A 67,423-nucleotide genomic window follows, 5' to 3' on the forward strand; every position below is an offset into this window, starting at 1 on the left:
CCCCCTCGGGGAGGAGATGGGGGAGGTGTTCCTCCCAGCTTCCTCTTCCCCTGGGCGTCGGCAGGGCGGCTGCTCCCCGAGCCCCCGGCGCGGGGCCCAGAAGCACGACCCCCTCCTGGGGCAGATTGTTCCCCTCGGCGGCGCTCGCCCGCGCCGTCGTGGCCCTTAGGGGCTCTCTCCTCTGAGGCCCCGACCCCCATCATAATGGTTAGAATGGAGGCGCGGTCGGGATCGCTGCAGAGGGGGAGGATCTCCTGAGGAATGCGAGACGCCTCCGCGGAGCTAAGATTCAGCACCCTTTGGACCACGATCTTGAAGTCCTCGGGAGCCCAATCCCATCTGGCTCCCTGGTGGGTCCGCATGTAGTCTTCAGGCCCAGTGTACTCCCAGGCGCTCCGGGCGCGCCGTTGGAGCGGCGCAATCCGGCGGCGGAGGTAATCGCCGTACACCATGGCCCCGGTGAGCCCCTGGGATCGCAGGCCCGCCAGGCGGTCGAGGACGGCGTCGTAGTCCTCCCCCAGATCTACCGGCGCCCGCCAGCTGGAGACCTGCGCCGGGGGCTGGCTTGGAAGTCGGAGGCGCGCTTCGTAGGCGAGGGGGGTGTAGAACCAGTCGCTCTTCCAGTCGTCCCACTTCTTGCGAAGGGCGCAGGGGATGTAGCGGTTCAACACCGGCCCCCGCGGCTGGAAGTAGCAGCCGCCAACCACCGACGGCGGTGACACCGACTGCACGGTGAAGAACCACCGGAACAGCTGAAGAGAGGGGCGCACCCCGATGAACATCTCGCACAGATGCGCGAAGATGGCCAATGTCATCACCGCATTGGGGGTGAGGTGCGCCATCTGGAGGTCATAGAACTCCAGGACATCCGTGAAGAAATGAGAAAATGGCGGGACTAGCCCAGCCATCGCGAAGGGGAGGAAGAAGATGGACCGCCCCGGGTAGTCTGGTGCCGGGCGCCCCTCGCCCAGCATCACTATCTCCCGACTGGTGGCGGACTCCGGCATGAAGCGGCGCGGCAGTCCGGCGTGCCTCTCATTCACGATGCGGGAAGGCGGTAGTACACTGCCGTCGAGCAGAGCAGAGCCCCGTGCCATGGCGGTGGAGGAAGAGATGATTGAGAACGAGCGCGTGTGGCGAAAGTAGGGCGTAGCAGAGAAAGAGTTAGAGCTCAGGCGGCGAAGGCAAGAGGAACAATGGCGAAAGGAAGGAAGCAAATCCTTTTCTCGATGCTTTTATACCCTTGCCATCGCTGGGCCTGGCTCCTCGTTTCTCGCGCCCACTACCTCGCTCCCTCGTATCTCGCTATCTCGCTCCCTCGTTTCCCGTGCCCACGCTTCCACTAATCCCATTCGCCCGCTTACGGCGCATGAAGTGGATATGCGGTTGTGGCGATCGAAACGGGTTGTATCGTGCGCGCGTTAATTACGCTCGCCGACCGAAGCGGTGTTGCCGTATCTCCGGGCGAGACGAATTTGCTCGCCCAGATTCGCGCGCTGCTCAAGTGGTGTGGCAGTCTTGAATAGACCGCCCATTATGGACAACCAAAGTTACCAATACCAATGTGCATGGATTGAGACCGTTGGGTATTTTGCCCAACTACGGAGACCGGTCCCGCCTGTCACCAGGCTTTAGGGGTGGCGTCACACCTGACCGCTTCCCTTGGGAAGGGAAGTTGCTCTGGCATAACGCCGGGGGCTACTGTCGGTGATATGGGACCGGGAGTATCATGACCAGAGGCTTGAGGCAGACGCAATCGCCCACGTGGCCTGGCACCTTCGGGGACGTCGGGCCCGAGGGTGAGGTGTCCGCCCTCCTCCTGATTTCCCCCGAGGGGGGGGTCGGGTTGCGCTTGCCCCAGCCCCGAGGGCCGAGGCACCCCGACCCCTTAAAGAAGTCTGCGCCACATATATGGGATAAATGAGCACAACTGTGCTCACCTAACAGCATTTATTACAGTCTGGTCAAGCGTGTCACGCTGCATGTAACGCAGCACAGCACGCTCTTTTATCCGGTCTGTGACCAGTCACAGACCGGTCAGATCAAGGGTTAGGTGGCGACTGGCGGTCTGACGCACGCCTTGCCCCATCCCGTCAAGACGAAAGCCTCTAGGCAACTCGTCTCAAGCCGGAGCTAGCGTGTTATCTCTTAGAGATGGCACGTTAGCCCTGGTTAGATTTATACCAGGCTTCATCCTAACCATTACAGGCAAGGTGTTACACGAAGAAGGGCAAACATGCATCTTGTTAAACTGACACATGGTGGACAAGAATGAATTAATTCATGCATAGGTATCAAGCTCATCCTTGTAGCTACCTATGTTATATGCAATTATATAAGCTGTGGTGATTTTATTTGCAGAATACACCATTGATGATGGATAAGGTTTTTGTTTTTTTGAACAATCAGTGGTATGATTTATTGATTAAAGTAGGAAATAATTACGAGGATAGAGTCTTCAAAGGCAATACTTCGTCCGTTTCACAATGTAAGTCATTCTAGCATTTCCCACATTCATATCGATGTCAACGAATCTAGATAGATATATATGTCTAGATTCAGTAACATGCATATTAATGTGGAAAATGTTAGAATGACCTATATTGTGAAACGGAGGGAGTAGCTAGGAAAGAAGAAAAAATTCCACCATCACACATCGACGTCACCTATATACAGCTAAGAAGAAGGTTTAGCACCGGTCCGACTGTCGCTAAACGTGACCAACAGACGAAATAGAAGTATAGAACTGAGCTAATCGAAGCAAGCAATTTAAAAATTAGATTCATTTGAATTCTTATATATATACTTTTTTTTATTAAAAAAGCTTTTAAAACTAAACTATTTTAATACAAGTAGTTCAGAAAACATGCTCACCGTAAACTAAGTAATTGCAAAAGCAAAAGATGTACTAATAAAGCCTACTGATCATTTGTTCACATGTTTGGGCCTCATCGTTTGCCCTAAAGCTTATAAGCCAAAGCCAAAATTTGAATTTAAAAACTTAAATTTGAATTTGATTCTTTTTCAACATAGTTTTTTTTTCAACTTTGGCTTTTCAATCACTAAGAACATATATACAAAAGTTTTACTCACATATTATTTTTTAATCGCAAATAAGCCCGTTATGACTTATAATAAGCGAGACTAACCGATGGGGGCCTTTGTTTATCTGTCCATCTCCATCTATAAATATGTAGAGTTGATCCATTCGAAGGTTCTCCTGCACATGCGTTTCATTTCGACTTTGAAGCCGTCTTCCATCCTTCCCCTTAATCATGGGTTTTTCTTTGATTTTCCTAAAAGGGATAGATTGATTGATGACGTGGCGACGATTTGGTCCAGGTAGACGCCCGCCATTCAGCCAGTCAGCCAGCCACGTGATTATAATCTGGACACACGTATGTGATGCGGTACGGGATTACGCTGAACGTGCGGGCCATACATATCAAGATGGGCTGGAAGTGTACTGGGCTGGTAGTGCGGCATAATATTTTCTGGCCCAGATCGGAAATAGCAACGAGTGTGCGGCATATAGTATTATTTGGGCCGTAACGGCATTTCAGTAGAATTTGGCCCATTAGTCCGTGGGTGGTGGGCCTTGTTGACCAGGAGCAGGGAGGGTCGGGATCAAAGGCCCATCAATCCATTACGGCCCATGCCGAGCAAGTTAGTGCTTGTAAAAGGTACTCCCAGATCAAAAACAATTATGAGTTGATGCATGCTTGGCACGTAACGACATACTGATGAAATACTACTCCTCTCGTCGCAAAAATAAAAGCTTACAACCGAATGAATCATTTAATAGCCTGTCTAGATTTATAGTAATAAAAAATATTACATTCAGTTCTTATACCTATATTGTGAGCGGCAAAAAATTACCGCAGGGTTACGTGAGCTTGCGGTGCTTGCCATCGGAGCTAGCTGGATCATGCAAAGACTATGTATGTGTGGATCGTGGATACAGTACCGATCGTCTGGCTTATTAGTAAAGCCAATGCTATATCTCAAAATAAATAAATTTAAAATTTTAAAATTTGACTTTTTCTTTAGCTTATTAGACCATGGGAGCCTACATGCATATATGTCGTACGTAGCTAATTAATGCAACGCACTACGTACAGTCGTCGGCCGATCGATATCAACCATATGCATGCATATGGGTTATCTAACACGTAGAATTAATATCTTAATTACGGGATCAAATCGATATCGGATCGGATATTGCATATGCGTACTGACGCGGCATGAATGTGAATTAATAATGGATAAATATTTCAAATTACATGCGGCAACGGCAAGCGATCGATCGATCGATCTGCTACGTCGATCTCATGCGTATCGAGATCGATCGAGATCCAGCTAGCTATAGCAATTGCCGACGCGTCCAAGCTTAATTAACTTTACCTGATCGATGGATGACGACCTCGCTTAGCAAGCGGCGCGTGAAATTAATTTTAACTACGCGCATAGTATCTGTGTACGTACGTACGTACAACTAATACGTATATATAGCTCCTAGCAGCGAGAGCAGCAAAGTCTCCTCCCGCAAAATTCCAAGTGTTCGATCCACCGTGCTCCACCTTGGCTAGCTAGCTGCCATTCCGTCCCATAAAAAGCAAATTCTAGCTATAAATCTGGACACGCATATATATATATATATATATATATATATATATATATATATATATATATATATATATATATATATATATATATATATATATATATATATATATATATATATATATATATATATATATATATATATATATATATATATATATATATATATATATATATATATATATATATATATATATATATATATATATATATATATAGTTAGGATTAATTTTTTTTACGGATGTATTAAAGAAAAGAAAAGGATATATAAAAGACTATGTCAATTGTAATGTTTCCCATATTCCTATTAATTAATATATATAAATATTATATCGATATTCTTGTGGTTTTAATTTGTGCTATAAAATAAAGTGGTCAACTATAGTTGTTTATTAGAGCCATAATAGCATATAACTATTGTAAGAATGGATACAATTAATTACTTTTAATCTTAAATTTATGCGATGAGTTTAAGCTATATAATATTAGAAAACCCCTGCAATTTATCCATAAACTTAGTCAAATTTAGAGCAGTTTAACTTTGATCAAAGTAAAAACATATTATAACCTGAAACAGTGGGAGTATGCATAACATGAAAACAATTCACTAAACTAGGGAGATAGCTACAACACGTAACATGATAAGCATGAAACTCGCTTGCCACGGATATATAATTACTCCATCTCCTTTAACTTGATTACAGCCGCAACAAAGGAGCATTTTATAACGCCATGTTTTGCGTCCACTTAATATATATGTCTCTGGTTAAACACACGGCGGTTTTTTCCCCAAAATAAGCATAACGAGAGAAATAAGGCAATCTCACTCAATTTCCTGCACATTTCTATGTTGAATCATTAGTCGCCATTGATTACATGTCAAGCTCAACATATATTTGATGTTATGTTACTCAAACACTACACACCACAGTTACATGCCAACAAAATAATAAAGAAGATATATAGCCACATATCTGTGGTGCAAATTGTAAGGTTGTGTGCATATTGCTATTGCTCGATGGATCGCTTTCGTGTTCCTTGTGATGTGTTGCTTTATCTTTTCTCCTTTCCAGTGTGTGCCAGAAAGAGGACACCTTTCTCTTCTTGGCTTTTGGATCTTGTTTCTTGCCTTGCAAGAGCTAGCTTCCCCTAATAATCTCTCTCTCTCTCTCTCTCTCTCCATTGCTAGCTATATAGCTACATTCCTGGGTCGATCCCTATATAAGAGGAGAGGCATGAACTCAAATGAAATTTCCAATAAGCTCCACATGTCGTGAGAGCAGAGCACCGGCCGGTTGATCGAGATAACACAGTTGGAGAGTTTTTTCTCCTTTTCTTTTTTTCTGTTTAATTCATCCGGCGAGTCAGATGAGGTCTTCGTCGTCACCTTCGTTGGCTAAATCCATATTTAGCCTCGGAACTCGTAAGTAGACACTTGCTATACATGTATAGCATCTTTGAATTCAACAGTTTTATACTGGAAGCTTATTATAAAATTCTGCCAATGTTTAAACTTTTTTTAAGTAGCAACATGCATGCATGACCTCATAATAAAATCCATATTTGTCAGCTCTTGTGTGTTTCGGTTTTGTTCAGTTTGCGCAAATCGTTTTGAAAGATCAAACTACCTACAATGTTCCACTCGCCTTAATTCATACTCGTTAACTAATCCCTACATTTGCATCAGAACAAAAGTTATGGTAGGCAAGCCTGCAGCTAGCTAGAATCAAAACTTTAATCAAGAAGCACACACACAATTATTCACTTAAAATAACTATGGTGGGTAAGCCAATTAGTCCTGTGTAATTTAGATTATTGAGTAGGTTGTTGCTACGGATTATTCACTTGATTATATATAAAAAGTATAAAAATTTTGAGATACAAACTTAGCAAATAACTTAATACAATTGGTATGAGCAATACAACAGAGATTTTTTTTCTTTTCTTCAGAAATGTATTTTCTGAAGCGTAGAGCAAATAATCTGTTTCAATAATCGGACAAATAATCTGAAAACTAAACAGGGTACATTTAGGCCGGTTAACCGACCTACAAATGCATGCTTTTCCTCAAGTTTCATCTGCTAGCTAAGCTATAGCCAATAGCTTGTACACGTTGCACACTAGAGAGTCAATGGTAGTGTAGCTAAATTGCACACTTGCATCACAAGCAACAGCAAGCTATAGAGATAGCTGTGCTCCCAAAGAGACTCATCTCCATTTCTTGACGCTTTCGCGCTCTCATGCTTGCTCTTCCGCGTTGTTTGCCGCCTTAATTTAATTAATTTGCTGCTTTAACTAACTACTAATAACTTACTAACTTGGTCGTCGTCTTCCTCATCTTCGCGCCAATGCTGCAGAGGGAGCCATGATCGAGAGAAGCAACTCCACCCCTTCCGCCACTCCGGCGAGGCCACCGCTCGCCGTCGACGAGGAGTACAACCAGGCCTTCCGCTCCAAGTCCTTCCTCGACCTATGGTCTCACGCCCACCACCACCTCACCCACACCTTCTCCTCCTTCAAGCTCTCCACCTCCACCCCCTGCGCCGGCCGCGGCGGTGCCAGGGAGGACGACTTCTTGCACGCCGGCGGTGATGGCGGCGCGGCGGATGACTCGGAGCAGTCGTGCTCTTATACTGTTCTTGACGACTTCGTCCTCGAGCCGAGCCCGGAGTCGCTTGCTCGGGGTGCTCGTCTCCAGCAACGGCGGCGGCGGCGGCCGCGGCGTCACCGCGTGGAGACGCTGCTGATTGAGTATTTTGATGTGACGGAGGAGGCGTGCGAGGCTTGCTCCGCGCTGCTCGCCGCCATCGGCGCCGCGCGGCGGCATCACCTCACGCTCCGACGGCTGCTGCTCCGGCTCGACGGGGGAGACGACGACGACGCCAAGGATGCCCTCGCGCGCCATGTCCGCCTCGACAACCCGCTCTCCCCGGGCAGCCTCTCGGAGTTCCACGACGTGCACGCCCGGTGCTCTCCGCTGGCGTCGCCCGACGCTGCCGCGAGGGACGGCCACCGCCGGATCCGGGCGGGGGATGGCTTGACGAGCCCGTAGTAGGCCGTCGTCGTCCACCCGCCGCTGCCCCGCCGCTCCCTTATGCCGTCGACAACCACAACCTCCTCCTCACAAGATCCCACCGGTGCCGTCACTGATTCATGGCCGGAGTAGGGAAGGGAGCCCTTGTCCGAGCCGCCTCCAGTGACCGATGGGAGCGCCGTCGTCGCCCGCCGCTAGCGCAAGATGTCGCCATCGCCCGTCGCCGAAGGAAGCAGGAGGAAGCCCGAAACCGCGCCCGCCGCCGCTCGGCGGTGGAGGAGGTGGAGCCGCCGCGCCTCCCGCCCGCCGACGCCGCGCCCGCAGTCGCTCGTCGCCCCGAGCCGCCGCCACCGCTTCTTCTCGCCGCACGAGAAACTGCCGGATCCGTAAAATGTGGAGAGGGAGTCAGGGAGAGGAAAGTGGCTGGACGGTTTCTAATATATATAGCTATAGCATGTAGATTCGATAGTAAACAATTTACTAGTAAATTTGGGAGGGGTAGGGGGCGCCGGTGGTTGAGGTGCACGGGGGTGGGTTGGGAGGGGTGGGGGTAGGTCGGTAGGATGTGAGTATAGATGGCCATCTGGGCCGCCCGGCACGGCACGGCCCAAGCCCGGCCATGCCTGGGCCGAGGCTTGTCGGGCCGGCACGGCCCGACCGATGCACCGGGCCGTGCCGTGCCAGCCCACGGGCGGCATACTCGGCCCAGGCACGGCCCAATACTAGTCGGGCCGTGCCGGGCCGGCCCGAAGGCACGATGGGCTATTGTGCTGCCTCACATAAAGAGTTTATATTTGGTCCCTCAATTCCGTGGGCTGTGTTTAAATGGCTGGAAATAAGTCTATTTTTATCCCTCAACTCTGTGGCTGTGTTTAAATGGCTGGAAATAAGTCTATTTTTGATCCCTCAGCTCTGTGGGTTGTGTTTAAATGGCTGGAAATAAGTCTATTTTGTATACCTATTTTCTTGGGCCATGCCATATACGATTATATAAGTCTATTTTTTGTCCCTACATTTTTTTTATTTGATCGGGCCGTGCCGGGCCGGCCCACCGTGCCGAGGGTGCAGCCCAGGCATGGCCCGGCTGTCGGGCCGGGCCGGCACGGGCACGACCCTAGTCGGGCCGGGCCGTGCTTGGGCCGGGCCAAAATTGCGGGCTTCGTGCCGGGCCGTGGGCCTCGGGCCATATGGCCATCTATAGATGTGAGGGGGAGCATGTATATATATATATATATATATATATATATATATATATATGTAAAATTGATCTGGAATGTGGCGGTTACATGGGCCTGAACTGATGTGAGGAGAAAATTTGTTCTACTTGCTAGGACATGATATGATCTGGACATGAAAACGGAAAACGTGGAGCAATTTGGGAGGGGGCGATATGGAGGAATCGGACCGGAAAATCGTAAAAAAATACGCACAGGGAGGAAATGAAATTGGACTGCGCAGCGCATTATACTGGGACAACGTACAAAAATACTTGGCAAAAGCCTTCGCTCCACCCGTCTACGTCTGTTTGTTGTATTCCCCTTCCTTACCCCCAAAATCGAAATCCCTAATTCGACGCCATGGCCGCGACTGGCGGCGCCGCCGGGGAGAAGACGGCCAGCAGCCTCCTGCTCGGCGTCCGGGGCTACACGTCCACCCTCAAGAACGCCTCCACCGCCAGCTGCAGGTTGAGCGCCGGCCATCCCATCGAGGTGACTTTGTGGGAGGCGTCCCCGCCTGCCCTCTCCCACTTCTCCGTCCACTGCCCCGATCTCCCATCCTTCAATGGCAATCTGCTTGGCGCGCCTAAAGCCATCGCCGCCGCCGTCGACGACGCCGACGGCCAGCTCCTCCTCCTCCTCCGAGTCCCCATCGATCAGCTTGGTGCCCCGCATGACAACGACTACTTGGTCTACCATCCGGATCCCCCGTCTCCGAAACTGGATCTGCTCCCCAACCCGCCTCCCCCTACCCTCGGTGACCACCAGCTCGCCATACTCAGCTGCGGCGACGACCGCTACGTCGTGGCCGCCCTCCACGTCTGGAGTGAGTTCACTTCCACGCTGCGCCTGTACAGATCTTCTTGTTCGTCTGGGAGTTGGACATCGGAGGAGGTGTCCGTGGAGGAGCCGGTGAGGGACAGGCTGTGCCCGATCCCGGACTCAGCCAAGAGGCAGCTGTACCACGTCACCACCAAGACCATCACGCTCGGAGGTGCGAAGGGCACCGTGGGCTGGGTTGATCTCTGGCGCGGCATCCTCCTCTGCGACGTGCTCGACGAAATGTCTCCAAGGAAGCTCCGCGACATGCCGCTGCCGTGGCCGGCCAAGGGCAATTGGAGGATGTACCTCAATGGAGATGTGTCCTTTTGTCGGGACATCGCCATCAGCCAACACAAGGATTCCATCAAGTATCTGGAGATGGAGATCGTTTCACCAAGAACGGTGACCACCACCATACCCACCTCCACCTCTGCAGATCCTACTTCATACCTTGAATGGGTTCGCCGCAGCAGAGAACCTCAGCCGACACGGCGACGCTCCGTGTTCCACCCTGGTTCGTGGAGAATCACTACATGGAGCATGCCTATCCCGGTCACTTCATGGGACGACTGGCGCCGTGACTGCACTGCTGAATCGCGTGAAGTCCATCTTGACACCAACCCAAGTCACCATTACGAGTTGCTTCATAGCCTCATGCTCAGCAACAGCGGTGATGAACACAGGGAGGAGGCTCAAGGTCAAGGGGCAACCTCTTCCTTGTCCCTAGGTCGCCTGCGTTTGTGTTACCCGGCCTTGAGTTGCATCGATGATGATGTTGTTTACCTCTTGGGCAACGCTGCTGGCAGGGGTGCTAAGACGGGAGGAATGATGGTCGCTGTTGACGTCAGGAACAAGGAGCTGCGAGGAGTGGCCAAGCTTGACCCCGAAAAGAACACCCTCTACTCCATGCGATGCTACCTTGCAACTGGGATCTCCAAACGCCTCAACACTACCACAGGTACTTAATTACCGCTCGTATTCCAGAACAAATGCAGCGCCATGTGCATATGGGTAATAAAATGCCATTTAAGGATCTAGGGCTGATCATTATAGTTCTTTGTTTATGATGGTCCGAATGACCAAACTAGGACTAGAATGTAGTAACTTTATTTAGGGTGATAGGCTTGATATGTTGATACAAGGGCAGAACAGTACCAAGAGTCCTTTTGGCAGAGTAGTACCAATACTCATTATGCAATATACTGTTTTGTGTGAGTTTCAGACAAACGTTGTGTTTCTAACTGTACTTGCAAAAACAAAACCTGAACTCTGTTAACAGAATAAAGACACCTCCACTAAAATGTCGACGACTAATGCATAAAATTATTTGCGTTCTTCGTGAAAATTCATAGCAGTAAATGTGTCGTCACTCTTGTTTCCTTGTCATTATGCGTGTAATATATTTTGCTAGCATGCATTTAAATATGAAGTAATTAATCAAAGTGCATTCGTACCATGTCAAAAGAACAAGAGAATAGAGCAAGTAATAATAAGGTAGTACTTGACCAAAGCATACTTGAAAAAGTAGTATATTGCTTTAGGTTTTGCTTTTCCTGTTGTACTCAATGTGGACAACATGAATGCTCTTCCTCTTGAGTACTAATTCTTGCTTCAAGGACATTTTATGAGATAATAGCTATTTTATTTGATGTAGACACAAGAGTTGGACGACCTGAGGAGGATGCAGAAGCCGCCGAGTAGAATGTGCGAACCCAGTGACATATATGCATCATACTGCAGCCTGCCTGGATGCAAATATTATCGTATCAGTGGTTTGTTGGCTTGAATGGGGGTTAAGGAGTTGTGCTGTTGCTGGGCATATATAGTTTTGTGACAAGAATCTTATCCAGGTTGCTTACTTTGGGTTGATGATAAAAGTAGGAGTAGACGTGAATAACATTAATATATGTTGGCTTATTTTTTGAGGGGATGTTGGCTTATTTATGTGGCACTAATTGTCTTTATGCCTTTGAGTTAAACACAAAACAATGATCCAACTCTTTGAACCTGTTTGTTTCAAGTAATGAGTTGATGAATTTTTCACCACTTGGAGTCCTCCCTCAAACTGGATCTGCTCCCCGCTGCCTCAAACTGTTTTTTTTTTTTGAACGAATGTGTTTTCTAAGTTCATTCTCAGAACAATGCCCGCCATCAGATTCATCGACTAGCATAGCAAGACAGTATAACTTTTTACCAAAGAAAACTGATTATATAGTATATATAGAATACTTGTCTTACACACAGTGACAATCCAACAATATCTATGCAACAGGAATAATATGTTAGTGTGCAGATCATACCCTCTCAACTCTGAACTCTTCTGCAGCAGGGAGTTCAAGATATATTTTGTACATAGCTGACAGTGCACCATTCCGGACAGCGGGACAGAGAAGCTCCAATCAAAAGTCTCCGATGTTCTGTCTTATCTTCTAGGTTTTCGGGCTTGGCTCAATTGGAAAGGCCCAATTGATTTTGGGCTTGAGTACAACGCAGCATAAGGCGCCACCGATTAGGCCCAAGTACAGGTATACTCAATTAATTACCACTACTACCACTACAGGTATACTCAATTAATTACCGCTCCTTGTTGTCATGTCTGTTATTTGCGTGCTGTTCTACGAGAGATTAATCTCTTTGGCTTAAATTTCTGTCTCAATTCTTAACATGCATAACAGATTTTAATCGGTCAATATATAAGTTAGGCTAAACTTTGTTGTGTTCCTTTGCTTGCCGGCATGTAAGTTCCGAAGAATTTTGTTTAAACTCTACAATGTTTGGCCAAGAAAATTTCTCATATCTAGCTAAGAAGAACTAAAAGGAAAAGAGCTGCTGCTCTTGTTCGCCAGTAATCTGCATCAATGGATAGTGTATACTGATCATTCCGGCGTTGACATGGCGAAAAGTATTTTGTCAATAGGAAGGAGGAGAATCACACGCCAAGTGCATGCATGATTTTTCAATTCATTTCAAGGCAAAGTTTCTAGACAAAGCTAGGTTCTCGATAAGCCGGCCACTTTGATTTGATGACAATTAGGTTAATTAAGGCAATCTTCTTGCCTTTCCTTTTCTATCAATAGTGGACAAAGGTGAGAGCTGATATTTATTATATCCTGTTAGCCATTCAGAAAGTGCTTTCCATGACATTCCAAACGAAATGATATTTTTCTCATGTTCAGTCGGCCATGCATCTTCAGTTTAACTAAACAAGACAAAAAAAAAAAAACTTATATCCAACATAAGATATATATGCCCTATGAGCATAAACGCACTCAGTGATAAAATATACTAGTAAGAGGTAAAGCTAAGGTGAATGCTGACAAGAGACAAGCCCATCTGTCCCTCAAAGATAACAAATACTACTACTGATTGAAACAAAATTAAAGCATGATAGCCACTTCTGAATTTCTGAATGGCTGAAGGGGAAAAAAATTGAACAGGATACTGCATGCTGATCGAGTTGAACAAGTAAGAAAAGGTGTTCATCTTTGCAGAGACAAGATCTAACACATTTCTAACTGCAGAGGTAGTTCATAGCATCCATCGATCACCTACACACAATATCCTCTCTCATGCCTGACCCCTGCACAAACGCACACCGGATTGCAAATACACATAATTTAGATCTTTCTAATGATTTTGTATCGTCAGATAATCTTGCTTGTTTTGGTCGACCTTCAGAATTGAGTTGATGAAGTTCGTCGCAGTGAGCTCTTTGTAGGCATCACCAGTGCAGCAACCTCCTGTTTCAGCTGTCCAAGCAGAAGTACAAGTGCTCGTCACATGAATGATCAAATCACAACATTTCAAAAGTAATGAGTTATTATCAACTACTACCTCCATCCCAGAATATAAGAACCTATGGTCAGATGGGATGTTTCCTAGCACTACGAATCTGGACAAAAATAGAAAACGCATCATCCGATTCTAGATTCTTATATTCTGAGACGGTGGTAGTAATTAATTAGTGATGTGAAGATCACTTGTGAATTGAATTAGTGATGAGTACCTCTTTGCACTGCTTCTTGAGATTCAAGTTGTCATCCACCAGCCGGCGAACCTCTTTCTCTAGCTCTTCAACGTACGCCTGCATAACAAATTACTTCACAATTAATACAATCTGAATCGTATTAATATGACAGAACTGGATTCATTGACAAGTAGGCAGTCTGTTTTTTTTTTGGGGATGCTTATTGCCCTTTTGGTAGGTACAAATGCATGGTTAGTTCTGAAATGGAGTACCTCTAGAGTCTAGAGAGGTTAGATGGAGACGGTAAAAGGAGCTCCTCACTAGCAGCAGGTGTGATCCAATTAATTCATAGTGCAGTCCTATTCAGATGATAGATAGTCGAGATAATGCCAAGCTAGTTTTCATATTTTCCTCTTGTCCCGATCAACTTAAGTTCTTTATGCTTATTTAATTAGTCCGTACCTAACAAGAGAAGTATATATTAGCGTGAGACTATCTGTTAAAATATCTCAAGCATACGAGGAAGACTTTTTCTTGGGGGCAGGAGTAGTTAATTGTGATGTAAGCTGAGTCTAACGTGGTGATTATATTTTGGGATACCTTGTGTCATGCATCGACCCAAATATAGTTAATATCAACTGGGACATTATGTTCATTTCTTTTTTGCTTAGAAGGTTCGATTTGTCGTTGTTAACAGTCTCTATTTAATCTGGAACTCTTACAAATTCAGGGGCACCAATTTTCTCTAATGTTTAATCAAGAAAGAGGATACATGTAGCAATTAGCAAATCATTCAAGAAAAGAACATAATTGCACATTCGTTTTTTCGATGGTAATTGTGTTAACTACTTAACTTTAGGAGTGATTTGGGATATTTACTATTGATGATCTATTGAGTTGGCCTAAAGGGCATATATGCGTACAAGGGATGGAAAATATATATAATACCCATGACTACACTACTATTGTTAACAAATTGCACATTCTTTTTTTCCGCACATTCTTTTTTTATTATTATGTACTATTAATTAGTGATATATATATATATATCACAAATTTCCAATATGCATGGAGAGACAAGTAGACACCATGTCCACGAGGATATCATACATATATATACACTCTCTGGTATGGGCCCTTTCTGCTGGACTTGGAATCTTGGATTAGGTGAAGCTGACTTAATTTTGATATTAATTATCACACAAGTGCCTGCTTGGATGATGATAGACTGGTAATAAAAGAAAGGGCACTAATCAAAGAAGAGATATGCATATTTAGGCCATATTGACTAAACATTATCAACAGGAACCTATGCATGATGCAAGAGATAACACACTCCATCAACTTTTTAGTTCTTTAACAAATTGACCAAACTTGGTCACTATACTCGAGAGTTTCACTCCATACAGTATCTGCCCAAGGTACACACAGATATCTCCTCCATGCACCATCATCAAGGATATTATGTAAAATATATAGACTAACTCCTTTATGAAATGTAATGAAATTTGTTCATATATATTCAGTTGTGTAAACTAACCAGTTCAGCTCAGCTCAAAAACTTAACGATGAATAACGACGTGACTGCAATTTACTGATAATTCAATGTGCAAATTATATAATTTCGCCTGCTACAAACTTCTATTGAAAACCTAATTAATTAAATTATCGCATTCCAACAATGACCTTATAAGTGATCGACTTATTAGCAGCATTTTATTTTTGTGAAAGATCCAGTTTTAATTAAATTCTAATTATATTCAGTTTTTGAAAAGAGAAATTTCCATGTTAATTACTCCCTCCGGACATAATTAAGTACATGCCGGCCGTTTCAGACAATTAAATTGGCCTGCGTTTAATAGAACGGAATTGCTTTGTCGGAAAGCACAAGTAATATTGATCGGAGAGAGTACATATGAGAACATTTGTTGATGATCAGTAGTAATTCATACCGTACGTTATAAACACATACGTACATAAATACTGTAGTATGATACGTATAATTATACGTATTTGGTATTGTATATACGTACGTACCCTCTTGCGCGCCCTGGAGCGAAGCGCGGACTCCCGGTTCCTCATCATCCGGATGGTCCTCCGGTCGTCGCCGCTGCCGCCGCTCTGCTGCCGCACCTCCATGTCCACCTCGTCGCCGCCGGGGGTACTGGCGCCGCCGGCGATCCCGGCGAGCGACACCGGCGTGGCGGGCAGCGCGGCGCCGGCGAGGCGGACGCCGCCGCCGTCGTCGTCGTCCCTCAGGGTGGAGATGGAGAAGAGGGAGCTGCAGCCGCTCATGATGCTCAGCTGCGGGCTGTCCGGCTCCCTCGGCCACGCCACCGCTGCCGCCGCCGCCATCTGGTAGTACTCCTGGTGGTGGTAGTTCGCCATGGCCGCACCCTGCACCTGCACCTTCTTGCTTGTAGCTGCAGGATCCTTAATTCGATCGCCAACAGCTGCAGTTAGTGCTCCTTGCTTTTGGTTGTTGTTGCTAAGCTTGTCTCTGGCTCTCTCTCTCTCTCTCTCTCTCTCTCTCTGGATGTCTACATATATATATATATAAATCAGACTTAATTAAGCTAGCTTCATGAGACAGCTAGCTCAACAGCTGCTAGCTTTTAAGCCTTTAAGTACCAACAGTGTCATTAGCTAACTTAGCTAGTACTTAATTTACTGCCACAAATGGAGAGATATTTCATGGCACTATTAATCGGATCGATAGATCGATCGAGTAGTAGCTACTGCTACGTGCTGGAACCTGGAATGGATTTGGGTTATATATACATGCATGCGATCGGGTGATCGATCAGATGGAGAGATGTGGTGTTAGTTGCTAACACGTTTAATTAGCTAGATACCTCAGCCTATATGGCCTAATGGCATGTCAATATATTAAATTGATCCTATGGGTGTATTATTAGTTAGTAATCATCTGTTTTTTTTTATTATTCGATATGCGATTGGTGCTAGCTTATGCTAGATCAGATTGACAAAAAGGAAGATGTAGCTTGAGAAAAAGGAAGATGTGGATGCCTGTGTTATATATATACTACCATATATAATTCTAGTGAGATGTTGGAGGCAGTTGGCTAAACCCACCTCAGAGTTCTGGAGAGATTATATTCAGTTTTTTTTCATGAAAATGAATCCACTGGAAATTTATTATCATGGTTAAATCTTTGCTTAGGCACACCTTATATATATTTAGGATCCAAGTCCCATTTGGAAGGCAGCAATATCACATCAAGCCATTAATTACTGACCAACCCGTAGATTAGCATCTGCAACTGCAATGATTTCAGATGAGAGAGAGAGATCAGAGATGAGAGATGTGATGCCCATGTATTATCTGCTATGTTGTATTCATTTCAGTTCAGGTTTTCTGAATGTTTGTCAACATTCATGTGCTATCTAGCTAGAAAAGCAAGCAAGCAATCTATCTTGCTCCATCTACAATTTTACAAGTGGAAAGTAGCTATCCTCCGAATGGCCCCAGCTGCCTGCTAATTGCCTTGCTTTTCTTTACAAGTCCTGCGACCTTCATCATCAGTTTGTCCTATGTATTACTGACAAGTGACTACAGGTCATGGCTCACTTGTGTGAGATAGATGAACGGCTACCATCATGGGCCTCTTTTGATTGTAAGATTGTATTTGTGTGTTGTGGCGAAAGCTAATTGAGTAGCTAGCAACACTGATTAAACATGATTTGCAGTCTAAATATCTGACAGAAGATGATATATGCAGGGATCAGGTTGGCATGTTGATATGAACTTTGCCTGGACAGTACATACAGTCGCTCTCCAGATCATATAATCGCCTTAAATCATTGGAATATGTATAATTTTAGGCAGGTGATGACTCATCAGCTATCAGTCCAACTACAATATAGAGAGCAAGCCTCCCTTTGCTCAAACAAATAAATGAAACCCAAGTCAAAGTCTAGATAGAAGTAGAACAAAATTCAGTGTTATAACACAGGCTTTAGTTGTTATGAATTGCATTACTTTTTCTCTCTTTTGTTTTGACTCCTTTTGCTGTGATGTCTGCACTTTTGGAACTGTCCTGATGTACTTCTACTAGATATTTTTCAGCTGTCCAGAACCTAAATTTCACTTTGTCGTAATCGATTGTAGTTAACCGTATTTATCCTGATTATCTGAACTAAGCCTCGTCCTGATCCGGCCCAATCATGCTATTCTTTGGAACCAAGCTAGCTAAACCAAAGGGAACATTTCCAGATGCAACTTAATTAATGATGTCCTTTTCAAGCAAAAATTAGATGCAAATGTCGTCACCTGCTAAAGAAGCCCTGCATTTTTCTGAATGAACAAGATATGTTTGTTAATGCCGACCTTAATTAGGACCGTTTGATTTTATATTCAGGAGCAAATTAAAAGCTTCCTATGGAAAATGACAAACCTGCACATCGTCAGCTGCAGTACAGCTATCTGCAACTGAATTACTATAATCTTAAAACACATTCTTGATAGGTGATAGTATTATTAGGGCCCAGTAGATTATTGAAACAAATTATTTGTTCCATGTTTCAAAAAATACGTTTTCTAAAAAAATCTACCGTATTAGATATACACCATTTGTTTAAATCTATTTGTTAAGTTTATATCCTAAAATATTTAATTTATATTTATGTTTATATAGATAATTCATGACAATAATGTACTCAGTAATGTAAATTGGGCAGATGAATTTGATATATGTGATCAACCACAAAACTCTAACAGCTCAAAATCTACTAAAGAGATATTGGCCGTGCAACTGGATTGTGGTCTCTGCACGTGTGCGTTTGAAGACACAAATCACCTGTTTTGTGAATGTGTTTTTGTCAGAGAAGTCTGGACCTTGATTCAAACTTGGCGAAGGCTGACCGCTCCCCCCTCTCAGCCGGAGGACATCTCTTCGTGGTGGGATCAAGTCAATCGAGATGGATCTTCTAATCAAAAGCAAAATGTCAGGGGAGCTCGGTTAACTACTTGGTGGAATATTTGGTTAGAAAGAAATAGGAGAATTTTCAATAATATTTCTTGCACAGTGAATAAGGTAGCTTACTTTGTTACGGAGGATCTAGACCTCCATAGGTCGGCTTTTAGACCTCCTTAATTTTGTTTGGTGAACTCTCATCCCATTTCCTGGGACTGTAAACTTTTGTTTTTTTACTCCTCTTAATTAAAATTCCGGCGGGTCTTTTGCCGTCGTTTCTCTCAAAAAAAATTGATATATGTGTTTAATCTAATTAAGCTGATCAATCATACCATTTTCTTGTTGAGAGATCAAATTAAGACACCGTGGTTCGTCCCGTACGTCCACAAGATAACGTGTCGCGAGATCACATACTAATATTAATTAACAATCATGGTGAAATGATGTGTTCCTCTTAAATTTCTAGCTGATCATCTACTTATATTGAGATGACACTGCACTTTCTTATGAATAAAACTGAGATGACACTGTATTATTCATCACATATGTTTTTACAAGAGTGATAGTCTGACAGAGGAGGAGATGCACATATAGAACATCAGTTTGGTGGGTGCTAATCGTAATCGATAGCTACTGATCAGTAGTTCAATTTGCAATTAAATTAAACTTTATGACCTACTTGATGAAGAAACCAACTGTACCTCAAAGAAACCAAGTTGCCATTATGGGCAAGAAAGGTGAAGGTACCATGTACTTGGACATTGTGTCTAGCCTCTCTTAAGACTAAGTACGTAGTTGCTGTCATGTGTTCCATCATCAGCTTCGTCTGAAGCTTCGAGCCTTGACCTGCAATTAGGCTAATCACGTTGTTATTTAATTAGATACAAATGCTGATTGGCAAGTTGCAATGTCGGCTTAGGAGTTGTTGTGCAGGTCAAAGGCAAGAGATATACATATTTTTATTCTGCGAATTTTAGGTTTGCATCACATCTTACACATGCAAGCAGAGCAGCAAACACATGGTAAAGCAAATTGCGAGTTGCAACCATTATAAACAGGAGGAGATCATATATATTTAGCAAGAAGCGACATAAACAAATTAATGCAGTGTGTATCTGTTTGGACAGATGGCTTGAAAATGGAGCAATGTTGATGTGAAAGCTATTGATTACAGTAGATCAGCATGGTGATCAGTTACTGATCATAATGGATGAAAGCCCTGAAAATTTTATCTAACAACATTGCTCCTGGTTGAACTTACTCATGCCTTGGAGTAGTATTACTCCTACCTTGGCTGATAAACTTGCTCAAGTTAGCTAATCAATCAATCATGAGAAAGATAATCAAGTATTCCATAATCTAATCATCTCCAGCTTGACATTCATCTAGTAGTGGATGCATAATTCATTTTTGCTTTTTGATCTTTCACTTAAGCCTCATTTATTTTTAATTATTCATCGTATTGTTAAAACAAATTATTTACTACTCCACACTTTAAAAAGTAAATTTTCTCAACAAACTTTGTTCTGTCGCATTGTTTAGACCACTTATTTTAAATTAGTATTTCTTAAATTAATTTTTATAATCAACTGATACCCCATCCGTCCCATAAAAAAATCAACCTATTACTGGATGTGACATCTTCTAGTACTACGAATCTGGACAGAGGTGTGCTAGAATATGTCACATCCAGTTCTAAGATTCGTTTTTTTGGGACGGAGGGAGTAATCCACAGCAACAATACACTCAATAATTGTTTTAAATCTTATTGATTGGTTTACAGTTTGCAGCTTGCAGAGATGTGAGCTGCAGAGAGAAGAGAAGCAAATTTTTTGTTACAAAGAGAGGCTTATCAGTAATAAAAGAATATTTCAGGGGCCTTCCCGCAAAAAGGCGCCCACCACTCGCTCCTCTCTTTTCCTCTCCTTCCCCTCCTCTCGCCGGAGACTACCTCGCCGTCGCCGGAGTCCCCCCGCCGATCCGATCCCGACAAGCCGGAGATGCATCCCTCCGGTGAGTACTCCCCTTACTACCAGCCCTACCCCTCGCCCACCTCCGCGCCGCTCGCCACCTACCCCTCCGCCTCCGCGCCGCCCTACACGCCGTACCCCGCCACCGACTACGCCGCCCCCGCCGCGTACCCCACCTACCCGCCGCCGCCCGCCGATCCCCCCCAGTACGCGCCTCCCCCGGCCGCGCCGCAGCCGCAGCCGTACTACCCCTACGAGCCGCCCCCGCACAACCCGGCTCCCTCGCCTTACCCGTCGCTAGATCGGGCAGGAAGCTACGGCTACGGATCCGGATCCCAGGAGCTGTACCCGCCCAAGCCTGCCGGGGGCGGGTGGTCGGATGACGGGGTGTACGCGTACAGCGGCGGCGGCGGCGACGCGCCGGAGCCGTACGGCGCGAGGGGCACCGCGCCGAGGTCGAATTCCCCGCTGTTTGATGACTACGGGAGGTCGATTGGTTCGACCAAGGAGAGAGGTGGCGGTGGTGGTGGCGGTGGAGGCAGTTCGGCGAGCCCCAAGGTGGTGCGGGCAGTGCCCAAGGTGGAGACGTCGGAGGACACGAGTGGTGGTGTGCAGAAGTTCCGGGTGAAGCTGCTGCCGGAGGGCGCGGGCAGCCCCATGGATGTGCTCTGCCAGGTACTCTCTATTCTGCTCCTTGGTTGAGGACGGTGATAACTTTTGTGGACATTGTACATGCTATTCTAAAATCAATCAATGGTTAGTTATTAACTGTAAATTTGATCCTTGTGCGTCGTAAACGGATGCTTTCAAATAGGAATGTGTGCTGTTCTTCTGGTTGTTAATAGCTTCATTGGCTGCATATTTGCAGCATGGGAAAGTAATGACTAGAGGTTGAATATGTATTACAAATTTGGCATAATGGACTATGCTCTGGACCTCCCTTTGCATAATCGCTTGCGGAGACTCAAGGATTAATTTGTGGAGGTTTGATGAGTTAGTTTTCCTATGGAAAAATTGGACACATTGAAGAATGCTAGCCAATTGTGGAGGATGCTAAGTATAGTTGTTTGTTTCCTAGCTAATTAACTACTCCCTCTATTTCACAATGTAAGTCACTATAGCATTTCCCACATTCATATGTCTAGATTCATTAACATCAATATGAATGTGGGAAATGCTAGAATGACTTACATTGTGAAACGGAGGAAGTACATATTTTTTAGGGATAGCTATTACCTACATGACATGTAAGGAATTATATCATTGTCATTTGATGGTTAAGAAAAGTTATCAAATAATGAAGTTAGAACTTAGGTAGGGAGATCCATTACTTTATCAAGTAGTCAAAGACTAAGAGTTATGGATGAAGGAGGCCCTTTCAATTGCAGGAACAAGATTGACTTTCTAGAGCCACATGCCCACATAGTATTGAGCTTGATAAAGATGTGAAAGTAAAAGAAGAATAAAAATAAAACTGCATGCGCTTGATAAAACAATGTGACAAGCCTATCAAATAGTTAGCAGAATCAACTTCCCCCACCATCCTTCCTATTAGCAGTACTTTACGGGTTGATGAAAAAGGTTGAGAATGAGTTCAATGGAGTGGTTGTCTTGCTTTAGTTTCCTTGTAGACAAAGTTCCCTGTACCGTCCTTTTTGCTAACTTCATGAGACAGATGTAATATAAAACGATCGCAATGTGGAACTAACTGTCTAAGTAGACATATAGTTCTGGACACTGCATCTACAATGCCATCATGATAATAAAAAATGCTGAAGAAATTATTAACTCATAATATGGGACCAAATATGTAAGTTTTTGCATTGGATGGGTGAAGTTTTACGCTGTTGTACTTATTGTGTACTTGCGTCTACTCCTGGAATGACCCAATAATCATTATTTTATTACTTATCTGGTTGTACCTTGAGCAGGTTGGTTTGGATGGGATTCGGATGCTTGATCCCAATACTAGTAGGACATTGAGAATATACCCCCTTGAAACTGTAACTAGATGGGATGTAAGTTTTGGGCTACTGTTGCATCTTGATCAGAAAGTTATAGTTTTTGCTATATATTTGGTGATTTCTTTTACTAATTTTTATGGGATACTTATGCAGGTATTAGATTCTTCTATCTTTGCCTTTTGGTCTAAGAGCTCAGTTGATTTTGAAGCAAGAAGAATAAGGCTGAAGTCAAACAGCTATACAACCAACACCATTCTTGACACTGTGACAGCCGCGAGTGTGCAGGTTTGCATCCGTATTCATGATATTCATTTTCTTCATCGTTCAGTTTTTGGCAAATTCTTAAGCGTACTATGCCTGGTTTTTCTTTGGACTAACAGTTCAAGGAAATGGGCGGAAGTAGCATTTCGAGAAGTAGAGCAATTGCTGATGCTGCCAAACCTCCTGAACAACAAAATGATAGGAGGAAAAATTTCCTTGATTGGAGGAACTTAATGAAGCCCATGAACGAGGAGAAAGACCACTGGGTAAGTTCTTTCTGTATAGGTCTCAAGGTTTTCCTATATTTCGGTATTCAAAATGACACACTTGTAAGTTGTAACTCATTTATTGCCTGCTTATCTGTAATGTTACATTTTACATACCACGATATAGTCTTCGGTGATTCAAATCTGCCTAGTCGTCTGGAATATCAGTTGCTTAGGCAGATGAATGCAAAAATAAGCATGTATACATCTTTTCTTCCTTTTCTTTATGTTTATGGTCTTAAAGCTTTCACTCAGTTACCATTTTATGTGTATATGCTGAACTGCTGAGAAATACGATTAAAAAAAAATCTCAACCAGCGGGGGAAGGACCGCCCCCACTGCTTTTCATTAAGAAGAAGAGCCTCAGCCAACCCAGCCAAGAAAGGCCACGAACCCTGGCCCAGTGGCCCCCCCACACGCGGACTCGCCCCCCTATGGATCGGTCCTTAACCCATGCTTTGAGGCCCTTGCCCCCTAACGAGGCTCCGCCCTCCATAGGTCGCTTCTTAACATGTGTTTTTACGAGGGGCCAGCGAGTGAACTTTTCTAACCAGGCCTGAAATTTGCTCCCGTGGGGAGTCGAACCCAGGACATAGAGGTTCAACTTGAGCCTTGTAACCGCTAGGCTACAAGCCCTTTTGCTAAATATGATTATGTAGTTTCTGATTTCTGTTATACTGTAACATAATTTGGCTTCACTTTCTTGGATTGTGGTATTTCAATAAAATCGAGAGGCAAAAGCTGATTTCATGTGATTTGAACTTTGTTATGGCTATTATGAAGAAAGTCAGTTTAAATTAATTTATTTGCCTTATTCTCATACTGCGTGTTGTTGTTGTTAACAAATTTGTCATTTGTGAATTATTAGCACCGCACAGTAACTCTATTTTTTGGATTCACAATTTTGTTTTGTGGTTATTGATCGCATCTCGCTTATTTTCCTAATGAGTTATCTGTGGCTTGTTCTTTGCACCGCTAACTCTACTTCCCTTTGGGGTCTGTCTGTATTATAATGGGCCCTACCTGCTATTCATGGGTCTGTCCAAGCATTTATCTTTCCGTCCCCATTAATGCAATCGAATCTTCATGTGGTCTCTTGGTATATGGTTTGCATTTTTGGATGTACTTTCCCTTTTGTCTTGTTCTATTTGTAGACTTATTTGTTTCAGTTCTTTTAACTAGTTATGTTATTTTCTGCACTTCTCCTATTAGGTCCCAGATGAAGCCGTCACTAAATGCACAGCATGTACAGCAGATTTCAGTGCTTTCAATCGCAGGGTAATAATGGTTCACTTTTGACCTGTTGATGATAACTTGGGGGTTCCATCTTTTAATGTTGTGAGTCTGTATTTTCAGCATCACTGTCGAAATTGTGGTGATATTTTCTGCGACAAGTGCACCCAGGGAAGAACTCCTTTAACTACTGATGCTGATGCTCAACCAGTGCGAGTTTGTGACAGATGCATGGTAGTGTCTCTCATCCTTCTCCATCGAGTCCTAGTTATTGTTTATGTTATACAGATCTCTTTGGTGTTTCCCTGTGCTTAGAGGGTACATGCATCGGAAAAATGAATTTGTCACATGATTATATAATCCTAACTGTGAGTTGTAACATAAGATATTAAAATGTGAGGCCTCATTGCTCATGTGAATTACTGATGCTAGGCTTGGACAATATCAGGATTTTGTAGTGGAGTTATACCTTAATTTTCTGAATGATGCTATGCTTCTTCTTTCTGCATTACTGGGAGATAAACAGGGAGTTACCTATGCACTTTTCTGCTCTTGAAGGAGGATGTGGCATTAAGTTTTGTTTCAACCATCAGATCTACACTGTTTTAATGACTACCCATCTATCATTTTAAGGACAAAATTACTGCTGACTTTTAATATGAGTTATGGTGTTGAGATAGTCACTTTCTGTTTCTGTCAAGTGGTCTATGTTGTGGGCTTGCACCCATTCTAAATGTCACTGTTACAGACTAGGAATATGCTGTTGATTTTATTGACAAAACTAGATGTGTGGTTATCAATGGATGATACCAAAATCACGCTTTTCTATTTCCATAGGCTGAAGTTTCTCAAAGACTGAACAATGCAAGGGAAGCGGCAAATCGGCCTATTGTTCACAGCCATGAGGATCTTGCCAAAAAACTTAAGGTGCACACTTCTTTCAGCTTTGTGAATTGTGATGCAAGAGCCTTCTAGTTGGCCATTGTATTACTTACCTATACACTGTTCAAATGTATGGAAATGCTCCGTTAACTGGAGGCATCTGCAACCTTCTGTAGTATCATTCCATTTTGGATGAATTTGCCTGTGTGCCACTAGAATTAACTGTAAGACAAATATGCATGCTTACTGAAGATGATCTGTGGTTTGATACAGGATGCAATGGATATAAATAAGAAGTCATCTTCAGGTTTGCCTATTTATGTGTACTCTGTTTCAGAAATGTCCTCTTTTCACCTTAGCATCTAAAACCATGTTGGTTTCATCGACAGCCTCGTCAAGGTCTACGGATGGTTCTAGCAGGCGAATGAGGGAGGTTGCATGCCCCACCTGCACAGTCCACCTTCAGGTATAGTAACCGTGATATTCCTTCTTGGACGGTTTATTGGTTTCACTGCATGGACCCATTTGATCCAAATGAACCATTCCTACAGGTGCAAGTCCCAACATCTGGTTCAGAGACCATAGAATGTGGTGTCTGCCAGCAACCTTTCCTCGTCAGTGCTCGATGAATTCCATCATCACGCAGGCTCTACATTGATCCACAAAGAAAAAGATTCTGTTGCTGTCAAGGTTGCTGCTTCGGTCATTCATTGTCTTGATGGGGTCCGTTGCTCCTCTGTATATGATGATGATCTAATTTAGTACAATCATATTCAGAAGTAAGGAAGAGGCGAATAAAGAAGAGTGTTAGTGTTTGTTTACCATGTTTGACGTTTAGCCTGTTCTTGTCTGAACTTTTCCTTGTGTACATTGCGGATATATTGCTTCGAGTTCCATGTGACATGGTGTAATTTACTGCTGGTATACTGCATTTTGATCCATCGAAATCATTCTGTTTAGTTATGCACAGTTTATTCCAACAGACTGGATGTGTTTCATATAAGGGAAAATGTTTGGCTCGCCTGTTCCCAGCGTCGCCATGGTGGGTTCTTTGCAAAAGTCTTTTTACATTTGGATGAATTTTCGCCATGGAAGGGTAAGTTTGTGGACTACTCCTTGTAATACTCCGGTCCAGTTGAAATCAGATCCGGGGAGTCCTTCTATACTTAAAAAAACTAGAAATTAACTTTGATACTTGTGTAAATTCCAAGCGTAAAAACTCAAAAAACAAGTTGAAGATTTAGTCTTGCCCCCACACAACACAAAAGTTTCAAATGTAGTAGCAAATGAATTTTCACAAACAGACGGAAATTTGTCGACAGATTCGCTTCTGATTTCTGAAGCGTCAAAAACCCTTTCCGGAAGGAAAGCCGAAAGCTAAAGCCCCTTGCTGTTGCTATTCTGGACTGGAGGCTTCGTCAACAAGAGACAAGACAAAGAGAAGAGAAGTGTGGAAGAAATTTGATGGGGATGGGGATGGAGGCGGCGTGGGCCTGCGCGGTGGATCGAGCCACCGGCGCCGCCGACTCCACCAAGCGCTTCTTCCTCTCCTTCCGCCGCCCTCCTCCCCCGCCTCCCGGACCCAATCCCGTAAGCTTACCAACCTCTCTCTCTTTTTCTTTCCCCCTTGTCATCCTCCTCCACTCCACCGCCGGAAGCTTTAGATACGGGGATGATGTTTTGTTCGATTCATTCCAAGCAAATAACGAAAAGGGGAAACCAAATCTCTTATTTTGGCTCATAAGGTTTGGATAATTTGGTGAGGATTTTGGGACGAAAAAGGACAACAATGCCAGTCAGGAACTAGGTTATTTGGGACCGAGTTCTTTTATGTGAAGTGGAGTACTCCAGTAAAAAAAGATCGTTATCTAGAGCTTTCAATTCAAACTGCTTCACCAATGAATGGTCACAATCTTAATACCATCTCCACATTATGTGATTGTGATACTACTAACAACTAAGCCCTGGTCTGGTGTTCCAAATGCTCCTTTTTTTTTTCTTTTTCAACACACATTTGTCAGTGTTCTGGTCTGGTGCGCAGACTAGTTACTAGCATAATCTGTTTATGTGGTATTCTCTGACTGAATGTACCTTAGAAAATTGCCATGACAAACGAATTGTGTTGATCTACCTGCCTTAAATTCTTCTCTTTTTCTACTTCAGATAGATATCTTGAAGCGCTTGCAGCGCCAAGCGTTTTATGACATAATGCAGCTGAGGGAGAAACAGGAGAAAATTGAAAGAGTGCTTACATTGTTCAAAGCGAGCAAAAGTGGCCCATTTGCAGAAGAAAGCACCAGGGTCAAGGGAATTATCACTGTCGCTGGAAGCCTCTCATCAAAAAACAAAAAGGATTCAGGACCAGATAGCTCAGAAACAAATTCTGGCATTAGTTCGCAGTTTGTGTTCCAGACAAATGTTCGAAAGAAGGATTCTCTTCTTGCAGAGCTTGTCACTGATCATAGGAGCCTGCCTTCAGAAAATGATTCTATTGGGAGCCCTTTTGTATTGTCAAAGGTGATGTACTTGGCAAATATCAATGACTCGCTGTCTGCTTCTGCTGTACCAGTAGGAGCGAGGTGTGATGATTTTTCAACCGACCCCAGTCTCCAAGAGGTAATTTTCTCATACACGAACTGGTAATCACAATAACTTTTGCCTGCTAATGTATCAGGTAATAGTTTTTTTGACAGGAGCATTGGCTTGCCAGCTTCCGTTCTTCATTGAGGCCACCTTTGCTGATTAAACGGCATAACTATGCTGCTGGCCTAATACTGAGGTCAAAGAACTTTGCCGTTTCTCTTGCTGAGTTGATCTCAGCAGCTGGGAAGCCAAATAACTCGGGTGAAGCCAGTAGATTTTTCACAGGATTTGGGCAAATGTCATGTCAGATGCAAAATGAAATGAAGTTAACCATGTCCGCAGCCTTGCATGGACCCGGTTTAATATCTAGGAAGAGCAAACCAACTGCTGGAGGATGTGTTGATTTCGATCTGAAGATCGATGAGGACTCAAGAGTTGGGGCCTGGATTGAGGTCAAGAAGGCGAACCCAAGGTTAGTGAGATGGGCGCTCACATTGTCAGAAACACCGGAGGACGACCTAGGCTGGGGCTTGAGCTTGCGGAGAGGCACCGAAGGCAGCCCAGAACGTCTTCAGCTGGAAGGCTTTCTGAATGTCCATCTGGGGAAGGCCACCTTGCAGCCTGGTCTCATGTTCAATATAGACGGTAGGAGATGCGCACCAGCACTTGTGTTCCAGTCAAGTTGGTTTTTGTGAAGTCATTTTGGTGCTCTGCTATGAGCCCTTGTAGGAGCTTTTGGTAGATCAGAGGATGTAAAAACAATCTTTTATATCATGAAAAATTATCATTTTAAGTGCCTGGTGAGTTGCAGCTATTGCTGAGGTATTTACTGCTGATGTTTTGACAACAGGGTATGAAATCTGGTGGAATCGGTAGTAGAGTGACCTCTGTTGCAATCATTTGCAAATAGCATTTCCTGGAAACAATAGCTCATTTCTATGGTGACGACGATCTGAATCCTCTGATGCCAGCCGTTAACATTTCCTTGGAAACAATAGCTCATACCACGATTGGTTTACGTATAGTTACAGTGTTGGCGCAGAATTTGGCACAGTAATGAAGTCACAAAGCTACAAGTAAAGTGCTAACCTATAGTGCCATCATTTTTCATATGCACCAGAATCAACATGAGAAACTACACAATTTCCTCTGATCAAAAGAAAAGAAAAGAAAAGAAAAACGAGGGCTCTACTTTGCACAATCACGAAATCATGTTCAGGTAGTTTCCCAGCTTAGCCTGCTGGCGAAGTTCTTTTTACACTGGGGAGTTCGACAGAGCTCAGGTCTGCAGGGTATGGAGTCCACAGCCCTAATCCTCCCTTGCTCTCCTTCAATCCCTTTTTCACGATCTCATCGATTGTTTTAGCCCACTCGACTTTTGATGAGTGTTCCCTTGTGTGTCTGTGCAAAATGAACAGCGAATTGTACTCGCAGTTTGGGAACATGAAGAATTTAAGAGCATCTCCAAGCCTATACACCACGTAGCCAAAGCTGAGCTGATCGCGAGGCGTGAAAAGATTGACCTCGTTGAACCAGAGACAGCTGAACAAATCACTCATAGTTGTGTGCTCCCGGATCAGCACTGCCCCCTCTGGCACATCTGCAGGTTGCATCTTGTTTAGTCACAGACAGGATTGAGGAGCTTTTGGTAGCAATGACAGAATCGCAAAAGGTACACAACAGTTTAAGTATGCCTATAAATTTATGGGACAAAAAAAATAATTCTACTCACCACTAGGCATCCTTTTCTTTGGGTTCCAAGGCTCCATCCCCTCATGATAGTACATCTTCATCTGAAGATCAACCAGAGGCCGGGCATATCTCTTCCTCCGTTTGATTGCATCACCCTCCTCATAAATGCTCTTATGATGCTTATGGACAGCTACCGCAAAGGTGTATTTTCCCCGCCAGAGATACCTGCAAAGAATTCAGCTTGTTGGTTTGTTTTTGGACTTTTGACAGAACTGTATGCATTGTCTGGTGTTTCAGAAAAAAAAAAGCTAACCTTTCAAGAATAAGCAACGGATCGACTATAAGCTCCATTTTCCCATCAATCCAAATGCTATACCAAGCTTGAGGAAATAGTCTGTGTGTTAATATCTTTGGCACTTTTCCATTCCTTCTAGGTTCATCAAATGGAAGGCGGTGTAAAGTTATAAGTCGCCATATGCCTACCCATTTCCCTCCTGCCTTATCAAACTTGACAGTGGTATTCTTTTCAATAAAATCAAGGGATACCTCATCTACCACCATCAAGAAGCAGAACAACTTTTGAGATCGAATGCTAATATTTGATGGCTGATGGGGAATGTCATAACCATCAAATATACCAGAGGCAACCACGAATTTGCATTTCTGTATGTACTTGACATCGACATCATCCATGTCCGCACCACTGTTTTTCATAAATCCACAGTGCACCTGCGTATATAACACAAACCAAGCAGGAAGAAGAAAGTTCAGTGAATCAAAGATGAACCACCGTAACCCAAGATTCAGTGTGTGCAGAAGGAAAGGAATGGCAAGGTGCCATGAGCTATTCCTCTTTAAAGGCTGGTATGCTATTTGCTTTAGACACAATGAACAAAGTGGAAGTGATATTTTGTATTGTGCCGAAGCACTCTAAAGCCACACTATATGACCACCACCATTCCAATTTCAGTATAGGTTAAGTAATCTGTCGACCATCTTAGCGTGCTTTTGTACTATGTACAAATCGGGATAAGACAAAGGAAATATACATGCTTCAGTGCAAAAATACTCAACTAAAGAAAATTTAACTGATCCATCCACCTTTATTCCTCATTTTGGTACTTAATCAGAGAATCATATATTATACTTAAGAAGATAAGAAGATATACAAACACAATAAAGGAAAGTAGTTGCCTTCATTGTAGCATTCAGTTTGAAGCTGTCCTCCCTCTGTTTCCAGCTTTGACGTCCTCCGAACAGCGGTGATGGATCTTTGTCCTGTTTGTCAACTGTTATGTAGGACAACCTTTTCACGATTGTGTTGGGAGTTCTCTTTGGAATGGTAATAGAATCAGGATCATCTGCAACAGGTATGGGGCAGCCTGTAGAATGAAGAAATCAAAGTTAGACAGCAAGAATAAACAGCCATCATGCAAAGGGCTTAAGGTTAAGGCGCAAGTCTTACGGTGAAGTGGCTTTGATGAGGATCGTATGGAGTCCAACGCATACAGAACTTTACTGTCTTTTTTACAGAGAGCTGTGCAGATGCAAACCATGGTAAACAATGTGAGGATATGACAAGAGTATTTCGATAATCAGTCATGATGAAAAGACCAAGATGTTTAAGCATGGTCATGAGATGAACATAAGGAATCTCTAGCATAGTAAACATAATTACCAGAGTAGGAAATATCAGAGGCCCTGGCTCAATATATATGGCATGATCCATAATAACATTTCCTTTAGGCTAGTAAGTAGTAATAAACAATGGTGTGACCAATCATATCAGACTCTTTGTAAGAGATGCATACAGAAAACAATGGTATACCAAAGTGATTATTCAAAGCGCATTGCGTTGCAACCGTAGCACACAAAACATGGCAACTGTTATGAGCTACTGCTAGTTTGTAGAGACACAGCGAGCAAATTGATGGAACTGTCGCTTCCATGGGTGATGGATGAAACGGGCGGGGAGGGAGGAGGGAGCACCTGAGAGAAAGGGGACGTCGGAGTTGCAGGACCAGAGGTGGAAGGCGAGGGCGAGGATGACGAGCAGCGCCCAGGCGATGGCGGAGACGAGCACCAGCCGCACCGCGCCCTTCCGCCACACCACCTGCATCCGCATGCCGTCCCCCTCCGCGCCGCCGCCTGCGAGGCACCAAACCAAACCAAACCAAATCCAGATCCAAACAGTGAAGCAGGCAAATTCTTCGGGGGGAAAGGGCGGCGCCTTGCCTACCTTTGCTCCGCCGCGCCATTGCTCCACCTCTTACTTGCTTCTGCTCTCCAGTGAGAGCGGGATTTAGGGTTTGGGAGTCGCCATGATCTTTGTCTCGTCTCGGAGATGGGAGCACAAGAGTGCAGTGCAAGCTTTGCTCGCGCCTTCTCCTTTTGTTTGTTTACTACGGAGTACTTTCGTTTTTCCTTTTTCCCATCCGAATGGTTCGCAAACTTTAGATTTATGAACAAATTTACAGATAATAACCGTATACAGTACAGTAAACTACATACGAAAAATTTACAGCGAAACAGGAGGAGTATACAGAAGATGGAAAATCTTGCTTTAGCCCTAGCCCATCAGAGTTAAAGTTACACTTCTGCTTCATCTTGTGCTGTACATTTTCTGGATTCATTTTATCGGCCGTGAACAACATGTTACGTTTGTTCAGACTCATCTCAACTGCTAATTTCTCCTTATAATGAATCACAAGTGAATTTTGCACATCCTCAACTCTGGAGACAATTATGCATAACAAGGTTCTTCATATATCTATTACTATTATCCACTATATCTGTATAATGTTTGCACCGTAGCGTGTGCACTAGGAGTACAATTAATTATATATACATCTGAAATTTACTACAAGTTCCAGGGTATAACAACTCAAGGCACCCTCCAGATTGATCAACATATGCATGCTTATTACATACTGGCATCAACCATCACACACTGAAGCACCATGTCAGGTTTTCTTCACAGAATTGGAAATATGTTGTCACCATCCTCGCCACGGTCGAGATAGTTGAACGGTGCATCTCCTTCGTAGCGGAAGTCTGGACCAACATAGCATTTCATCTCATGGAACAGGTTCAGGTTGTCCACCAGCTTATGGAATATGTTGCACCCGCAGCACTGGTACGACGAAAAACGATTTAGTCCCAAAAATTGCAGACGAAAGAAAGGAAATGTAAGGCATATGTAATATGCGTATATCAATACAATGGCAAAACCAGTCAGGCAAACTGAGAATGATGCAGCAGGAAAGAGCATATATATTTCAGCTGTTCGGCATAGAAATAGACATCCAAATATAAACAACTTGTCGGAAAATTCATGCTATAACAGTAAAGTAAGTAAAAGTGCATTAGGATGAAGCACAACAATAGCAAAACTTATCACTAGCACGATCAAGGACAATCAACAGTTCAGCGCTCATAGAAACATCAAAGCAGCACACTCAAATAAAAGTGCCTGAGATCTAGCTGGCACTGAACTAGAGAAAACGTTTACGTAGTTAAACTAGGAAATTTCTCAAAGGAATTCAGAACACACATATAAGCTGTTCAAGCTGTATAATTTCTGCACATAAATTTGTATTACACTGGAAAGGCATAGCCTGCCTTTTTTGCTCCCTTGCTACTATCTGGTCTCTGATATATAAGATATGATACAATAGCCTCCTTAAGTTCTACTATACTCAATCTGCTGATGTTTTCACCAGGTTTCAGTCTGCTGACGTGAAAGCAAAATTTGCAGTGCGCTAGCTAAAAGATCCACCAGGTGCGACACCACCATAAGCACATTGGAAATGTAACATATAACCCATGGCAACTACCTAGTTACTGACTACACTGATCCTTGGATTGAGCATTCAGCAACTTAAACTACTAGTTCTTATGGAATAACAACAATGTTTCAAACTAGAAAATTGGTTCAGCAAGATAGCACTCCAATTCAATTATGCATGTATGACAGAATCAGGATCAGCAGAACTTGGATATTTCGCTGGGGCAGTGCAACTTGGATATTTAACACATCTCTATTCACTAGGCATGCCGTTTACTCAACACATCATCAATGGGAATATTCTATGTACTGACTACACTGATCCTACGATTGAGCACTCATCAACTTCAACTAATTGTTTGTATGTATTCGAATGGAATTACAACAATGTTGAGAGAATCAGGATCAGCTCAACTTGGATATAATTTAGTGAACAGATTTCCATTCGGTAGCCATGCCGTTTATATGGCTATACATGCATACCTGAACAAAGACAGTGCCGTCAGTGTAGGCGTGCGGGTTGATGGCGCGCGTGGTTCGCTGCCCGCACACATTGCAGGTGAAGGCCACGCGCATCCGCCGCCGTGGGGACTTTGTGAAGAGCGACCATGGCAGCGTGGACACCTCCGGCCGGTCTCCCCCACCGGCGGCCTTGGGCGGGCCCTCCATCCCCGACCCCGTCGTCCAGCCCCTCCCCGTGGCGGCGCTCACCACCAGCCCCATGGCCGCATCCTGCAGATGAGAGATGACAACGTCAGCAGCATAAATCAACCTGATCTGGCCAAAACAAACAGCTATTTTCATCATCAAAGTCATTCACAAATTGCAAAGAAACGGCAAGGAGTATGGCGAAACGGGGGATCGAATCGAAGGGAGAAATTCCTCAGTGAAGCGACCACTAAACTTGCGGGAAAGCGCGAAATCGGGCGTGAAACGTCCAGAAGCGGTGAAGAAAGGAACAAATTAATAAAGCATATCGGATCGGTCCACAGGTCGAGGAATGGAATGGAGGGAGTGAGGGTTCGTATCGAATCGTACTGTACCTTGGAGAGCGGCGAGATGGAGAGGCCGTACGAGGCGAGGCTGGTGGGCTCGTGCGCCTTGGCGACCTCCTCGTCGTCGTCGTCGTGGTGGCGGCCTGCAAAACACGGGAGACATGAGCACCGGCGAACGCGGAAGAAATGGACGCGCGGAGAAACGTACGGTTGGAGGCGGCGACGGGGAGGAAGGATGCGCGGCGGCGGCATCGGCGATTGGAGGAGAAGGGGGGGAGAGGGAGGAGAGAGCGGGAGGTGGTGGCGATCGCGACGGACTCCATGCTCGCCCCGGCGGCGACGGCGAGACACCCAGCACGACACGGAACTTGCAGCCGTGCGTCCGCCTCTGATTTTTTATTTTTTTTATTTGGTCGGCAAATAAAATGCGTGTTTGTATATTTTCCCAGCGAGCGGGTGAGGATTATTATTACACGTCGGCCACTAGAGCCTTACAATTTTTACAACAAAAAAAAATTGATATAGTAGGGTTTAAAAACTCATAAGGCCTTACAATTTTTACAACAACAAAATAAATTGATATAGTAGGGTTTAAAAACTCATAAATCCCTCTCAAATTGGTGGTATTTCTCATCATCAGTCAGGATTTAAGGCGGTAAACATGTGTAATGTAATATACACAAAATTCTCCATCCACTCAAATTTGTCCACATGTAAGTATGCTTTTGCTTAGCTATCTCAGGCATATGTATATGTATGTACAAGCAATACGGCCGAGGACTGAGAAAGGAACACATGATAAAACAACCTAAGGCATACATCATACAAAACTGTCGATGATCCCCTAACTGACCATGTTCTAAGACTGAACCATCCTACGGTCTCATAATAGCTGAATGCAACCTTTAAACATCGCTGTCATGGTCGCTGGCTGCATCTTTCTCTTCATAGCTCATGTCTTCGTTGATACTAACACTAAGGCCATCTTCTTCGTCATCGTCATCATCATCATCATCGTCGTCGTCGTCTTCGTCGTCCTCTTCAGATGAATCAAAATCCGAGGAAAATATGTAATCATCAAAGTAAACCGAGTCATAGGACTCACTGATATCAGAGCAACAAGAATCTGTCTCAACCTGCAAACCATAGTACCGCATACATCAGAACACTAATTTCGTTTATGCACCGGTAGAAAACATTATGTGATATCGCATATATCATAATTCTAATATCATTGATGCAGCAGTACAAAACATACAGATAGAGCTACTTTCTACAAGCCTGCAAATTTGGTCCTCTTTTTTTTTTCTCATTTCCTGGTACCTCAGATTCATAATGGTGATTTTACATATAAAAAATACTATATGAATCAAGTCAGCTAACATTCACACCCTAGCTTCATGCAAAAAGTTAATAAGCACATCTCAAGAACATTAATTCGGATGCCATGTATAAACCATGGCGGCCCAACATATTTATGCCATGCCTGATAAGTTTAGCAAGTAATGAGCATAAAACATCAGGAGAAGCACAATAAGTTTGCACAAAATAAAGATTATACCTCGTCAGGGTTCTCACTTCCACCAGGAGCCCAAATCTTGATATCTTTATCAATGCCACAGTTTGCAATAACAATCCCATAAGGGTGCTGCTCAACACAGTTCACAATCTGTTTATCCCCTTTCATAACCCGCATAAGCTCCCCATCCTTCTTCCTCCAAATAAATACACGGCCACAGTCTGATCCAGTGGTAACATAGTCACAGTTGGGCCCAAGGAAATTAACACCCTTCATGGTGTGCTTGTTACGATGTCCCTTGAATATTTGAGGTGCAGGCAACTTATCTCTACAAAAGGGTAATGGAGCTGTATTTATATGGCAGTCTCCTTCAATCTCATCCATCAGGAGTCGTTTTCCTACCTCAATATTGTTGAAGTGTAAGCCATGTTCTCTCGAGAAAAGGTAGATGTTATCATAACTATAGGATGCCAATAGTTCGCTGGTCTGCGAGAATGCCAAACCAGATATTCCATCTTTGTTTTCGCCCATCATATGTGGAGGGCAAAAGTATTCAATTGGCCGACCAAAACTAGAATTCCCATTCACATCAATCTTGCGGCTATCATATATTCTCACATACTCATCAGATCCAGCAACTGCAAAACAACTAGGCTTTCTCGGGTCTATGGCAATAGCATAGAGTTCAATGGTATCACCACCAAAATGATCAACTTCTGCGCATTTAAAGAGTTCAGCAACATATTTCTCCCTTAGGTCAAACTGGATCAAACAGAGAGTTATCAACAAAGGAACCCAAGCAGATATTATTACAGGTGAATGAAGTTAGCAAGTTTAACAACTTACAAGAAAAACGGAGCCATTATCTCCGCAGCTAAAGAATGTGTGAGGATTTCCAGGCTCAATAGCTAGTTTGTGCACTGCTACCTCTGTATCAACTAGCTCATTTGTAATTACACGACCACCTTCTTGTATTTGCGAATGCCTCACCTGTTTCACGGAAACAGCAAACATGTGACCATGTGTACGATGTAGAGGAGAATGGTGAAAACATGGTAAAAATAAAATTGGATGACTCTGAGCCAATATATATATATACCTGTCCATCAGCAGCGCATGTGATGATGCTCCGGTCACCTGAGAAGGGCATGAACAGAGCATGGAACACATTGTCGCTGTGGCCAGTGTGGAACGCGAAGGTAGGCGTCCCCTCTTGCCAATTCCACAGTACAGCGGCCCGATCGTCCGAACCGGACAGGAGCAAGCTCCCATCCTCGTTAAAGCTGATGGTATTCACACAGCCCCTGTGCTTCCGCAGCCTCTTCTGGACACCGAGAGACCGCACAAAGTCCTGCACAAACAGTCAAACATGCTCCATGGTTATAGAAACAAAAGAAGCCATCACAAGGCTACTGCAACAACCACCTGTGATTCTCTCTGAACCTCCTTTGTTGCGTTGACTGTGCTCTCTGAACCTAGTACTAAGTTGGTTTCTCTTAATGAACGCACCGATTTCCACGGTAGGATACAGTTAATCCTGTTCTAACGTAACCTAATGCTGTTCGATTTTAGGATTAAAACGCTGGAGGAAACAGAAAAGCGAGCGCTGGGTGGTGATTTGGTCTCCGTGCGGAAGAGCAAAAGGGATGGGGAAGAAACTAGAGAGAGAGGGTTGGATTGGACCTGACCTGGGAGGCCATGACGGAGTTGGCGAAGAGCTTGGGCGGGAGGCAGCCGACCTCGCGCTCCCACAGCCCCGCCATCCGCGTCCCCTCCCGCGGCATCGCCTCGCCTTCTTCTTCCTTCTTCCTCCTCCGCCGCGAGGCCTTCTTCCTCCTCCCTCTCCTCTTCCCTTCTTCGCATGTCGGCCAAGGGGGAGGTGGAAGGCGGTGGCACATCTGGGCCGTCCAATGTCCCAACCTCAACGGCCCATATTCCGTGTGGATCTGGTGGGCCTGGGCCTCACGCGTTCACGGCCCAACTATTCTCCCCATCGCGGGCGGCGTGTACAAAAACCCAAAGAGAAAGCATCAGCGGAGCAGGTTGGAAGCGGAGACCGAGAGAGAGAAGCAGCACCCAAACCCTAGCCCTCCCCTCTCCTCCCGCACGCGCGCGTCGGCGCCACCACCGGGAGCTCCGCCGCCGCCGCCGCCTCATCCGCCCCGTGCCATGGTGAGACCTGCTTCCTCTTCTCTCCTCGGCGCAGTCTGTATTTCTCCGCTGATTTGGCTGATCTCGGTGCTGACGCCTCTCCTCTTTGCAGGCGGAGACCCCCGAGCGCAGGAGGTAACGACCTCCTCGATCTCCCGATTTGGTGCCTGGTTTGCTATTTCGTTGGTTGGCCACCTTCTGGCTCCTCCGATGCGAGCTTTTCCGCCTAGAATCGTAGCTGCGTGATTCGAGCTGGATGCCCATTAGGTTTAGGGGCAAGGCAACACACGAAGATTCGTAGCATATGCCTGTGGATTTCCTTTTTGTTTGAGCATACTATGTCAGCAGGCTGATTACATGTGTTCATATGGTGCTCAATATGTTAGCATCATGTTCTAAGTTGCAGTTCTCTAGTGACATAATTAGTTCGGTAGTGTTTCAACCTACTGTTCCTTACGATTAATTATGTTTTGGCATGTCGCCAATGAACTTTGAATTTCTGCGACGTAGATGCCCTTGTTCATTTGTACAAGGATTTCTTTCCTGGTGCTTATAGAAAGCATGATAGGGTTTGCCTTTAAGCATCAGGACATTGTGCTATGGAAGTATGATTTGATATGAGTGCATGGCTTACTTTCTATCATCCCATCTCAGTGGAAATATTCATGTTTGCATCTTGTAATTAGATTTAAACTACTATGTTTTGCCAATAATTTTTCCTAGTGGTTGGCGACAAACTTGACAGTATAGGGGTTATTCAAATGGCTGTTTGAGTTACATGCTTTCTTCTGAAATCGTTTTCCACTTTTGTCATTCGTATCATAGAAGCTAATGTCTAGATTAGTTAAATTGCACTACTACATTCGTCTGGGTATTCCAATTTTTATTTCCTTTTCCCCACCAGTTTCTCAAAAGTTCTTTTAGAACATGAGGTGAACTTACATAACATTTCCTTGAGAAGATGGTTAATGCCATTGGACATGTCAGTAAATACTGGCTTTATATTAGTTATGTTGCTTGTACTGTTACTCATAACTTCGGGCAACTAAATAAGCTATAGGTTGATGCCAGGTGTTTGCCGCTGTAGAAAGGCAATGCTCTTCAGTTTATATTACTGTAGTAAAAAATGATAGTAGTATGATCCTGAAGCCATATGAGGACTTTGTTTAGTGTTGCATTCAGCCGTAACACATTCTAAGTGTGGCTCGTATGCTTGTTGGTCCATGAACAAAAGCTCAATCGTAGACATTTTGTCTACAGTTACTTATCAGCATTTGGTATCATAATCATGATGCCACTTCAATAAGGATCATGTCATGTTCGATTCATAATGTATGCTGCTGGGAGTGCTCATGTTTCTATTAGACTGTTTTGTACTCCCTCCATCCCAAAATATAAGCATTTTTGAACTTCGACACGGTCTTCGATATGCTACTTTGACCAACAATATCTATGGACATAAAATGTTTTAAATAAAAAGAGTTACATATTATGATAGTTTGATTAATGATAATTCTAGTAACATCAATTTTACTTGATTGATCTTTTTTATTTTTTGCTATTAATAGTCAAAGTTAAAAACAATTGACTTGGAACTATGCTAAAATGCTTATATTTTGGGACGGAGGGAGTACTCTTCATTCGGGAAAGTTTGTTATGCTTTCTCCCAATGTTTTATTTGGCTTCAGAATGGTGTCCATCGTTTTGTCTTTTCTCTACATCTATTCCCTACCAGTAAACATGGGATTTCCTTTGCTAATATTTTTCATAGTTTGCATTGAGGATGATAGTAGGGAACTGGTTTCCATGAATTTAAATATTTGTCTTCCTATTTTTGTTGTTTTCTTGCACCAATCAAGATCATCCTTGTTAGAACTTTTATGAATGTTTAATATTTCATGCATGCGACAACTTCTTACTTTCAGGTACTCAGGGTCCCCCTCTCCTTACAGGGGAAACCCAAAATCAAGGTCAAGATCACGATCACCTGCTGCTCGATCCCAGTCTAGGTCTCCAGTCCCTGACCCTAGATCTCAGGCAAGGTCAAGATCAAGAAGCCGCGAGAGGTATTTGCTTATATTGCATATGCTGCCATCTATTTCACATAGTATTTGCTAATATTGCATATGCTGCCATCTATTTCACATATAATGTTTCTCTTCACAAATGGATGAAAGAAAGAGGGGTAGAGGGACTGATGGATGTTTTGTGTTCTGTAAACAAAATTATTGTAGTACAGTAACAGCTGACTTGTGTATTGTGTGTTCTGTATTTACATGGAAATCAATCAACATCCATGTTATTAACTTGTTTTTGGTTGCAGGGAGCCTGATGCTGTAAATCATGGAAATACACTGTATGTGACTGGACTCTCTTCTCGAGTGACTGAAAGAGAACTTAAAGATTACTTCTCTAAAGAAGGAAGGGTTAGTTGACTTCATAAAGTTACCGCAATATGTTCCTATTCTGCAGAATCACTGTCTTATGTAATTTCCTGTTTGTTAGGTGACTAGTTGCCATGTTGTCCTTGAACCCCATACACGTGTTTCTCGTGGATTTGCTTTTGTCACCATGGACACTGTTGAAGATGCTGAACGCTGTATCAAGTATCTTAACCAGTCTGTAATGGAAGGCCGGAACATCACAGTTGAAAAGGTAATTTGTTTGTTCATATCTGCTTGGGTTGTTTGATCAGTATGCAACCTTGTATTTCCTGAATGTTGACCTGGAGGTTTTTTTGGTTATCATTCAGAAGAGATTGTGCAAGCTATGTGCAACAATCAAGATGCTGAGTTCATCAATTTCAACTTTAGCTCATACAGCTTGATCAATGGACAGCCCAAAGGGTTACTATGCACCACAAGATTCACAACTAAACATAGCAAATTTTCAACTAAACCCCTGAGCATTCATCTTCAACTTCCAACATCAACTAATCAACGGGCATTCACAACTCGTTAGACAAGCATGTGTGGTGACGTACGCATAGCAAATATTGGATCCCTGCTAGTTGGAGTTTGCGCTCTTCATTACATATTTCCTCCATTGGTCCGTAATTGCGGCATATGTTGATTGATCGTAAGAGGAACTTGTAATTACCTACACAATCCAGACTGACACTTCTCATATCCTAGTTTGGACCCTCGACTTTGTGCTAATGGATTTCTGTTTTATTTCAGTCACGTCGAGGTCGCCCAAGGACGCCAACTCCTGGAAGCTATCTTGGTATGTAAATTGTAAAGGAGCTGAAACTTGCTGCATAACTCTGTAAATATGCAATACTAGTGTTTTGCACTGTCCTGTTTAAATTTCCCTTTTTCTTTTGTGCTGGTCCCTCTTGTGCTTTATGTTTTTCAACTTGAGGTGTTACCTTTACAGGTCATCGATATGACCGTAGAGAGCCACGTGGGAGATACCGCAGCAGAGGAGGTGGCTATGGCCGTGATGAGTACTACGGCAATAGCTACCGCAGGTCTCCGCCTCCAATGTACCCATCCTACAGGGACACAAGGGACTACCCTCCATACAGGGACACAAGGGACTACTCCCCCCACAGGGATGCTCGAGATTACTACGACGGAAGGGGAGGCAGGGGATACTCCCCACATAGATCTCCTCCTTATGGCGGTGGCAGGGCCCGGAGGGAGCGATCTAGATCATTGCCGTATTCTCCCTACCGGATGCCTGAGAGAGGCTATGGACGCCAAGCCGGTGGTGGTGGCTATGACAGGTAAGGTTGCTCCCTTGGCTCTTGTTGCATTAGATACCTGAATTCCAAGCTGGAAAACGTGCTGTTCCTGTTAGCCCTGATGAATGTTAGATTGCTGTAGCTTTGTACTATTTGAAAGATGCATTCCTGGATTTAATGAACGTTGTTGTATGGGGTACCTATAGACGGGGGTGTTTAGATGGGGCTAAAACTTTTTAACCCATGTCACATCGGATGTTTGGACGCTAATTTAGAGTATTAAACATGGACTAATAAAAAAACTAATTTCATAAATGAGAGCTAATCCGCGAGACGAATTTTTTAAGCCTAATTAATCCATAATTATCAAAAGTTTACTGTAGCATCACATTGTCAAAATCATGGCGTAATTAGACTCAAAAGATTCGTCTCGCGAATTAGTCCAAGCTTATGAAATGGGTTATGTAATTAGTGTATGTTTAATACTCCAAATTAGTGTCCAAACATCCGATGTGACAGGGACTTAGAATAAGTCTCTGGAAACCAAACAGCCCCTAGTCTGTAATCTGGAATGATTTTAAGTACGACTGGTATGTCTTATTTTGGCACCTTTATTGGAGTGTTTGAAATCGTGGGGGGCAGAGTGGCAGTAGCTGCTACGTGGCTATTATTTGACATGGGCCATAATGCGCATCCTTGAAAGGTGAAAGCTGGAATATTCACCTGGAGGACAGCGCGGTAAGTTTGATGTAAGTAAAAGTGCGGTGGTGAAAAAACGTGGGTGTGTACATATGAGAAGACAAAAGGCTTTGATGTGCCGGTCCTGCAGCCCCTGCATCATCATTGTGTCTGATGCCATGGAATGGAATCCAGCCAGAGAAGTGAGATTGCAACTTTGCAAGATCGATGCATGTGACGGCGTTTGTGGTTTTTTGTTGTTGGATTGGATGATGGAACCGAATGGATCATGTGAGTTAATCTACTAGTACAGTATTAAAAGCCATATATGGAGTATGTCTGTTGGTGTTATGTTGGTTTTGGAATGGGCCTGCCTGAGTGTGTGACAGGCAGAGGCAGGGAGCAACAGTGGCAAAGCAGAAGAAGAGATTGTAGCTGGTGTCGTCGTCCCGCCCCCCATGGCCATGGCCGATCTTGTTGGCTTGGGTTTCTAGGCATCCGTAGGTATCTCATCATTAAATTGAACAGAGCTTTGGACTTTAGGTTCTTCCGATAGATCGGCCGTCCGTTGATTGATTTGATCTGAGCGATGATGACTGAACTGATGCAAGCAAAAGCTACTACTAGTAGTAGTTGCCGTCAAATTTCATTCTGGTGTTGTAAAAAGGGTGCAGAAAAAGGGGGGCAAAAGAGAAAAGGCAGATTCTGCGAGCGAACGGGCGATGATGCAGCCTTGTGCCCAGCGTATCATAGATCGTGATCGACCATGATGATGCACCAGTCTCTTCTTCCTCTCTCTCTCTTCTTTCTTTCTTTCTTTCTTTGCAGCAGGTAAGGTACACACGGCTCACGGCTGGGCTTAGTGATGTCCCATTCGCCTCCCCGGCATCTTCAAATAAGACAGCCAACTCCTACTAGTAGTAAGCAACAATCATTTTTTTTATATATATATTTTGTGTTGTATATAGTTCTTTCTAAGGATAAAAACATTTTGAACTAAACAGTTTTCGCTTAGTACATAGGAGTATTGGTTTTTGAAAGTGAAACTCATAGGTGTCGATGGACTGACGCAAATTCAGATGAAAGGTTAGCTAGATGGGAGGCTTGTTCGCGCCGCGCGTGCTGCCATTTTATGGCAGAGCAATTCTACCGGCCTCATTGCCTATGGCTTATAAACCGCAGCTGAATTTTAAACTTTAAATTTTAGTTTTAAAGATTCTAAAGCTGATTTTGATGTTTGCTCAACGTAGTTATTTTAGATTGGTTAAGTTACTAAGAACGTATATATAAAAGTTTTACCTACAAATTATTTTATATCAGTAATAAACCATTACGAGCTATAGGCAACCAACAGGGATCTAGATACATATTACCTCCGTTTACCTCCGTTCCTAAGTAAGTAGTACATTTCTAGCATAAGAAGCACAAATTAGTATAGTAGTTGAAAATGTATGTTAGTTCGAGTAAGATGAGAAGAAATTTTAATAAGTGATTAATGGGATATGCAGCACTTTAGAAATACACTTATTTCTTTAACAAAACTAAAGTGCTAGAAATGCAATTATACAGTGACGGACTGATCTCGTATAGTATAATATTACATATGCTATTCCCACAGTTCCAAAATATAGCATCTCATACTATTGCTATATTTAAATCTGTTATGATTTATATAGTATTAATTAATGATATTTTCAGATCTAGTAGATAGTTATATTTTGAGCGAAGTAGAGTATCTCCACGACGTGACGTCCTTGCATGGCCGCCAGCGTGGCGTCGCCTCTCCCGACCTCTCTAGTACATCACTTTTAAGATAATGAAACTGGTTTACTTAGTAGGAGTATAATGCATCTTATTGCCCCTGCATCACCACTATATCCTTCTTATTAATACATTAATTAACGACTTCAATGTTTGATAAATCTGCTACGTGCGTCTCTCTAGGCCCATTTGTTACAAAAATATAACAACTTAGGCCCATTTATATAGTTTGTAGGAAAAACATTAAAATTTTGAAGGACTTCAATCATATATAAAAATTCAGAAGAAGGTCTTTAAAACGAAGACTTAAAGCATATCCTTTTCTTTAAAATTCCTATAAAATGAACAATAATCTTATAGTGATTTTGAAAAAAAAAAGTTAGCAAGAGCTCTAACTTAATAAAGAATTTTATTCAAGTTTTTCTATCTTATTTATCTTTTGTTTTTCGTGCTGTCTAATTAAACAACTATTCTTGTTTTTTTTTTTTTGCAATCCTATATTTTACATTTATATTTCTATCAAGATTCTAATTCTGTGTATATAACTTTTTTTTAATCCTACGTGTGAAAGGAGCCCTTAACATTTAAAATTCATATTACAATATAAATACTTTACAGTGCTTACTCGTCGCGGGAATACAAAGTATTTTTAAGCCAATCAGGTGCTTAGACGAGGGATCCATATAATTTAAAATTAAAAAATTGACCAGTAAAGTTATTACTAAAAGAAAATCTTCTCTCTTTTAACAAGAAATGCTTACACTCTAAGAGCAAGGCTAATAATATAGTCGATCTGTTGGCTATAAGGTTCTTTATAGACTTTTCTTAGCCTACCCATATAATAGTTAGCTCTTTACAATTAATACAAGGTCCACTTGTGTCTCTCACAGAGTTTCTTAGTTCTTGAGTCCAATCCGGCTATAAGTTAATTTACAGCCCGCTTCTTCTCTCTCCTCTTCTCTCCATTTACCTCAGCATTCAACGGGTTTATAGGCTACTATTATACTTGCCCTATCTATTTAGGAATTGAGGGAGCAGTAGCCAGCAGTAAAGCAGCGATGATTGACGAAACGTGGCTGCCTTTGGGCGTCACGGGATGGCCAATGCAAGCTGCAGGCAGCAGTGAGCGAGCAGCCTCTGCATCTGCACACGGTGAGGTTGCAGCCAGCGACCCTGTTGTATGGGCCCAAACACGGCAGCTAGCTTCTGCATCTTCTACTGTAGTACGTTAAACTGCTACTACTCGTATGGATCATCCATCCAAGCTACAGTTTTACTAGAGCTGCAGTACGTGCCTCCTGTGACTCCATCGATCTGCACGATCAACATATACAGAGTAAATTACGTCCATCTCTTATTACCAAAATTCTCTTGGACCGCTCTTTAGTCTATCTTTTCATTTTAAACTAGGTTATTTTGCCTTTGATTTAATTTACTTTAAACCATCCAAACTTTTTTTCTTGAGCATATCAATCAGCGATTTTAACCACATCAGCATCCGTAAACTTGCAATCTTACATGTAGGATATTCTTTGTAAAATTAGAAGGTAGATAACTAGATGCATCTAGAGAAATGATTTGCATTGATTCAAAGGGCAACAAAGATAACTTATACGGTCGAAGGTGAAAATTAATATTAGCTAGAGGGTGGTGCAAAGTAAAACTTTGTTATTAAGAAGTGGATCAAAATACAATTAACTCATATATATATATATATATATATATATATATATATATATATATATATATATATATATATATATATATATATATATATATATATATATATATATATATATATATATATAGTATTATGTTTTGCCTTTGTCTTGAAATGCATGCCACATATAAATTAATCTTCTCATTACATAAGCTACTACCTTCTTTCTAAACTATAAGAGATTTTCGCCATATAGTTACATATATATAAGCAAAATCCCTTATATTTTAAGATGGAGATTATTGTAGCTAAAAAACATCAGCATGCATCAATGTCTCTCTTCAATGATAGGTCAGATCCTAAATCCAGTCATGTGGGTAGCTCTATAATGAGAGTGCGGTGTCGACAGGAGCGGAAGGCCCTTGTGACACCCATCTTGGGCGGACGGGGGTTGGTCGGCGAAGGGGCACCAAAGAAGGTGGAGTTTATGTGCCAACAGGGTCGAACAATAAGATATCATGGGGTTGTGATGTCAAGGAGATGGTTCAATTGTAGTGTAGTAGCGATGTAACTATAATATAAATTGGATGTAATCTTCATATAAATCAAAACCCGAGATGTAGCACACTGGATGAGCATGCCCCCACGCTCCACTGGCATCGCGAGTTTGATAGGTGGATCTGATGGCTAAAAATTCCCAAGTTTTTTTCTCTAGTTTTCTTCCGACATATAGTAAAATAACAATATCTTCATCACATAGTCTGTTGGGTTACATAATTTTCTATACTATATTAATATGAAACCTTCGTGACGAATGGTTCGTTAATAAGAACATGCATTAGTGCATACGATATATACAGATGTTGAGATGGATCTCAACGATGAGTAGTCATGCAAATAAGAGCAGATACAATAGTAGATTGTAAGCTAGCTATAAACACATGTCGAGAAGATAAAATAGGAGAGAAAGGAGCAGCAAGCTACTGTAGCCAACGGTAGCACAGACTACAAGATACAATGTGATCAGTATGACAGGTAGAACCATGTGTTAATAGTATAGTATATATTTATAGATAATTATTGTGTGAATTAACTATTAAATTGACTATAGATGATTTGGAGTCAATAGTTGGCTATACTATTGAACTTGCTCTGATGGCTGTCATTAATTTTGACAATTTGACCCTTTGCAAAAACTAATTTTACAAATGAACCATCGCCAAAACTTATTTTAAAAGTGACCCTTTTTTTCAGCGCCAAATCGAGCGCTGAACTTAGACACCTCAGCGCCACGTCACCTGGCGTTGAATGCCGTGCCACCGTGGATGAAAGGCTGAGTCATCGTGCCAACGTACATTCAGCTCTGTGCTATTTGGCGTTGAGGTGTCTAAATTCAGCGTCACACGATTTGACGCTGAACAAAAGGGTTATTTTTTAAATAAGTTTTAGCAAGTTTTTGTAAAGTGGTCAAATTGTCAAAATCAATGAATGGCTGTAGTGAAGATGAACGATTACGTATAGTTGCGCCATGCATAGAGAGCTAGGCCGTCCGTAATCTGCTCCACGTGGCGGCTGGCGACGGGGCCCACAGGCTATGACAGTGAGAGAGTGTAGCAGCAGCATGAAGCCATGCAGGAGTAGTAGAGTAGCATGCATATGCATATGCTAGCAGTGGTAGGGGTTCGCTTTCCCGAGGGGATCCATGGCGTCTAGTGTTTGTCCCTGTCTCTCCTCTCCTCTTCCTCTTCCTCTTCCTCTCCTCTCACAGATCGATCGATCAATTACTGTTAATTTGTTGGCATCGCCATCGCCATTGCCATGGTCATTGGTCATCATCTACCTGCTCCATCGATATACTACATATGATCTCTGCTCTCTTCTTCTACTGGAGTGGAGTACTAGCTAGAGCTAGTACACTGTCCTGCACCTCTGCCTGCATCTTCCGTGCGAGCCTGCAGTGTCGATGCAATGCAGGCGACCAAACAAAACCAATGGCCGGTGTACTCCCTCCATAAATTAAAAGAAAATAATTAATTTCTAAGAATAAATTTGGACATATACTTATATTATTCAGGATCATCTTGATTTAGAAGTTGATTTTTTATGATCCGAAATCTCTAGAGTTGAATTTTTATAGGACGACGAGTGTAGAACGGTAGGCTGGTTGTTAATTAGCCTTGTTTGTTTGCCATGGGCGGCCGGTGGTGCATCGCACCTTGCTCATACATATGATATGAGCATCGATCTCGATCCGGGCGCCGATCCTCACGACAACGACGACGACATGAATTTTGTAATGTGGTCTCTGACGATTAATCTCCTTTAATTTGCGGCTACCTACCATATTCACAACATCTCGTGAAGGTTCCAATGTAATGTGCATCCATGCTGCAGGAAACTAAAAGAGAGTGGACATAGACAAGCTGGGCGTATATTATTGACTTATCATGCATGCATAATCTAATTTTATTTTGTTGCCTTCGATCTGTCTAATAACATAGATGTACGACGTACGTACATGCATATATCATGCGTGTGATGGTTTTGTCGCCGCGAAACTAAAGACCGAGATCACCATCAACTATTCAAGTACTAACTTCGTTTTAAAATAAATTTATTTTTCATCCATTCACGTATGCCAATATAAAATAAAAATACTAATATATTCTTCACTTCATCAAATCCTAATATAATTATCCTCCTACTTTATCTAGTTAAATGCATTTATCTTCTATTTTTACAAACTTCAATGTAATAATTTTCTAAAGATAAATTTATTCTGAGACAAACAAAAGTGGTAAGGATAATTTTATTTTAAAACGGATGCTATCTCTCCTGAAATAAATTTCTTTTCAAAACAAATTAACTGGTGGAGTAGTACTTTGCTACTGCAAGACAAATACGGACCACACGCAATGTGTACCGGTGAACACACTTTGTAATAAAAAAAAATATATAGCTATAAACTTGAATACACATGTATTTAGATTCATAGCCATGATTTAGTTTTTTATGAAACAGATGGTGTAGATAGGCAATGTCTCCGTTGCTACAGTGAAACACTCATCAATCTTATAATATATTGGTCTAATTTTTTTTAAAGTACTCATAGGATATGACGTGTGTATGTGTGTTACTAAGGTGAGTGTATGCACGTACTCCCTCTTTCCACAATCTAGGTTGGTTTTTTCTGATATGGAAGAAATGTGTTTTTAGAAAAATATTAATTATATGAGTACGGTCGTGCGGCGTATAGTAGTACAAATGATGAACAAGTAAAACGTGCTTGTATGTATATGTGACAAGACAATACAGTATATCCCAGTATACTGGCCAGTGTATGAGTAGCTATCTTCGATGAATACAAACAGCATGCAGGTCGTACTACGCAGCTACTCCCTCCGTCCCATAATATAGCAACTTAGGATCGAACAGGATATTTCATAAGTATATCCAGATTCGTTATCCTATAAAATATCTTTTCTGGTCCTAAATTGCTATATTATGGGACGGATGGAGTAGCATGCAAGAGCAGCGAGCTGAGTTCCAGAGATGATATGGCACTGCATGCACCGCCCATGCATATCGTTCCATATGCGCATGCATGCAAATTAATACAGCTTAGTACTTGCATATATTGTCGCTGCAAATGAACGAACCAACGAATGAATGAATGGATGGACCACGAATATGTGTCGGCATCGTACACACGTACGCACTATATTAATTTGTCTGCTCATCTACTCCCTCCATTTGAAAATATACGATTTTTCATGTAAAGTTTTACCATTCGTCTTATTTAAAAAGTTTATATAAATATCTTTTGTTTTGTTATAACTTATTTTATCATCAAATAAAATATAATTTTAAAATATAGTTTTTCATATTTATACTAATTTAGACGAATAATCAAATGTTATATAAAAAGTTAACAATGCCATATATTTTGAAAAGGATCGATGTAGTACTGTACATATGACTACAGCCCTCACCTAACTACTGTACGTATTAATGTATATACTCCTGAGAAGATCGAAAAAAGAAAAATCACATGCAGTAGTATTACTGCACGTACACTGCAAGAGCCTGCCAGCTTAAATGTACAGTATATGATGTAGATATATATGCATGTGTGTGTGGTGAACTGCAGAAGAAATGTTATGCATATGTGTACATAAACTAGAAAAACTAATTAAAGAGTACTGATAAATTGGTGATAGTGTATACTATTTACAGATAAAATACACACACTCATGTGTGAAACTTCATTGTTTGTCCTCAAATTAATTTGAAGTGTTCCCGCGGGAATTAATAATGGCACGGCCGGGCTAGCTAGCTCCTACGTACATCGAAGCGAAGAGGACGAGCACAAGCACAGAATTAAACCATGTGTTTTGAGTCAGTATATATTAGCACATGCAACCAACTTCAATTTGTCTCGTTATGCAAGTACTACACACTATTACATTATTAATTCGATCTCTTACGTGGAATTCTCTGTGTACTGTCCAATTAAAACGTTTTTACGCGCACTGAGAGATAAGAAATGTGAATGATGTGCCGTATACAACACCTCCACTTCCATATATGATTCTTAACATTTTTGTGTTAAAAAAAGGTTAAGGTTAAAAATTAAGATTTTGACTATGAATAAGTTTTTAAAATATTTAGTTTTTGAACATACTAGAACATGCTATCTAAATTAATCTTAAAAAAGTGAGCTACTCCATTCTATCACAAATTACTGCATCCCTGTGCTAAACTATAGACAATTGGAGCGAGTATATACTATTTTTTTACCTAAATACTCCTAGATAAATGGTTCAATAGCTAAATGATTTTGTGATCTATCAAGGGTACAAGTTAAATGAATGAATGAATGAATAAATTGACTGTCATAGAACAATATGGATTTGAAACTTATTCTAAGAAACTTCTATATATAAAGTTTTAAAATATCACACCGAGTTTAAGATCGAAGCATGATGTATTAATCCATATTCCAGTAACAAGCTCTAAATGAGGGATAGAGTAAAAGGATGTTTGTGGTAAAAGAGAAAATTTAAACAAAATGTGATTGATGCAACGAGTAGCACTTTGAACAATTATAAAATACCTATATTCTAGAAGAAAATTTAAACGATGCAAGTGATTATATATTAAATGGGAGAATAGTATAGTAACTGGAGGACTAGAATATTGTACCACTCTACACGGATTGGCACACGTAAACCGTGAAAACAGGAAAGGCCTGCCCGGATCTAGGACCTGCAACATGAAAAAGCAACGAGCTCTCGATCGATCGATTATTATTTTGCATCGGTTTAAGACGGTGTTCGAATTTTCTGAAGATAAAGATAAAAATTAAGTGTCTCACGTAAAATGATATGGTAATAACGTGTGATTAATTAAGTTTTAATTATTACAAACTTGAAAAATAAATTAATATGATATTTTAGAGCAACTTTCATACAGAAAGTTTTCACACGAACACACCATTTAGCAGTTTGAAAAGCGTACCATAAATATCCAAAAGTTTATCCAGTTTTTTTTTTTAGAAAAGAATAGGGCCTAAGTATACATGCATGGGGATATAGTATTATATATGCAAAAAAATAAATATTGTGGGCGAGCAGAGCAAGAGGTGTAGCTGGAGAAGGTAACATAAGACAAGCCAAAAACCATCTACATGCAAAACCACGACGGTTTCACTGGCCGCCTTTTCAGGCCTTTGGACGCTTGCAACCAGCAACTTTCTCCAGCCCTCTGCTTCCTGCCCAGTAGCTATATGAATAAACAATTCATTATAGTTACAAAGTGAAATTAAGTTATTTAATCACAAAATGAAACCAAGGAGATGCTGGCAAGCTACTCCCTCCACCAATGGCTGACGCAGAATTTTAAGACAAGTATTGTATTCACTCATCAACAATTAGAAATAAATTTATCAGAAGAAAACAAGATTATGTCAATAGGAGTAGAGAGATGCACTTACTGCAGTGACAAGATGTGTGTGGTTTCAAACCCGAGACCCCGTATTCAATTCCTAACACGCTCGCAATTTCTTCTTAAGAAATGATTGGAGGGACATCGCCGTGCTCAATCCTCAACGCGTTCACAATTTCCTCTTAAAAAAATATTTGGAGGGATGTCTCTCTCTTCAAATATCGTTTTTTTATGTCAACAAGAGCAATTGATTTGTTAGGGAAAAAAGCAAGGTGCTAAGAATATCATCTTTTCTGTATTTTTTTTGGTATTCCCATGAATACCTAAGAATCCCGTTGGGTTCTTACCTTACGGAAGGACACATGTTAAGAAAGTAGATAGAAATAAGTGACAAAAGGTTGTGATTAATTAAGAAAATAGAGTAAGTGAAGAAACTAAATAAGATATAGTTGTGCTCGAGCTCGATGACTGGTCAAGACGAAGTAGTACTCGCTAGAGAAGTTGCTATATTTAGAATAAATTTAGATGCTAGAAGTTGTTATATTTTAAGAAATAGTGATTATGGATTATGGAAAATATAGTGCAGGGTGATACTCATGCCAATGGTCGCAGCTAATACAGTAGTAGCAATGTGCAGCTAGCCTCTTCCTGTTCCTATTGCAGCTTAATTGCTTAAACCCTGCGTGTGTGAACAATTGGAAGTGCATGGGGAACGAAGCCATGTGCAACATTTTCTCTTTCTGAGAGTGACTACTCTCGATCTAGGAACTTGTCTTTACATGATGGATCAATATGGCTTTATATCTCATGTAAGTTAATGATTTAGTGTTTGATGTTAAACGTCTGATTGATCTTGCAAAAAATTTCAAGATTGCATTAATTGGTAGCAGAAACGAAGTGAATGGCGTGCTCTTAATCCAGCTAGAAAGGGATTGCTAGCTCTATATATATCGACTAGTCATTTTCCATACCAGGCTAGCTTGTTAATATCACCGAAGATCGAGGGATATATCTTCGATTAATTCGCATGCATGTCCAAACACTATTAATCAGTCACTAAACTTGTCTTATGTGCATAATGATCATGCCTCACACTTATATAGATTGCAATCAAACAAATTTACCACTATATATGTAGGACAGTAGGAATCTTGTCCGTCTCTCAATCACACAGTCACACACAGATTAATGGTGTCTTTGAATTAATGAGCACTAGTAATGCCCAGAGAACAACTCTGATGCAGATCTCTATTCGCGATCATATACCCGCAGATCTACGGCAAAGCTAGCTGACACTATTTTTTTTTTCAATCTAGTAATGATCTAGAAGGGTTTGTCTGCAGCCATTTGTCTGGTGAAATCAATGCCATGAAATCCTACCGGCCTAAGCTAACTCGAAGAATCATGCTTATACGGGATTAATTAATAATTCCTGCCGAGAGAATTGGCCCATGCATATATGCTTCCTTAGTTTATCCAACTTGATTGGTATCTATATAGATATTAATTAGAGCAGGTACAATAGCAGGCTATAAGCCAGCTATAACCACGTATTAAGAAGAAAAGAGAAGAGCGAAAAAAACAGGCTACAGATTTATAGCCAGCTGCAACACGGACTCCAAAACGTTATATGTGAATGAGAGATGTGACCGAGTATTAATTTGTAATATATTTTTATAGTTAACTATTATATGAATGGGCTATTAGATTAACAATACTTCCTCCGTTTCACAATGTAAGACTTTGTAGCGTTGCCCACATTCATTTAGATGTTAATGAATCTAGACATATGTATTTAGATTCATTAACATCTTTATGTATGTGGGTAGTGCTAAAAAGTCTTATATTGTGAAACGGAGGGAGTAGATGATTTGAAGTCAGTAGTTGATTACACTATTAAACTTGCTCTTATATGCACATATATAGGCTATGCCTCTTGACCCATCTTATAAGTAACCAGCATTATGATCACTAAATACCAAATCCATATATATCTACTAGTGCCATGCATGCATTCAGCTTGAACGAAAGATGAACACGTACGGAACATAACATGCGTATGTACAGCGTGTTGCTGAGTTAATTAATTGGATGCATGGTGCCTAATGGTAAGCTATCTAGGAGGAAGCAACACTAGCTTAATTAATTAAGTTACCCATCTGTATAAAACCAATACGCCAAGATTAGCACACTGTTGGTTAACCTTGACATGTCATCCCAATGCATTGTTGAAGCACAGCCCATGGATGTTAACTAGATGCTAGATAAGTTCAGTGATCAATACCAAATCAACTGTTGGTTACTTACCTCATTGTTGACGCACAGCCAATGGATGGCAACTTGATGCTAAATCAGTCCATTCTTTAGCGGGAAATGCTGCATCAACTATCTGTTACTTACTGAATTAGTCGTCCAAATGACCCTCGACTAATAGCAATTTCTGCCAACTAAACACAGCTGGAGCGCAGGTTACTGCAATGTACAATCACATCATCTGATCACATATAGTGTGTACTTACAAGAGGATTCTGAAACAAGATTACAGGGGGTGCAGTTAATTATTAGGTCTGGTTTGGACAGCTCGCAATTCAAGTTTTATTTGCATTCGAATCCAATGTTTCAGTAGTGGTTACTGTTCATACAAATATAGATAGCTAATTAATGAGATTAAGAAACTAATGTCCATGGCCCAAACAGATGAATGTTATCAAGCTAAGCACATGTGACTGTTCATTAGAGTATAAACAAGTGTGTGTATTTTTGTTACCCCTAAAACAGCTAGAGAACCTAGAAGAGCAAGTGATATGTGGCTGTGGGCACAGCATGCAGAACCTATAGCCAGTAGTTCAATTCTGTGAAACCATGAGCACAAAATCGAAAGTGAATGAATAAACATTAATTCTTGGGCTGCAAAGAACTTGGCAGCATCCACTTTCCAAGGAAAAACAAACAGCACTGTCATCTGAATTTTAAAGCAACTTGGAGGAACCAGCTAGTAATCAACATGAACAAGAGCAAGACTGCCCCCACCAGAAGCTTTACCTGTGACCCTCTCTATTTTTCTGTTTGCAGGCACACACTCCCCAAGCCGCCCTCCGGGGTCTCTTGCCTGAAGATTGACTAGCAGATGAATTCTAGCGACTGACACAAACGTGAGAAAAATATAGAGACAGATGGAAACTTATCTATATTTATGCAGCGAGATGTTAAAATAGAAACTATAGCTAAGCTGAGAAACTTAATTAGCATAACAGCGTTGTTTATTTGTTGGATAAGGCTTGTGCTTATCTACATCTTTCTCTTGGGTTGGCCAGCATTGTGATTAGTTTTTTTTTTTTGGTCCATGGTCCACAAACTACATATTAATCAAGGGAAGAAATGCAAATATACACATACAGTAGTTGAATATATGAGCGTGGTGTAGGGTTATACTCCAGATCATTGAAGTTGTTATCCAAGCTGAGGCTGAATCAACTTCTCATTTTTATCATCCAATAAGAGACCCTGTTTGAGAGCTCGGTCCAGATTATAAGAAGCAGCCAGTAAATATAATCAGATGACAATAATATGAAAAGGTTAGGTTTTCTAACCTCTGATGTTTTGGTCATTTTCTAGATTGTATAACTGCAAATACTTAAATCTAAGAAAAATTCTAAATTATCTGAAGTAATCGTGGAGATTTTGAAAGAAACTGCAACCAGAAGCTGTGACAAAGACAAGAGCTTCACTCTCAAATGCAGCCTAAACTTGAGGTCCATGTGCTGAGGTGGAGGACCAAGATCAAGGAGTCAGAAGCACAGAATCACAGATGTACATACACCCAAGTGAAGTGATGAGAGAGAGGAGAGAGGGACACGTGGGCCAAGGGCTGCAGACTTGCATGCCAATGTATAGATGAGCAGGGGAACCTGACACGGTCTCTGCTGCCCTCAAAGCCGTTTTCGATTCAGACACACCTGTGGGTCAAACTTTGCCGCACACCCCCTCCCCCAGCCTCTCACTTCTCCATCTTTGCTTAGCTACTGGGATCTCCTGTGCCTGCCATCAACCCACACAACCATGTCATTCATCTTATCAAAATCTGAATTATCCTCAATACAGGATACATTGTTCAATGTAACATTCATAGCACTGTAAAATATCCAATTCAGTCCTATGTTCTTATATTTTAGAACAGATGGAGTAATTCTATATGGTCATGTAGCTTAACCAGGCTGTCAAAAAGCTCGAGCTTGACCAAGTTCAAGCCAAGCATACTTGAAAGCTCGATGGTGAAATTGGATCGTCTCGAGCATTTGTTGAGCTCAAGTTTATACATCCAGGCTCACTTAAGCTCGACTTGTTAGTTGTTACTACCTTCGGCTAAATGAATTTATTTTTCTATAGAAATATGGATATACTTTTGTTTAGATTCGTGTAACAAATGTTTTTTTTTAAAAAGAACAGAACTACCACCACTTGATAACAAGGAGGAGAAGGCAGAAGCAAGAATCAACTTGTGCAGTTGCTTCTACATATGAAATCATCCACAGATGATCTGCACTCAGCTGTTGCATCCGGTTCCTATGCACTGGCCTTCTTAGGAGGCTATTAGAAAACAATTAACAAATGTGTCACAGGATTTCTTCATATTCTAGTGGCTACTAGTACTAGACTAGGAGTAGGAGTCCATGAGGGAAGGGCAGGGCCAGACAATGAGGAGGAGATGAGCTCACTCTCAGCACCAAAGTTTGGCCATGCCCAAGAGTTTCTGTGGAGTCTGATGAGTGTTTGTTTGGTTGAGCCTTTCAAAGTCTGTGCCGCAATGGCCATCCGAAAAGAGGCTTTTGGATCCTTCCTCCTTGATTTATTAACCTCCTTCAGAATGGCATTGGCATCTGTTATTTTGGTCTGCACTGAACCTCAAGGTCGTAATAGAGGTATACTCCTGTATGCTACTACTACTGCAGTATAATTATCCTGATAAGTCCTGAACAATAAATCTCTCTAATCCTTTATAGAGTTATAGGGCTTACTCGGGGAGTTGCTAGCTGGTGTAGCTTCTCCTAGAATCAGAAGTTTCCTCAAACAGTTCAGCTTTTAGTTCAGATTTTGAGAAACAATAGTTATATAATCCAGAAAAATGAATAAGCCACAAGCTGAAAAATACAGCTTTTTCCAGATCCTCATAAACTAGTTACCAACCAACTACTTCTTAAAATCTTAAACTCCCTAAACAGACCATAATATGCGTTAAGAAAGTGCTTAATTTAACACATTGAAGAGTGTTATTCAGAGGTTCTTTTGCCCAGAGGGATTTAGTAAAGTGCCCCCTACTACTGTATATGGCTTCTCATAACACTGTAACTTTTTAGCACCAAAAAAAACACCCCTCTTCACATGGGGATATCATATTTTAGCGCAAGAATAAAAACTGATCTTTATGTCCAATGGACTTATCATATCTCATGTCACTCGCCTACTACTACTCATCACATACTAATAGCTCCCTAGTACTAATGAAAAGACATTGTAAACACACAAGGGAAAATAAAAAAGGGGGAGAGAAGTGATGAACTATAGACACAGCAGGAGAAATACTGATCCCCTACATATCACTGTTATGTGACCCTACTAGACCCCCTAGGGCTCACAAGCCACAATACTACAAAATGGGATTGAGAACCTCCCCAGTGAGCAGTAAGTACTATAGCAAAATCTAAAGGAATTAAAAAATAAAGAAAAGGAAGAGAGAATGGAATTGAGACAAGGGAAGTGAAAAGGTATGATTCCTTTCCAATCCAATCCCATCCTAGAGGCTCCACAGGGTCCAAACCAGGCAAATGCATATGCACCCCCCCTCCCTAATCAAATCCTTAATACCACTGTTCATCATTTATTACAGGGAATAATTGTCTCCTACAAACTCCTCCATATATTAATCCCCCCCCTGTCCTCTCACCTTCTCCATCCCCTCCATTTCACACCAATAACCACCTGTGCAGCTAGCTAAGCTGTGCTGCTGTGCTCTCTCTCTCTCTCACACACACAAGCAATCTTAGCTAAGCTATAGCTGCAGCTGAAGCAAAGCAAAGGGAAGAAGAGAGGAAGGAGATGGAGCTGGATGAGCAGGCGTTCTTGGAGGAGCTCTTCTCGCTGAGGAGGGACGCGTGGGAGTACAATGCCATGGGGGACTTCTTCTCGCCGGCGTGCGCCGCCATGGACGGCTTCCAAGAACGGCACCAGTCCACCACCACGGTCAGCGTCCTCCCCACCTTCACGGCCTCCTACGAGCAGCCGCCGCCGGCGCCGGCGGCCGGGTTCGACTGCCTCAGCGAGGTCTACGGCAACGCCGCCGCCGCATTCGGGCCCAATGCCGGCGGCGGCGGCGGCGAGTACGGCGGCGGCGGCGACATGGGGTTTCTTGATGTGGTTGAGCCCAAGGCGAGTATGGTGGTGGATGGCGGCGGGCTCGGGGTGTGCAAGGTGGAGCCCGGGCTGCAGGCGGAGGGCGGGTTCAGCGCAGCGGCGGCGGCGCCGGCGTCGAAGAAGAAGAGGGTGGAAGGGATGCCGTCGAAGAACCTGATGGCGGAGCGGCGGCGGCGCAAGCGGCTGAACGACCGCCTCTCCATGCTCCGGTCCGTGGTGCCCAAGATCAGCAAGGTATATAGAGTACTTAGTGAATCATTTTGTGTTGCGATTGGGATTGCGAGTGCGAGAGAGATGAGATTAGATGATGTATGTGTTTGCGAGTAGATGGACAGGACATCGATTCTTGGGGACACGATCGACTACATGAAGGAGTTGCTGGAGAGGATCAGGCAGCTGCAGGAGGAGATCGAGGAGCAGCAGCAGCAGGAGACGCCCGGGGTGCTCAGCGTCTTCAGGGAGCTCAACCCCAACGAGATGCTGGCCAGGAACACACCCAAGGTAGCTGCATCCATCCATTGCTGGATATATAATGAGGAGGATGATGGGATTAATGGAGTTTGTGAGGTGCAGTTCGATGTGGAGAGGAAGGAGGGGGGCGACACGCGGGTGGAGATCTACTGCGCGGCCAAGCCAGGGCTGCTCCTGTCCACGGTGAGCACGCTGGAGACGCTGGGCCTCGACATCCAGCAGTGCGTCGTCAGCTGCTTCAACGACTTCGGCATGCACGCCTCCTGCTCCGAGGTTCTTCCTCCTCTTTCTTTCTTTCTTTCTTTCATTCACCTAATTACTATTAATCTTTCTTTCTTCCTTTTCTACTATAGTTGTTACTACTACTAGTGCAATGGATGAAATGCTGAAATAATAATGATGTTGGTGAAATTTCAGATGCAGAGGGAGAGGATGAGCGCGGACATGATAAAGCAGGAGCTGTTCAAGAACGCCGGCTATGGAGGAGGATGCTTGTAGAGAGAGGACACCGAGAGCAGCAGCAATAAAAGTAGCAGCAGCAATGGTAATAGTGGTGGTAGCAGCAGCAGATCGAGCAGAAAGAAAGAGAGAGGGTTTCAGAGTTCAGTGTTGTTGAGTAGTAGGGCAGGAGAGGAAAAGGCAGATTCGGGAGGCCTTTTTGCAATCCATCTCCCCCATCGTTCCTCGTAACCATGCAACGCAATACTACTACATTACATTACATGTGGTTGTGCCCGTCTGTCCATGAATCATCATCATCAATCAGACTCTTTCTTTCTCTTAACAACTTTTCTCTTTTAATGATTGATCTACTCGCACTTTTTTTCGCCATCCCTAATGTTTCTTCTTATATTAATTGTTTCCTAGTATGTTCTCATGTCCCTCTCTCCTGTATTCAAGAAAGGGCTTGGGACTCAAAAAAGGATTAGTGGTGTCACTCCTGTGTTGTTATAATCACCTTGCCAAATTGCAATGTACCGATGGCCCTGTTAGTGTGTGTATGGAGTATTTTTGTTGCATGGCCAATGGGCACACAGCTAAGCTAAATTAACCTCATGCAATGGAATATAATGCAGTAAGTAATTAAGCTCACGTCGGTCGCTAGCAGCCAGCTTGTGGCTGTCACGTACTCATGTGTCTGACGAGTCTCCGTCGTCCGCTTTGACCTGCGCACTCCCGACGGATTCCAGCCGCGTAAATCCACAGCTGAAACGCCCAACCTCCATCTTTTCTTCCTACTTATTGGATGGATGGGAGATGAGAAATTCACAGGACATTGAGATTGAGAGAGACTTGCGGTTGCAGCACACACAGTCATCAGTAGTCTCTCTCTCTCTCTCTCTAGTCCCAGAGTGAGCTATTTGTTTCTTGTGTCTCCCCTGGGTCGCTATCTCTTGCTTGCTTCCCTGCATAAATTCCATTTTCTAAGGGGAGAAAAAGATTCACCACCTAAGCAGATCGATGCCCCTTGTCTTATCTCTTGGCCTTGTTGGGTTGGGGACCAATTTCTCATCACCTTCAAATGCCCTCATTAGCAGGAGGGTCTGCACATCATTGACCCCTAATTTATATTTGTCCAATCAGGCCGACAAAGATCCGTCTCCTGCCTCCGTTTTTCTTCATCTTCTTCTTTAGTTACTCCCAATTTCTAATGCATGCCATATGCCCTCAAGGTAGCCAAAGGTTCATGTTATTAATCTAGTATATATAATGTATTTTACTAGTAAAGGGAAAAAAAATAATGCACGCAGCGACCACTTTTGCCGGCAACAGCTACCACCACTTTTGTGTGGTTGATGGATGAAACTTGCAAAAGTTGGGTCAATCTAAACTCCAAAGTTTGTAGCTTTTCTGGGCAGCACTCCAGGCCAAAAAAACTAACGCCTTTTTCAGAGCAAAAGATAATGTCAGGTTGGCAATTAAGCTAGGGTTCAGAAATCACAAGCAAGCAATGCAGCTACAGCTACTCTTACTGTTAGCGAGAGAGCACGGTCTGCAGGTTCCGTGCCATAAGCTCCCAAAACCCTTCAGGCTCTTCTGGAAGAAGATAACAGCGTCAGGTTTGCAATTAAGACAGGGGTTCAGAAATCACGAGTAACGCACTCACGCAACTGGTCTTTTTGCAGATGCGCAAAAAAGGTGCAAAAACTCTGAACTGGGATGACAGTGTCAGGCTTGCAATTAAGACAGGATGGTTCAGGAGGAATCACGAGCAACGCAATTACTACTACTCGTTAACAGTGTTGGAATGAGCACGATATGCAGGAACAAGATGACATTATCAGGATTTGGTATTTAATATGGCTACTTTGGGCATGTGGCTGGAGTACGTAACAAAAATAAAAAAAGGGTTTGGTTTGCCAGGAGGGCAAGCAGAGGCAGCTTCTGCATTTGACGGGGTCAGGTCAGAATTCAGATCAGGGCCATTTGATTATCATCAATCAGTTGGTACTCCAGTATGCATGGTCACAACTACTGTATTAGGCGCGCACTGCACGGTTGCCGCGCAACGCCGGCGTTTCGTGTCCAAGCATGGGATGGGCAGGGAAGGTGTGTGTGTGCTCATCATCTTGGATGTTGAAGATGCGCTCAGCTGACGCGTATGCCGGCCGCCCCACAGGCTCACAGGCCACATGCCAATGACGATGGACGAGCGCTCGTGATGATCTGAGCTCTCATCTCACCATGGTACTCCGTCGCCATGATCACCATGACCTCGGCTGGGCTACCAGAGATCCATGGATTCATCATAGGGGGATTCACCTATTCATTCATTACGGATACTACACTTGTGTGGGAATGAGTGTTGGCCATGACTTGTTCAGAGTTTGTTTGTGCTGACCTATCAGTCATGCTGGAGGATGATCAGTTCCTAAGCTCTATTATTATTATTATTCATTCATTATGGAGCATTGCTGACATGTTCATATTATGAGAGAGTGGCAGATCCAGGACGAAAACAAAGGGTGCATCATGTGTATCTATCAACCCGTGTTGTCGAGTTGGATTGGGTCAAGAAACTAGAGGCACTCCCAGAGTCCCAGGTATTGAAACGGACCCAGTGATCATGTGTATACAAGGAGCACAAATGTGCAGCAAGTTAGGCTTGGACTTCAGATTAAGCAAACCTGTTTTGTAATTGTCTTGCAACCTTACCCAATTGACTCCTGCTAGGGAAAAGTCTTCCTTCATAAACCCTAGGCACAGTACAGCACTAGACTATTTAGCGAAGTATAGTTTGTTTGGAGTCATGCAGTGTGCGATCATACATGTATGACGCCACAAGCCTGGTCCAATCCTCACGCATCACTTTTATATATTATTAGTGTGACAAGTTGCCAGAATGCCAGTGCAAATGTTTTCTTGCTAATATATAATAAGATCCTAATTATAATAGTAGTAATAATACTATGGACGGCCCAAGAGTCCAAGAGTATGTTAAGTGACATGCATTGGCAGGCATTCACAGGAATATGGCAGCTAGAGGGCCGGCCAGTTACAAAATGCCACTAGCTAACTGCCCTCCGGTTCCTGCCTACCTCTTCCAGAGTTCCAGGTCAAACATAAATACGAGTAGAACAGATATAATAAGCAGGGGGTGGAGGAGGGACCTGTTAGAACTTAGAACCAAGCCATCCACCAGACGTACATCTTGCCGAGGTTGCTGTGGGAGACTGCTTCAGCAATCAGGCGGCGTGCTTGGCCTTCCACAGAAAGTGGCAGAGAAGGAGCGGCGTTAACGCCTACCACAACTCCCTGGAGCCTTTCTGTGATGTTACTGATGGCCCTCTGAGAATTGGAAACAAGAGGTTAGATCAGAAGAATGCTGTGGTTGGTTTAGCGATGATAAACATACATGAGAGTGCTATGGCGCAGATCAATACCTGTGCATGTGGGTTTCGGACTTCCACTCCACTGGATTTATGAGATTTGGTCCACTCTACTAGCGGATCATGGATAAAGGTCTCAAGAACAGTCATGAGTGCCTCCTTGTGAGTTCTCAGAACCGATAGAGTAATTTCACAGACCTTCACAAACACGCCCTCATAACCAGTGATGCCCAAGCCATCAACCATGTTCTACAGTTAGAGATTTAGCACGATCATGTTAATACTTAACCAAAATCACAGGTTCAAAAAACTTCTGACAGGACACTACAAAACAAGGTTTCAGTGCTTACTTGTGTAAACCTGAATGGCACCACCTCAGGCTTCTCGAGCAGCAAGCCCTTGTCAAACAAGCAGCTGAAATCCACATGAATACAGTCCCCAGTAGTTGAATCGAGAAGGATGTTTTCACCATGTCTGTCACCAAGCCCAACAATATGCCCAACCATTGACCAAACTGCGGTTGTATGCGCATAAGCTGCCCTGGCACGGATCCATGCAGCTGGCTCAGAAAATGTAGTCAAGAACCATTTGTGGAAAACTGGGGGGAACATTGGAAGGATTTTAGCCTTCAGCATCTCCTCAGGCATTTTACCCTGCAATTGATCATATATCTTCTTGATTTGTGGGTTTGTTTTCATCCTATCGAATTTGCCACAAGTTATGTAGATATCCTGAAGAATTTGCCGAAGACCACGAGTATTGGGCACCCACTCTACCATTCCACAATCTTCTGTAAGCGGAACCACTGCAAAGGTTCTAATATAAAGCTTTCTCCTGCGGCTCTCAGGGACTTTGGAGAGAAGGCGGTTGATCATTGCATTGAACTCCATCATGCGCGAATCTTTCCTAAGATCATCCTTTGGTTTGCACAGAAATGGTCGAGAAATTCCATCACTTCCAATGAAAACAACCTGAAGTTCAAAACAATCATATGCTTGTCAGGTACCCTTAGCTTGGTGAAATGTGACAAAAATTAATTCATGACCATTTTGAAACAGTGGAAATAGACCGCATGGTGTGTCAACAAACAAATACCATATGTTAACAAGTGACCTAGAGTCCTAGACCCTTGATAACCCCATAACAGATCCAACCATTGACTTGAACGCCCTTTCCAATGGTCACACTCACACCCAACAAAATTTATGATAACTTTGAACACAAAATATAGTAATCTAGACAGTTACTGCTCCTCGAACAAGTGTAGTAGTCAAGCAAAGCAATATTAGATATACCTTCTTTGGTTTCTGAAGAGAGTTAAGGATCTCTGCATCATCAGCTATTCCGGCTATAGTAGGGTGCTCGGAAACTGAAAAGGGACGAAAAGTTGATTGATCTGTCATATTTGTATCATATGATGGTAGAGTCACAGTTAGAGCCTGCTGGATGGGTAAGATGATTCCTAACGGCATCATTCTTTTCAAGGAACTGAACTCTGTTGAGATATTTATTGCCCTTGCCTTTGGCTGCCCCGGATGAAAGCACAGCTTGATCAGATGATCTATCAAAGAAGGAAACTGCATGAATAATGCATTGCTGTCACTACCACGCCGACTGCCCTTCTTTGCTGATTGTAATATTTCAGCAGCAGCATCTCGTCTTGCAGCAACTGTTGACTTTGACACTGCAGCCATCATCCATAGAGCCTGCTGAGGGTACTCCCGTAAAATAGATGTGACGATGCATTTGACAAGTTTGACAACTTCAATATTTTGATGACAGATGCGGGAGATCAACTGAGACAGCACAGTTAACCACTGATATGGTGGTAGATCTTTCAAACACCCGCGCATAATGCCTAACAACTACAAGAAGTTGATTAGATCCCCTAAATAGATTAAAGCAATGAAAAACATGTGCCAAAAAAAAAAAAACTTACCCTTATATGAACTTCTTTCATGGGTTTATTGAAGGAAGATCCATCCTGGATATATATGCTTCCGAATTCAAACCAAAGAGTAAGCAATCGCGGTAACGCTTGAAAAAGATTTTTATGTCCTCTGTGAAGTCCTCTTGCATACTGTATTAAGACTACTGGAAGCATATCCCACCAAGGCTTCTCTTCAGTTGCTGTAGTTAAAGAACCAGTAGAGCTAGGAGGGACAGGTCCAACTCCACTTGCAATTTTCTTATCTTCTTGGCGTCTCCTAGCATCAACAAGCAAATCATCATAGAACTTTGCTATGCAGAAGAACCCCTTTTCCCACTTGGGCCGCAAATCTGCTACCCTAGAATATAGAGATTTGATGTCATTGCTCTGCTTTTGCCCTGTATAGTGGATCCATCTAGTGTAGAGAAGGAGAGTTTTGGACACATCTGGATTCTCTTTTGATGCCTGTGTCACAGAGAGGGGTGCATTTGGCAAAGCAAGAGAAAGGCTAGAAAGGGATGAAAGGACAGTAGGTCCCAAAACATCCGCAGGCATGTTTAGAAGTGTTTGCTGAAGTTCAGCTATAGCACTATCAGACTTCCGTATATTCCAGAGGTACTTAGCCTTTTCCATGTGAGCATTAGGAGCACCTGAAGCGTCTGCTTCCAGTATTGCACGGTGGGCAGTCTCGTAATGGCCAGCCAAACGGCAGAGCCTTGCATACTGAAGCCAGCAGTTCCCAGCTTGAGCATTCATATGACTCAGATTATAAACCATCCTTCGGAAAGCAAGCAATGGCTCCCTTGCCCACAGAGATGGTTGTGTACATCTCAGACGGTTTTCCCAATCCTTTGTCAATTTCAGAAACTTAGGATCATCTGCAGCAAATGGCTTTTCAAGAAATGACTCATCTCCCAGCAGGGAGTTGAAGTCTTCTAACTCACGCAGCATATGGAGCTTAACTATGTAAGGATATGCACGCATGTATGAGTCCATGCCAGCTGCAGCTAAAGGTACAAGCAATGCTTGCTTGGACTGGGCAATTTTTTCAGCAACCATAAACTGATCTTTTTTCATCATCGCGTTGAATATCTTAGCAAGACCCATGTCAAAAGAAGCATTGTTCTCAGAACTTCTGCACACCAGACCTTTGTCTGCCTCGGCTAGATATTCATCCATGAGATCCCATCTCCCTAATCTCCAAGCTGCTTGTACCCCTTGCATGCACCAAGTTTTCTTAGATTGAGGTATTCTATACACCAAACCATCCACATGTGCAATCATGGCTTGAAGATGGCACATGTTTAGCAAACAATTGAGAACATCACAATGTCTATGGACAGAATCAGGTTCCATTTGCAAAGACTGTTCACATAATGTTAGCACTTCAGCCCAATTCCCCGCTTTCTCATTGATGATTAGTTGATCTTGTAGGGTTGATGATTTCCTCAGATTAGCTAAACCTAGGAGGCCATCGGGCTCATCCAGTCCTCCATATATTTCCATCAGAAAAGAGATGTCATCATCTGAAAAGGCACCACTACAGTCTGCAGCTGGATTTGAGGAGCCAGACTTTTCACGGACATGAGATTCAAAGTACATTAGAGCACGAGCATGAGCTTGACATCTAAATGATGCCTTAGCTAGAGTGACTTTAGGAATAGCAGCCAACAGCTCAGCAACGTTGCTGCACTGCACTAGCAATTGATCTTGGTCATACATAGAGTTGCTTTCATCTCTCAGTTTACCTCCCTGTCTTCCAGCCATTGCATAATTAGATTGGGATAAAGCAATTTCCTGTTTGAGGTCATCAACCCATTGCCCAAGATTATCAAGTAAAGTGAAGACAGCTTGAATACAGACTTCACTCTGTCCTCCAGTAATTCCATGAACAATAGCTCCACTACTTTCTGAAGCAGCAGCATTGAGAACAGACAAGATTTCCTCAGTAATACTTTGACGAGCCTCGGGAGTTCCATAGCAAACAACATTCAAGACCAAGTACGGTAGGAGATATATTGCAGTTGGCATGTCATGCCGAACAATTCCACGACATGCACCAAATATACCACTACGCGATCCAGTTGCATGGGATGTTAACTTCCTAATCCAATAATATATCCACCTCCTAAAAGACATTGTTGGGCGGTATATTGGACCAGCTAAAGTAGCATCATTCACACTAGGAAGATGAAATCTTGAAGTCAAGCATGGTGCAATAATTTCCTTAACATAACTAGAAAAACGCCCCCACAACTTCTGGCCCCTTTTGCTCATCTTGCAACTACTTGATTCATTAGGTAAAGATTGACAACCTGACAGTTTTAGTAGCTCTTGAATAGCCAATGCAGCAGAATCCTGTACTGTGGTGTCAGAAGCAGCTCTGAATGCCCTTGCAAGATGCTTGTGGATCAACTCAAATATAAGATCGTCATCTGAACATTCAATCTTAAAGCGCTCGCATGACATTACCTTAAACTTAGCAGGATCAACAGCTCCAAGTGCACCAAGACAATCTGCACAAACTAGTTTCAATCTCTGGCCAACAACTGTCCTTGATTCCTCTGCACATCCTTTTAGTAAAGACATTATTAAAGAGCTTATTATATCCAAATCAGCAATATCTTCACCAATAATGAGAGAAGTAATGTCCCCCCTTCTATCATTGAATAGTTTATTTAACTCACATGCCACCATGTACCTTACATTTAAGCTCTCATGGTTAAGACCATTGACAGCATCCTTTAGATGATCTTGCAGAGTCATTAACCCTCTGGCTTCTTGTATTACTTTGTTCACTCCTGACAAAGATGGTAAGCTAGGTAACAACGGCAATTCACGTATATGTTGTTTAAGCAAGATAATGTTTTTAACTACAAGTTCTTCCAGGATTTCAACAATTTTGCCCAGATGCACAAGAGGACGTTCTCTGCACCTTTCTAAAGAGGGAATAAATGCAGCTACAACTTGGGACATAACATACTTGATACTGGTACACGATACCTCGGCCAGTCGCTTGATGAAAAAATGTAGTACATCTAGCCCATCCATTTGCAGAGTTTCTTTATCAATGGCAAAAATCAACAGAACCATAATCTTTGGTGCATGTGTACTCAAATAAGGGCCCATCATCTCAACTAATTTCCTT

General features: G+C 42.7%; 11 protein-coding genes across 18 annotated transcripts in view; 6 read left to right on the forward strand and 5 right to left on the reverse strand.

Annotated features, from left to right (window-relative positions):
• Positions 1-5,846: 5,846 nt before the first annotated feature.
• Positions 5,847-8,562, forward strand: LOC107281320 (putative UPF0496 protein 2). Its single transcript, XM_026026449.2, has 2 exons — positions 5,847-6,046; positions 6,981-8,562. The coding sequence occupies exons 1-2, from the start codon at positions 5,992-5,994 to the stop codon at positions 7,673-7,675; spliced, it is 750 nt and encodes a 249-aa protein (XP_025882234.1). The 5' UTR covers positions 5,847-5,991; the 3' UTR covers positions 7,676-8,562.
• Positions 8,563-9,180: 618 nt separating this feature from the next.
• On the forward strand, positions 9,181-11,742 carry LOC107277207 (uncharacterized). Of its 2 annotated transcripts, XR_001546752.3 has the most exons (3): positions 9,181-10,393; positions 10,503-10,654; positions 11,351-11,742. XR_001546752.3 is itself a non-coding variant. In XM_015787619.3 (2 exons), exons 1-2 carry the CDS (start codon positions 9,235-9,237, stop codon positions 11,395-11,397), a joined length of 1,467 nt encoding a protein of 488 aa, XP_015643105.1. In that variant the 5' UTR covers positions 9,181-9,234; the 3' UTR covers positions 11,398-11,742. The 2 variants fall into 2 exon arrangements, 1 of the variants encoding a protein (XP_015643105.1); XM_015787619.3 differs by having other exon boundaries at positions 9,181-10,654.
• A 1,368-nt stretch (positions 11,743-13,110) lies between these two features.
• LOC4342096 (ABSCISIC ACID-INSENSITIVE 5-like protein 2) lies at positions 13,111-16,476 on the reverse strand. 3 transcript variants are annotated; one of them, XM_015787621.3, is made up of 4 exons: positions 15,701-16,476; positions 13,703-13,780; positions 13,369-13,445; positions 13,111-13,276 (listed from the first exon to the last, which is right to left on the reverse strand). In XM_015787621.3, exons 1-3 carry the CDS (start codon positions 16,049-16,051, stop codon positions 13,371-13,373), a joined length of 504 nt encoding a protein of 167 aa, XP_015643107.1. In that variant the 5' UTR covers positions 16,052-16,476; the 3' UTR covers positions 13,111-13,276; positions 13,369-13,370. The 3 variants fall into 3 exon arrangements, with proteins under 3 accessions (XP_015643107.1, XP_025881774.1, XP_015643106.1); XM_026025989.2 differs by adding an exon at positions 13,531-13,588 and having other exon boundaries at positions 13,111-13,445; XM_015787620.3 differs by having other exon boundaries at positions 13,111-13,445.
• A 3,997-nt stretch (positions 16,477-20,473) lies between these two features.
• LOC4342097 (protein FREE1) lies at positions 20,474-26,139 on the forward strand. Its single transcript, XM_015787614.3, has 10 exons — positions 20,474-21,245; positions 22,502-22,588; positions 22,688-22,819; positions 22,915-23,061; positions 24,274-24,339; positions 24,418-24,528; positions 25,132-25,221; positions 25,450-25,483; positions 25,566-25,642; positions 25,728-26,139. The coding sequence occupies exons 1-10, from the start codon at positions 20,601-20,603 to the stop codon at positions 25,803-25,805; spliced, it is 1,467 nt and encodes a 488-aa protein (XP_015643100.1). The 5' UTR covers positions 20,474-20,600; the 3' UTR covers positions 25,806-26,139.
• Positions 26,140-26,584: 445 nt separating this feature from the next.
• LOC112936020 (uncharacterized) lies at positions 26,585-28,552 on the forward strand. The gene is made up of 3 exons (XM_026026194.2): positions 26,585-26,766; positions 27,340-27,792; positions 27,870-28,552. The coding sequence occupies exons 1-3, from the start codon at positions 26,641-26,643 to the stop codon at positions 28,452-28,454; spliced, it is 1,164 nt and encodes a 387-aa protein (XP_025881979.1). The 5' UTR covers positions 26,585-26,640; the 3' UTR covers positions 28,455-28,552.
• Positions 28,553-28,712: 160 nt separating this feature from the next.
• On the reverse strand, positions 28,713-31,818 carry LOC4342099 (probable hexosyltransferase MUCI70). Its single transcript, XM_015787617.3, has 7 exons — positions 31,691-31,818; positions 31,441-31,599; positions 30,917-30,988; positions 30,646-30,833; positions 29,765-30,180; positions 29,492-29,676; positions 28,713-29,359 (listed from the first exon to the last, which is right to left on the reverse strand). Exons 1-7 carry the CDS (start codon positions 31,707-31,709, stop codon positions 28,992-28,994), a joined length of 1,407 nt encoding a protein of 468 aa, XP_015643103.1. The 5' UTR covers positions 31,710-31,818; the 3' UTR covers positions 28,713-28,991.
• Positions 31,819-32,194: 376 nt separating this feature from the next.
• On the reverse strand, positions 32,195-34,623 carry LOC4342100 (uncharacterized). The gene is made up of 4 exons (XM_015787618.3): positions 34,442-34,623; positions 34,282-34,376; positions 33,722-33,970; positions 32,195-32,584 (listed from the first exon to the last, which is right to left on the reverse strand). Exons 1-4 carry the CDS (start codon positions 34,554-34,556, stop codon positions 32,426-32,428), a joined length of 618 nt encoding a protein of 205 aa, XP_015643104.1. The 5' UTR covers positions 34,557-34,623; the 3' UTR covers positions 32,195-32,425.
• Positions 34,624-34,895: 272 nt separating this feature from the next.
• On the reverse strand, positions 34,896-37,573 carry LOC107281437 (uncharacterized). The gene is made up of 6 exons (XM_015788314.3): positions 37,436-37,573; positions 36,852-37,103; positions 36,599-36,742; positions 36,155-36,514; positions 35,795-36,080; positions 34,896-35,369 (listed from the first exon to the last, which is right to left on the reverse strand). The coding sequence occupies exons 4-6, from the start codon at positions 36,265-36,267 to the stop codon at positions 35,139-35,141; spliced, it is 630 nt and encodes a 209-aa protein (XP_015643800.1). The 5' UTR covers positions 36,268-36,514; positions 36,599-36,742; positions 36,852-37,103; positions 37,436-37,573; the 3' UTR covers positions 34,896-35,138.
• Positions 37,426-42,205, forward strand: LOC4342102 (serine/arginine-rich splicing factor SR45a). 3 transcript variants are annotated; one of them, XR_001546947.3, is made up of 8 exons: positions 37,426-37,924; positions 38,016-38,038; positions 39,829-39,969; positions 40,227-40,329; positions 40,409-40,558; positions 40,656-40,994; positions 41,083-41,128; positions 41,282-42,205. XR_001546947.3 is itself a non-coding variant. In XM_015788312.3 (7 exons), exons 1-7 carry the CDS (start codon positions 37,451-37,453, stop codon positions 41,635-41,637), a joined length of 1,293 nt encoding a protein of 430 aa, XP_015643798.1. In that variant the 5' UTR covers positions 37,431-37,450; the 3' UTR covers positions 41,638-42,205. The 3 variants fall into 3 exon arrangements, 1 of the variants encoding a protein (XP_015643798.1); XR_001546948.3 differs by having other exon boundaries at positions 40,656-40,981; positions 41,282-41,794; XM_015788312.3 differs by lacking the exon at positions 40,656-40,994 and having other exon boundaries at positions 37,431-37,924.
• Positions 42,206-55,166: 12,961 nt separating this feature from the next.
• Positions 55,167-67,423, reverse strand: part of LOC4342103 (serine/threonine-protein kinase ATR-like) — an 18,774-nt gene continuing 6,517 nt past the window's right edge. For 2 of the 3 annotated variants that reach the window (XM_066311191.1, XM_026026192.2), the window contains 5 exons: positions 64,285-67,423; positions 63,641-64,210; positions 62,696-63,316; positions 62,400-62,594; positions 60,382-62,304 (listed from right to left, as the gene is read on the reverse strand). The exon at positions 64,285-67,423 is cut by the window's right edge and continues 168 nt beyond it. In XM_066311191.1, the coding sequence (XP_066167288.1) occupies positions 62,137-62,304; positions 62,400-62,594; positions 62,696-63,316; positions 63,641-64,210; positions 64,285-67,423 (4,693 nt within the window). In that variant the 3' untranslated portion in view covers positions 60,382-62,136. Of the gene's footprint in view, positions 55,675-60,381; positions 62,305-62,399; positions 62,595-62,695; positions 63,317-63,640; positions 64,211-64,284 lie in introns of those variants that run through there. The other variant, NM_001421930.1, reaches the window with a different exon arrangement.
• LOC9271931 (transcription factor BHLH3-like) lies at positions 57,585-59,516 on the forward strand. The gene is made up of 4 exons (XM_015788231.3): positions 57,585-58,278; positions 58,372-58,545; positions 58,618-58,788; positions 58,933-59,516. The coding sequence occupies exons 1-4, from the start codon at positions 57,730-57,732 to the stop codon at positions 59,011-59,013; spliced, it is 975 nt and encodes a 324-aa protein (XP_015643717.1). The 5' UTR covers positions 57,585-57,729; the 3' UTR covers positions 59,014-59,516.

Source organism: Oryza sativa, chromosome 6, assembly GCF_034140825.1.
Source record: "Oryza sativa Japonica Group chromosome 6, ASM3414082v1".
NCBI lineage: Eukaryota > Viridiplantae > Streptophyta > Magnoliopsida > Poales > Poaceae > Oryza > Oryza sativa.

What these genes read in the sequence shown, in the direction of transcription:
- LOC4342096 (XM_015787621.3), bottom strand. Translation starts at nt 16,051, where the DNA reads ATGGCGAACTACCACCACCAGGAGTACTACCAGATGGCGGCGGCGGCA. An exon ending in GCTCCAGGGCGCGCAAGAGG is followed by an intron (nt 13,781 to 15,700) that starts GTACGTACGTAT and finishes TTTGTTATGCAG; the next exon opens with GCGTACGTTGAAGAGCTAGA. An exon ending in TCAAGAAGCAGTGCAAAGAG is followed by an intron (nt 13,446 to 13,702) that starts GTACTCATCACT and finishes CTGCTTGGACAG; the next exon opens with CTGAAACAGGAGGTTGCTGC.
- LOC107281437 (XM_015788314.3), bottom strand. Translation starts at nt 36,267, where the DNA reads ATGGAATATCTGGTTTGGCATTCTCGCAGACCAGCGAACTATTGGCAT. An exon ending in TACACTTCAACAATATTGAG is followed by an intron (nt 36,081 to 36,154) that starts GTAGGAAAACGA and finishes ACCCTTTTGTAG; the next exon opens with AGATAAGTTGCCTGCACCTC. An exon ending in GAAGTGAGAACCCTGACGAG is followed by an intron (nt 35,370 to 35,794) that starts GTATAATCTTTA and finishes TATGGTTTGCAG; the next exon opens with GTTGAGACAGATTCTTGTTG.
- LOC4342102 (XM_015788312.3), top strand. Translation starts at nt 37,451, where the DNA reads ATGACGGAGTTGGCGAAGAGCTTGGGCGGGAGGCAGCCGACCTCGCGC. An exon ending in CTCATCCGCCCCGTGCCATG is followed by an intron (nt 37,925 to 38,015) that starts GTGAGACCTGCT and finishes TCCTCTTTGCAG; the next exon opens with GCGGAGACCCCCGAGCGCAG. An exon ending in AGATCAAGAAGCCGCGAGAG is followed by an intron (nt 39,970 to 40,226) that starts GTATTTGCTTAT and finishes TTTTGGTTGCAG; the next exon opens with GGAGCCTGATGCTGTAAATC.
- LOC107277207 (XM_015787619.3), top strand. Translation starts at nt 9,235, where the DNA reads ATGGCCGCGACTGGCGGCGCCGCCGGGGAGAAGACGGCCAGCAGCCTC. An exon ending in ACGCCTCAACACTACCACAG is followed by an intron (nt 10,655 to 11,350) that starts GTACTTAATTAC and finishes TATTTGATGTAG; the next exon opens with ACACAAGAGTTGGACGACCT.
- LOC4342099 (XM_015787617.3), bottom strand. An exon ending in AACTGAATGCTACAATGAAG is followed by an intron (nt 30,181 to 30,645) that starts GCAACTACTTTC and finishes TTATATACGCAG; the next exon opens with GTGCACTGTGGATTTATGAA. An exon ending in CCGTTGCTTATTCTTGAAAG is followed by an intron (nt 29,677 to 29,764) that starts GTTAGCTTTTTT and finishes AATTCTTTGCAG; the next exon opens with GTATCTCTGGCGGGGAAAAT.
- LOC9271931 (XM_015788231.3), top strand. Translation starts at nt 57,730, where the DNA reads ATGGAGCTGGATGAGCAGGCGTTCTTGGAGGAGCTCTTCTCGCTGAGG. An exon ending in TGGTGCCCAAGATCAGCAAG is followed by an intron (nt 58,279 to 58,371) that starts GTATATAGAGTA and finishes GTTTGCGAGTAG; the next exon opens with ATGGACAGGACATCGATTCT. An exon ending in TGCACGCCTCCTGCTCCGAG is followed by an intron (nt 58,789 to 58,932) that starts GTTCTTCCTCCT and finishes GTGAAATTTCAG; the next exon opens with ATGCAGAGGGAGAGGATGAG.
- LOC4342100 (XM_015787618.3), bottom strand. Translation starts at nt 34,556, where the DNA reads ATGGAGTCCGTCGCGATCGCCACCACCTCCCGCTCTCTCCTCCCTCTC. An exon ending in CCCCGTCGCCGCCTCCAACC is followed by an intron (nt 34,377 to 34,441) that starts GTACGTTTCTCC and finishes CGTGTTTTGCAG; the next exon opens with GCCGCCACCACGACGACGAC. An exon ending in ACGGCACTGTCTTTGTTCAG is followed by an intron (nt 32,585 to 33,721) that starts GTATGCATGTAT and finishes TCGTCGTACCAG; the next exon opens with TGCTGCGGGTGCAACATATT.
- LOC112936020 (XM_026026194.2), top strand. Translation starts at nt 26,641, where the DNA reads ATGGGGATGGGGATGGAGGCGGCGTGGGCCTGCGCGGTGGATCGAGCC. An exon ending in CGCCTCCCGGACCCAATCCC is followed by an intron (nt 26,767 to 27,339) that starts GTAAGCTTACCA and finishes TTTCTACTTCAG; the next exon opens with ATAGATATCTTGAAGCGCTT. An exon ending in CCGACCCCAGTCTCCAAGAG is followed by an intron (nt 27,793 to 27,869) that starts GTAATTTTCTCA and finishes TTTTTTTGACAG; the next exon opens with GAGCATTGGCTTGCCAGCTT.
- LOC4342097 (XM_015787614.3), top strand. Translation starts at nt 20,601, where the DNA reads ATGCATCCCTCCGGTGAGTACTCCCCTTACTACCAGCCCTACCCCTCG. An exon ending in GAGTTTGTGACAGATGCATG is followed by an intron (nt 24,529 to 25,131) that starts GTAGTGTCTCTC and finishes CTATTTCCATAG; the next exon opens with GCTGAAGTTTCTCAAAGACT. An exon ending in AAATAAGAAGTCATCTTCAG is followed by an intron (nt 25,484 to 25,565) that starts GTTTGCCTATTT and finishes TTTCATCGACAG; the next exon opens with CCTCGTCAAGGTCTACGGAT.
- LOC107281320 (XM_026026449.2), top strand. Translation starts at nt 5,992, where the DNA reads ATGAGGTCTTCGTCGTCACCTTCGTTGGCTAAATCCATATTTAGCCTC. An exon ending in CATATTTAGCCTCGGAACTC is followed by an intron (nt 6,047 to 6,980) that starts GTAAGTAGACAC and finishes CCAATGCTGCAG; the next exon opens with AGGGAGCCATGATCGAGAGA.